General features: G+C 49.6%; 14 protein-coding genes across 14 annotated transcripts; 6 read left to right on the forward strand and 8 right to left on the reverse strand.

Moving 5' to 3' along the window:
- Positions 1–5,020: 5,020 nt before the first annotated feature.
- H6S33_011753 (uncharacterized protein) lies at positions 5,021–6,260 on the reverse strand (the record flags this gene model as incomplete). Its single annotated transcript, XM_044843641.1, has 2 exons — positions 5,021–6,114; positions 6,167–6,260. The coding sequence occupies 2 exons, from the start codon at positions 6,258–6,260 to the stop codon at positions 5,021–5,023; spliced, it is 1,188 nt and encodes a 395-aa protein (XP_044695421.1).
- Positions 6,261–8,416: 2,156 nt separating this feature from the next.
- H6S33_011754 (uncharacterized protein) lies at positions 8,417–10,720 on the reverse strand (the record flags this gene model as incomplete). Its single annotated transcript, XM_044843642.1, has 4 exons — positions 8,417–8,670; positions 8,809–9,532; positions 9,927–10,591; positions 10,651–10,720. 4 exons carry the CDS (start codon positions 10,718–10,720, stop codon positions 8,417–8,419), a joined length of 1,713 nt encoding a protein of 570 aa, XP_044695422.1.
- Positions 10,721–12,620: 1,900 nt separating this feature from the next.
- Positions 12,621–14,562, reverse strand: H6S33_011755 (uncharacterized protein; the record flags this gene model as incomplete). Its single annotated transcript, XM_044843643.1, has 4 exons — positions 12,621–12,873; positions 12,930–12,990; positions 13,042–14,145; positions 14,253–14,562. 4 exons carry the CDS (start codon positions 14,560–14,562, stop codon positions 12,621–12,623), a joined length of 1,728 nt encoding a protein of 575 aa, XP_044695423.1.
- A 239-nt stretch (positions 14,563–14,801) lies between these two features.
- H6S33_011756 (uncharacterized protein) lies at positions 14,802–15,328 on the forward strand (the record flags this gene model as incomplete). Its single annotated transcript, XM_044843644.1, has 3 exons — positions 14,802–14,879; positions 14,959–15,065; positions 15,130–15,328. 3 exons carry the CDS (start codon positions 14,802–14,804, stop codon positions 15,326–15,328), a joined length of 384 nt encoding a protein of 127 aa, XP_044695424.1.
- Positions 15,329–17,288: 1,960 nt separating this feature from the next.
- On the reverse strand, positions 17,289–19,115 carry H6S33_011757 (uncharacterized protein; the record flags this gene model as incomplete). Its single annotated transcript, XM_044843645.1, has 4 exons — positions 17,289–17,318; positions 17,395–17,550; positions 17,610–18,025; positions 18,098–19,115. 4 exons carry the CDS (start codon positions 19,113–19,115, stop codon positions 17,289–17,291), a joined length of 1,620 nt encoding a protein of 539 aa, XP_044695425.1.
- A 6,960-nt stretch (positions 19,116–26,075) lies between these two features.
- Positions 26,076–28,456, forward strand: H6S33_011758 (uncharacterized protein; the record flags this gene model as incomplete). The annotated part of the gene is made up of 3 exons (XM_044843646.1): positions 26,076–26,770; positions 26,835–27,578; positions 27,610–28,456. 3 exons carry the CDS (start codon positions 26,076–26,078, stop codon positions 28,454–28,456), a joined length of 2,286 nt encoding a protein of 761 aa, XP_044695426.1.
- Positions 28,457–29,334: 878 nt separating this feature from the next.
- On the reverse strand, positions 29,335–33,493 carry H6S33_011759 (uncharacterized protein; the record flags this gene model as incomplete). Its single annotated transcript, XM_044843647.1, has 5 exons — positions 29,335–31,977; positions 32,008–32,377; positions 32,438–32,750; positions 32,820–33,103; positions 33,372–33,493. The coding sequence occupies 5 exons, from the start codon at positions 33,491–33,493 to the stop codon at positions 29,335–29,337; spliced, it is 3,732 nt and encodes a 1,243-aa protein (XP_044695427.1).
- Positions 33,494–35,332: 1,839 nt separating this feature from the next.
- Positions 35,333–35,735, forward strand: H6S33_011760 (uncharacterized protein; the record flags this gene model as incomplete). Its single annotated transcript, XM_044843649.1, has 2 exons — positions 35,333–35,455; positions 35,541–35,735. 2 exons carry the CDS (start codon positions 35,333–35,335, stop codon positions 35,733–35,735), a joined length of 318 nt encoding a protein of 105 aa, XP_044695428.1.
- A 679-nt stretch (positions 35,736–36,414) lies between these two features.
- Positions 36,415–37,290, reverse strand: H6S33_011761 (uncharacterized protein; the record flags this gene model as incomplete). The annotated part of the gene is made up of 3 exons (XM_044843650.1): positions 36,415–36,483; positions 36,691–36,929; positions 37,113–37,290. 3 exons carry the CDS (start codon positions 37,288–37,290, stop codon positions 36,415–36,417), a joined length of 486 nt encoding a protein of 161 aa, XP_044695429.1.
- A 1,629-nt stretch (positions 37,291–38,919) lies between these two features.
- H6S33_011762 (uncharacterized protein) lies at positions 38,920–44,149 on the forward strand (the record flags this gene model as incomplete). The annotated part of the gene is made up of 2 exons (XM_044843651.1): positions 38,920–39,174; positions 39,455–44,149. 2 exons carry the CDS (start codon positions 38,920–38,922, stop codon positions 44,147–44,149), a joined length of 4,950 nt encoding a protein of 1,649 aa, XP_044695430.1.
- An 803-nt stretch (positions 44,150–44,952) lies between these two features.
- Positions 44,953–48,887, reverse strand: H6S33_011763 (uncharacterized protein; the record flags this gene model as incomplete). Its single annotated transcript, XM_044843652.1, has 2 exons — positions 44,953–45,558; positions 45,618–48,887. The coding sequence occupies 2 exons, from the start codon at positions 48,885–48,887 to the stop codon at positions 44,953–44,955; spliced, it is 3,876 nt and encodes a 1,291-aa protein (XP_044695431.1).
- A 3,082-nt stretch (positions 48,888–51,969) lies between these two features.
- Positions 51,970–52,988, reverse strand: H6S33_011764 (uncharacterized protein; the record flags this gene model as incomplete). The annotated part of the gene is made up of 2 exons (XM_044843653.1): positions 51,970–52,773; positions 52,851–52,988. 2 exons carry the CDS (start codon positions 52,986–52,988, stop codon positions 51,970–51,972), a joined length of 942 nt encoding a protein of 313 aa, XP_044695432.1.
- Positions 52,989–56,395: 3,407 nt separating this feature from the next.
- H6S33_011765 (uncharacterized protein) lies at positions 56,396–57,868 on the forward strand (the record flags this gene model as incomplete). Its single annotated transcript, XM_044843654.1, has 4 exons — positions 56,396–56,524; positions 56,606–57,061; positions 57,124–57,480; positions 57,551–57,868. 4 exons carry the CDS (start codon positions 56,396–56,398, stop codon positions 57,866–57,868), a joined length of 1,260 nt encoding a protein of 419 aa, XP_044695433.1.
- Positions 57,869–59,398: 1,530 nt separating this feature from the next.
- Positions 59,399–60,286, forward strand: H6S33_011766 (uncharacterized protein; the record flags this gene model as incomplete). The annotated part of the gene is made up of 1 exon (XM_044843655.1): positions 59,399–60,286. The coding sequence occupies one exon, from the start codon at positions 59,399–59,401 to the stop codon at positions 60,284–60,286; it is 888 nt and encodes a 295-aa protein (XP_044695434.1).
- Between the last annotated feature and the right edge of the window lie 457 nt (positions 60,287–60,743).

Here is a 60,743-nt window from a genome sequence, read left to right on the forward strand (position 1 = left end):
GAGAAGGGCATGGGGTTTGAGATGTATTGTATCATACACGTGTACACCACTGTACACACGCGAGGATGATCATCGCTATGACCGCCCAGGGAAATCTATTTAGAGAGATGAGTGCAAGTGTGAGAGTATGGATCAATTCCTACATGGGGTCTTTCGGGGGGTCGTTTCGACCTCGTAACAGACAGAGAGCGTACATGTAGTCATGTCAGTTTGGCATAGAAAGTCGGAGCAATTTAAGTCCGATTCCAGATCATAAAAAGCCGGGGTAAAACTGCGGTGCGCGTAGTGCTTGGCGATAAAAGTAGAGTACCATGCGATCAGGAGGGAGGGTGGATAGATTAAATTTGCTTTTGCTTTGAGTGCAGACCGGCGGTGATGATCCGGAAAAACTATACATGCAAGATCAAGTTCCGCTATCTTTCTTTCTTCTGGCTAGGCAGTGGGTAAGATACCTACCTGGGGTATTCCTGCGTGAGTTACTAAATAGAATTGAGTAATAATTTGTGTAGAGGAAGGTAGCCATAGCATTGAGAATTATATCATATCAATAAATCATCCGGACCTGCAGCAGCTCGCGATATTGTATTTTTTGTGCGCACTCTCTCCATACAAGGTAGGAATAAACGTATTTTGGTGTTTATTTTTATTTTTTTATTATTGTACGTAGTTATTGTATGCACTCTATAGCAATTGAATGCATAGAATATGGCTAAACTTCGGGGAGTCGGAGTCGTTTCAAGGTACCGGTTCAAGTGGCATCCATTGCCTAATAGCTTGTATTGAAGATCTCTCGTAGTATGAGGTTTATCCGCATAAACAATGTTATGCCCGACAGGTCCAATTTGTTATCGGTTCCGCAGGTACACATGCTCATGTACGATCGATGAAAAGGAAAGAAAAAAAAATGAGTACATAAACTTTAAAAAAAGGGATTTTGCTTAATTGCTGCGTCCGTGGTTGCATCGGCGGTGTCAGTGGTGAACCCTGAGTCTTGGCAGTTTAGGCTTTAGGGGCTAGCTTCCGTGAGGATGAAGAGAGATCACCCCCTGCACGAAGCTGCAGGGCAAAATGAATGGGTAAACTTGGGTTATGGGTTGTCTAGACTGCCCGCCTGGGCTGTCCAGATGTTTGTTTGCGATTGTCCAGATTGTTGTATGCGTCTATGTCCAGACTGTTGTATGTCTGCATGTCCAGACTGCCCAGATTCCGTATAGTTGCCCAGATCCTCTCTCTCTGTTTGTGTATATAATTGTGGCTGTATTGAACGTGGTGGTTCTGGGGCGGGTTGTGGTTGGAGGTGAAGTGTGTTGCACCGTGGCGATCGGGAGTTCATCCCGTCTCTTCTTCCATAAGGGTGCGCGCCTTCAGGCACGTCACCTCGCTTGTACTGTAAATTACCCGCCCAGTGCAAGGGCCAGACCTTTTCTCACAGGGTGGATATTCTAAAATATACATACCTACAGTGTCTTATGCGTAGAGTACCACAACCACAATTAACTCCAGCATAATTATAATCATAATCCACGGATGAACTCCTAGATTCCCCTACCGAGCGATCTTGGTTCGGCGCATGCAACATGGACATGATCCGAGATCCCCGATTCTCGCGTTTAATTTATCTGGTGGGGGGTTTTTTTTTTTTTGGCGTCCTTCGTCCCAAACGCTCGGGATTTCACTACGTTACGGTCTATTAGGTTATGTTCTGTGTATCATGTGTAAGTATAGGTGTAAATAATGTGTAAGGACATGTATCCCGAATATTGGATGGTGTAAAGTTACTCTTAGCGAATGACTCGGCCGCGGAAACGGGAGTGAGCGAGCGAACCACTAGGCAGATCCGAGATCTGCTCGGAGGGGAATCCAACGGTAGAAGGTTTGCATGTAACCATGATCTCTTCTCCACGATAACGCAGTCCAGACTCCCGGAGTCGTTCGTTTCCTCACGCGCGGACCCTCATGTATTTTTTTTTTGTATTTTGCTTTTGTTTAAACCCCACTATCGGTCACGGTGTATCACCTGCAAAAATCATTCTAGATTTTGTTTTCTGAGACCTCCGGCGAAGCCTGGACCTATGGTAATTTTGAAAATGAAAGGGAAAACAAAAGCTCTCCCCCGAAATAAGTGATGGAAAATCTCATGCTTTTCGACCAATCAGAAAGAAGAGGAAATTTAACATCTGTCCGAGCGGCGTCGTCAAGTGTCGGTAGTAAATGCCGAATATTCGCAAGCTTTTCTCCGTGAGGGAGAGGTGCACGGAGTACGTGTTGGTTCGAGACATGATCTGATTCCCCCCCTTCACCTAATTCTCGTGGGGTACATACCCCTTACTGCTTGACTCCGTGCGCAGAAACATTTTGGTCTTCGAAAGGTTTCCCAGAGGAAATTTTTGCCTTGACAAGTGTAATGTTGAATGATTCATGCACCTGTTTGATTCTGCCAGAAACATTCTGTTTATTTCGGGGTAGACACTTGGGATGGAAACAAAGTCCCGGATCGAGACAAAACGGGTGGACTTTCTGGGCTTGAGTCCGATTCACGAATCTGTTGAGGAGGAAGGAATACGTAGGTGGTCCTTCCAGCAACTAAGTCATTTCATTTTCAGCCAATTAACGTCTATATAAGTATCGATTTCATACGAAAAGGTTAGTTAAAGGGCTTCAAGATGCATAGCTACCTGCATAATGCAATAATTTGATATTTAGCGAAACAACCGTTTCCCTTCACGTTAATGACATGTCATTTCGGGGGAGGTGTTGCGGGTCTCACCTCAAGCCTCCGCACAGACTTAAAAACAGCTTCTACTGTCGTCAGAACTGGTTTGCCAACTCATGGCGAAGCACTTCCTACTCAAGTTGAGGTTGTACCTTTCTCTTGGCCGCTTGCTACACACATGGCTTCCGGTTGGCTGGTTAAAGGAGGGAAGATGCCCCTTGGATGATTTCGAATCATAAGTTATCACTTGATCGCCGAATAAGGCCCTTTCCTTCTTTCATCACCGATGATATTAGAAAACAAGGATCGAGTTGGGTATGTCCCTGTAAGTAAAAGGGAGATTTGCTCGCTCATTTCCAGGCCATCGCAAAATATCTTATTCCACATATAAATAAGTTAGCTGATAGATAATCCACAGAACCTTGTTTTGAAACGCTGGGGAGAAGAAGAAGAATGACAATTACAGTCTCTCACCTAGTGACGGCGGATCCTGTCTGGTGTTTGTGTTTACAGTAATTTAGCCTTGGCGGTCCAAAGTTAACTCTGCTATTGGCCTCAGATCCCTGGGCGCCATCAGACAGGATCCGCCTTCACCCCGTGAGTGAGTGTACCTATATGCTTTCATGACATAGCCATAGCATACGACCGGAAGTATTCCCCGCGCTTGGTCTTGTTTAGTTCTTAATATTAACGTTAAGACTCAAGAGTAGACCCTGAAGCCAAAATTAGTTAGTCTCCTTCTAATTAAAATTCTCCCATCTCATAGGCCCTCTCACCCGGAGTTTGTGGAGTTAAAGTGTCATCATGATTATACGGCGACTAACCATGACCGGTATAGTTTGAGGGGAAGAGGCGTAAACTTGGTAGATCAGGGTGGAGAAATGTGGGGTCCTTGGTGACACGATACGGTATCCTCCGAGTATCACTATGGAAAGAGAGGATGCAATAAAAAAGTTCTGCACCCGATGTCTGGCTTTCGTTTGGACTTCGGGGAAAGGCGTTAGGCCGTTCAGTGGGGTGCTGTTGCCGGGTAGATTAATTGTAACATGTTAGTTCCGCCCACGGAAGTACTTCCAGTGAGTTGAAGTGGCGGTGAAGGAAGTTACAACATCGCCAGTAGATTTGTAGTATTAACAGTGAACTCATATGATGGAATCCGAAGAGTTCCTACTGTTTTTTGATCCCTCTCGTGAGAGCACATTCCTACCACTTTTCCACCGTTCTCGCCGGAAAAAATCCAGTGTACTATCTCTTGCAGCCGGCCCATTAGGGATAATAAAAGAGAGGTACAACAAAAGAAAGATCACCTACGAACAGTTCAACTTTTCCATCCACGATCACGATGACAATTGGTGCCTTGAATTCCTGCGATTCAATAAAACACAAATTATAATCCTTGCAGAAATACTAGAGATTGAGTCACGTTTCCGGTACCGTTATAGGGCTTCTGCGACCACAGCTCTCTCCATAGTATTATTCCGACTTTCTTGGCCCAGCCGATACAAAGAATTCCTGATATATTTTGGCCATGCATTTGGGTGGTGTTCAACGGTGATCAACGATGTATGTGTCTTTCTGCATACAAGATTTAAGGATCATCTCTTCTGGGATTCTGTACGCCTTACACAAGAGGTTCTCACAACCTATTGTACTGCGATCTATCACCATGGTGAACCCTCCGGCTGTATTTGGGGTTTTATTGATGGAACTCATCGACCTATTTGCAGGCCAAGCTCTCAAACGGCAGATCAACGTCTTTTATACAGTGGGTATAAAAAGATGCACACTATGGTTTGGCAGGCTGTAATTACACCAGATGGATTGATTAGCAGCCTTTCCGGCCCTTGGGAGGGGAAAAGGGGGGATTGGGGTGTGTTACGACTTTCAGGCTTACAAGATAAGATTAAATCTTATTGTTATGATACTGATGGGGACCGTGTATATATTTATGGTGATGCTGCGTATTATCTAGAAGATGGAATAATTGGAGCATACCGGGCGGGTAGAAACAGACCTTTGACTGACAGGGAGATTGAGTTTAATACAAGAATGGCTGCTATGCGAGTATCTTCAGAGTGGGGATTTGGGAAAATTGCGAATATGTGGTCCTTCTGTGGCTACAAGAATGAAATGAAGATTGGCCTGTCTCCTGTTGGTTCCTATTACTTTTGCGCTGTTTTATTTACCAATTGTCATACATGCTTTAATGGTTCAGTTACGGGAAATGTATTTAGATGTCTACCGCCAACAATTTGGGAGTACTTTGGACGGGAACAATAGAATTTCTAACCAATTACATATAAGAAATCAAGCATCACTTGCCCTCCTCAAATTATCCCGAAGGAATTGCATCATCTCCCCTTGGTTTTTCCTTGCCTCCTCCCGCATATCCAAAATCTCACTCTTGAAATGAGATCGTAGATCTGCAACTTCAGCCCTGATGGCAGCCTGTTCCGACCCACTACCACCACTCCTACTCTCTAGAAGTAGCCGGAAGTTACTGTTAAAATTTTCCATTTTTTCCTTTTCTATATCCTTAATAGAATTAAGAAGCTCCCGGTCACCTTCTTGATTCATGGCGATGATGTTATCAACCACTTTGGCATTCCCTTTAGGAAGAATCTCACGCACAACCTGTCGTTTATTGGCCTTCTCTGGTTCTTCCATATCAGAGGGAGCACCTCTTTTTTTCCCGAAAACATTACACATATCCTCCCGCACATTGTTGACAATTTCCCTTTCCCGACAACTTTCATCTTCAGATTTCTTTTTCCGGCTTTTTTCTATCTCCAATGAGTCCTTCAACTCAATCCAGACATCCAGAGCTTGATCCTTATCGGTCTCAGACCTCGCCACCCCGCTCTTCCCTTTGTCCTGCTTGACCCGCTCCCTCCTGTCCTTCTCATAGTTCTTCATCATGCCCTGAACTACTAGATCGATACCAGTAGCCTCACAGAATATGGCTCGCATGTTGCTCCAGTATTCCTCCCTAGGACCCCTCACATACTCCTCAAAGTGGTTCACACAGGTACGGACCAATAGAGCCTGGTCCTCGGGATCCTTCAGATAAACTCTCTTTTTTCTTTTTGAACCAGTATCTAACTCCTCCTGCCCCATATCAAGCAGCTCTATAGGTGCGGCTGCTGCGGCTTGAGTGCCCGCGGCTGTGTCTATCGGCGACGCCGCTGCGGCTTGAACGGCGGCTTGAACGCTCGCAGCTGGTGCTGTTGTAGAGAGTGACTGATATGCGGCTGTGTCTCTCGGCAGCGGCGTTGCGGCTGGGGACAGTGCGGCTGTATATCTCGGCGCATGAGTGTAGCTGTGGAGAGCTGCAGCGTATTGTGCAGCATGTATCATTTGAGCTACCTCTTCCTCATCTAATTCAAGGTTGAAGCTATCATCTAGCTTTATTTTATTAGAATTAATATCAAATTAGGTAGAAGATGTACTCACAGGGAACATAAATGGATGTGACATCTTGGTTGATGGTGATTGATAATAGGTTGTGAGTGTCGAGGAGATCAACCTGAGGTTTGGTTGTGAACATGTTGAAAATGCGCCAAAAGTGATGTAACCTCCGGAGATTGACTAGCCCCAAGGCTAAGGTGAAAGCCAGCCTAACGGCTGGATCACTGTAATCCAGAGACCCTCCTCAACTTTCACCCTCAATCACTCCATTCCCAAGCGGTGCCGACCCAGTCCGCATCCAGTCCGAACCAATCCCAATCGTCCTGAAAGCCAGACTTCGGGTGCAGAACTTTTTTAATGAGTGAAGGAGACTGATTTGGAAACTTGCAGGGCTGGTGAGACGATTTGAGCCTTTCTGGGCCAGTGTCAGCGAAGTCTCTCGCTCTCGACTTCTGTTTTAGCTGGGATTGTGGGGATTCAAAGCTAGCAGGCGAGCCTTGTTGTCTGGTGATGTTTTTATGGCGGCTGCCATATAGGTAATATTTTGAAATCAATATAGCGGTACCGGGAATCTGAGATCCGACCGGTAACCCCGAACTCATTATCTAGTGGGACTGGCGAGCGAAATTCGGGAGTGGTAGTGTGTGCGAGGGTGAGGGTCTGTACTGGTAGTTCTCGTGATGGTTGGTGATGGTTGGTGGTTGATGAGATGGCCAATCCTCGGAATGGAAACGAAACACGACTGGGTTAGGTGGCTGAGCTTCTTGTAGGTACTCCACTGTACGCCATGCTGTGACGATGATCTAGACTGGCCATTCTCTGGACTAGTCATCTCCCTGTTTAAATAACATGGTATAAATACAAATTCTTCCCGCTAGCGTCCACAATAAGTTTTCTAGTTGTTTGAAAAAGCTTGTCAGTGCATTAGGGAAGAAGTAGTACGCGCCATCTACGTATAAGCAGTACTGCATGTCTATACCTGAAAATCGGGATCTAGTCACGGTGTCACTCAAAATCTTCTCGTCAACCGATTTGAGAACCCTAAATAATCTAATCTAATGAGACGCACGCTAGCTTTAGAGTAATTTAGCCACCTGTCGATATAATTGGCTATAATTAACGCTAAAATCTACTATTAATTTAGCCACGGATTATCATTCAACCGACATTGCATGTTTAATGGATTTTAGGAACGTCAATACGTTGTTTGAAAACGTACTCCATACATGTAGGTGCATATGTAGGTATATATCCCAAGTATGTAGTCTATACATATATGAAAACAAGATAATTGTGTGCGCGAATATTTTCTTTCGTAACGGTGGTAGCATCAAAATTTGGTGGAGTTATAATTAGTCTATCAATGCTTTGATCCTCAACCACATGTATACAACTTGGCTCCCGCAAGCGTCTTCAACTGTTCCAGATCAAAACATATCCCCTCGCGATCGTAACATGGTTCATCGGATATCAAACGGCCGGGAGTTAAGCTCCTTTAATATCACTTGCCACCCTTTGTAGATCTCGCACACATGATGGGGATAAGTATATTTAGTTTCTTGTGTAGTGTACTTTCTATCTCGGAGGGGCCGAAAAATAGCCATGTTATTGCCATCTCGATTGCCGACACGCAGATTCTGCCCCTGATCAGTATTTTAGAGCGGATTTTCAGTGGGATCGAGGCTAGAGTATAACTAGCTGCAGATAGTCGAGAACTTATTATTGCCCCTCGGGTTTCAACGGCAAATGAATTTTAATGCGAAGGCCACACAAAAATAGGTACATGTAGCTATCGTTGATGTTGTATTGCGATGGCCTCGTTTTTCTAGTCTCTTTGATCTTTGGGATTGAAAATATTTTATCCGAAATTGGCAAACATCCAAACTCCCTTTCAATAAATCAGCTTCGTCCGTATAGCGGATGCATATCGAATTTTAAGTAATGCTGGGTTGAATCTTAATCTGCATTAGTTTCAACCATCATAATCACAAGATCGCACTCGCTCCTCCCGTAACAATAAAGGATTAAAGGATAGATACGAGTATTTTGACAAGAATAAGCCTAAAGCAAATGGTCTACACACAATCTAGGGGACCAGCTAAAGAGAAACGAAACCATTTTAAATATCAAAAAAAATCGTAAAACATCCTTTCAATAGCACCAAAAATACCAGATAACCCGTCCCGGACCCGCAAGAAAAGACATATATATATATATAAAAGAATGAGATAGAAATGAAAGTTGTAGACCGGGAATACCATTTCAAGTCCAAACGCTTATTGACCAGCCAATTTATCAAACTAACAACAACTCCATACCCAGATCCCTCATAACAGTCCTCCAATGGACCTCCTGCCCGCGGCCGACCCCATGCTTTAAGTCCCTTTCGTCGCTTCGCTTCCATACCTCTAGCATGATTGCTGCAACCCCAGATAAAACCCCACCACATGTACAACGGCTAGCAAAATACTCGCGATCCTGCGGTTCAATGGCGATACAGCCCCCGACAAGCAATGGCCACATGATAGTTCTATTGAGCCTGATTGGAACTAATGTAACCATCACCATTAGTTCTTGGAGTAGCTGTTTGAAGAACCTGAGGCGTGGGAAGAAGCCAATCCCGATGCTCCAGAGATGTATTCTTGTTGCAGTGCGAAAAGCGGCTGTGGTCGCCTTAATTATTATACCTTGGTCAGGGATTGCCTCCGGGGGTATTTCGTATTCGCTAGAGTAGTCTGCGCAGTCCAAGACCGATTGCTCCCTGATGGTGAGAACGCTTTCAGTCGAAGAACTTGGAGGTGTCCAAATAGAAGCTTCAACATTAGGGCCCGGTGATGTAAATGGGTGGTGCGGGCTCTCATATTCAGCTAAAGGACTCCGCGGGCTCGAAGTTGTCCACGATGGTGATGGTGACAGAAAGTAACTGTTGGTGTCATCGTCTGAATCGTAATCGTCGTGTGATTGTAGTGACGCCTCCGGCGGTTCTGGAGAAGGGGGTAATTGTACGGTAACGGGTAGATCCCGGTCTCTCAAGCGTGTATCCAACTCCATTGCTCTGCTCCTGCCTCTAGTCCAGCTAAGCACACCGTCGTCGAATGATCGGAATTTGTAATCCTCGACACACATAACCTCAGATATAAGAAACAATACTGTATCATCACAGCCTGTCATTTCCAGCAACCCGCAGTAGGATCTCTCATGTACAGGCCGGGACAGTATCTCCCGATAGTTTGCCCATAATTGTGGAGCACGTCCAAGTGTTAGTGCCGAGAGTATGTCGAGCCAAATGACACGCGACATCATGAATTGCGTAGTAGCAGTGTGGATCGGTTTATTGAGAAGATCCATTTGAACAAGACATTCAATTGCGGCTTCAAGGTGCGGCTTCCAATTGGATAGCGTTGGCGGTACCTATAAGATCGATTAGTTACTTTTCTGTATATATGAATCATTCCTAACGGTTGATGTATGGATGATTAAACTTAGCCAAAAAGAATATGGTGGGCAGTTTAACCTCGGGGGATGTAAGTGACAACATCAAAGCGAGGCTTTGTTCTGATGGCCCTTCGTCTGCCAGTCTTTCATTCAATTCTCTTATACACTCCGTGCTGTATTTGTAAGCGTCTAGTGCCAAATCCTTAATGTGTGGCCCAGACTGTCCGCAAGATATGGTCAGATGCATGGCACTATTGCTCATACATCCCTTTACGAATCCAGGACAGATACACAGCAATGGAACGATGACGTTCCGTAGTGTTTCGTGAATTCGGGATTCCGACATACCACAGAAGATCGACCGAAAAACGTTTCGGATGTAATTCTTGATGAGTTTCATCTCTGAGGTTGGATAATCTGAGGTTTCCAATGGTCCCAGGGCTTGACTATTAGATGACATAAACGATGCTATGATAATGTCATACTCATTATTGAAAGTCTCCTCCTCTTTTGTCCTTGTACAGATGGATTTTAAGGGTTTCCAGAGCGGGGGTGTAGTTACTAAAAGGACCCCCGATCTGATGTTTTCCAACAAAGGCTTCCCTGTACGTCCATCTAGCAGACCATAATCAGATGGGGGATGTTCACTCCTCGCGAAGGAGTTTCTGACTGGACAGCGAAAGCACCCGAGAGGTGGATGGGGCGAGTCGAGCATTTCAACGGCTTGAGGATTGGATTTTCCAGTTTCGTTGAAGGGCTTTAGAATCAATATTCCACCATCAATAGTTTCAAACCCAAACATATCTTCCCTATTATCCAGCTGTGTACTGCCCCGGTTCTTCCTCTTTCGTCTACATCGCTTGCCGATTTGGAGCTTAATTTCATCCTTCTTCACTTTTGCTGCCTCCGGGTCTTTCATCCAAGCCGGCTGAGCAACGCCGTAACCATCGCATTGTATTTTCAGGTTTCGGCACTGTTGACATGTGGGTCTGGTTTCATCGCATTTCTTTTTGCGGAGGCGACAGATCCAACAGCCTGTCAATAGTAAATGAATCAGTGACTGGAAAACATCTGTAGGAAAACAACGACAGAACCATTGACATACCAGTTCGTGAGCGGGGGTGACGCGTTGGAGCCATGGGCACTGTTCACAAGCATGTTCATGGAAGTCCACGCAGGCAGAGCAGGATGGTGGCTACATGTAGTTATGTGAGAGGATCTTTCGTTGCAAAGCCACGTTGTAGAATGTATGTTACCATCGAGATCGATATTACTTTCTAGGCCTATCATAGATCGGACATGGCCATGAATTATGGGACCGGAGCACGGACCTGTGGTACATACATGTACTCTACTTGAATAAGACGTGGGGAACTAATGCACTACAGAAGCTAATGATTGGAGCAGCACGGAGGGTGGGGATCGAAGGGGCCCGGGACTGAGGTGAAAATGTATCACCTACTGAGTCAAAATGATGAAAAGGAATAAGCAGTAGATAGTAGTTCACTCGTAATTGCCATGAGGCGAGGAATGAGGTGTGACAATCTTGTTCTCAAACATGTCCAACCGCGCAGCCGTGGCTCTACCAAAGATAGTCACGCACCCGCCGGTCTACGTAAGAAAAATATATGTTCCGGTGCAGTTCACCTGGTATTTCTGCTAAGCTTTCTATTCCCCATGCACAGTACCCTACTAGTATACGGCTAGCTGCCGTTACCCCTGTCCATGCGACCATCGAGTGGAGTTACAACTCTAGATACTCTCGGACAGTTAATGATGATTGGTGGAGAAGATGTATACACAGAAGGTTGATTTTCTCTTTTCTACGTTAGCTGTCCAAGTGAGGGGGGTGTCCGAGTGGCCAGGGAAGCCGTCTATCATAATCGAGTCTACCTCCCTACTGTTAGCAGCAAGCTGCTCGTAGGGGATGGGTACGATCGCGAGACTACCCTCAATAAGTTTTTGCGTCTCTGCCAAGGTAAGTACTCTCCCTCCTTCTCTACAGAGTTTCGGCTATCCCGCGGCCTTTCTTTGCGGCTTCAAACCGGCCGCGAGTATACATACATACATAATATCTACTCGCAACAACTATCCACGACTTTTCTTACTGGCAGATAGACAATTTTAAAGAGCTCTGCAGTAGCATAACAAGGAAGCAAGGCAAGCCATTGTACGAAGGAAAATCCCTTCGTTCGTTTTGCTGCAATCAAACCTCTGTACCACTGATAATCAAAAAGAGATATCATATTATTATTTTTTGGTTATTTCTCCTGCCTTGGTTTTTCTTCTCTCCACATGTCTTAGCGGGCCGTCTCCCACGCGTTGAAAGATGAAAGACAGCGGGAATTAAAAGCCCTCTAACCGAGGGCAGATGTGAACGATCAAGTGGGTGGCTTGTAGATTTCCACCTCTGTGGTACCTCTTACACGCAGTTATTGTATCACTCGCTCAGATATCGAAGGGAAATTCCACTGCCAGCAGGGGCAACAACAGACTTATAATCAACACAACATTAGCGGAAGGTAGTCATCGATCACCGTCATCATCATCATTGGTTTAGCCTAAGAACTGTGGCGAGTGATCTGGCAGCCAATAAGCGCTCACCTTTTGCAGTCTTTAGATCAATTACCTTTTTTGTCTGGGCCTAAATCACCCTCAGTACTTGGCAGGAGGAATGGTAACGATCAGGGCAAAAAACCACGGCCCTTCGCCACAGAACTTGGCGTTGGCTCTCAAACAGTGCCTAGTATAGCAACCGGAGCCTGATACAGAAAGAGGGGACATCCTATCCTTCTGTCGACTGACACGGGGTGGCATACGCTGTCTATCCCACACCCTAGCTCTTCTTTATTAAACTTCTATAGCCATACTTGATGGGGCGGGCTTGTAGGAGGTGTGGGACAAAACCCACATACTCGCGCTGCCGGATTGAAGTTGCCAGAGTCGCATACATTTCAATCACAGGATCTCACTCGACCGTAACTACTCATAGGAAAACCGGAAAAAGCCGATCCCATTAAACCGCCATTTATCTTCAAATTATTCTTCTAGGTGATGTTAGCAATCATTCACTGAATATTTCTTTAACAAGAATCTTTTTGTTGATCTTCCCCATCTGGTTCCTTCTGATCTCATCGACCACCTTCATTATCGAAGGGACCTTATATCTGGCCAAATTTTTCTTCAAAGATTCCCGCATTTCCTTTCGACCGAACTTTTCTTCCTTGCCTTTCGGGGTTAGTACGACCACAGCAGCGACCTTTTGACCCCAGACGGCATCTGAGAGGGCCACGACGGCCGCTTCTTTGACCTGGGGCCTGCCGGTGTTTATTAGCTCTATCTCGAGAGAATAAAAGGAAAATAGGGAATTTACAATTCTAACAACTCTCGTTCAACTTCCAAGGCCGATATTTTTTCACCCCCAGATTTGATAACTACCAATGATCAGCACACCACATTTTGTGATCAAGGAATGATGAGCCTACTATCGACACTCGCCCTACCCCTTATAAAATATGCCCCTCTGTTATCTCTTATCGCTATATCACCGGTCTTGAACCACTTTCGCCCGGCCTCATCCTCCACAAACTCCTTCGCGGTTGCCTCTGGTTTGCCCCAATATTCCCTAAATACTGTATCGCCCCTGATCTGGATTTCACCCTCTTTCTCTGTATCCTGAATGATACTCCCAGACTCTATATCAACTAGTCGAGCCTCCACCCCTGGAAGCGGCCACCCGACAGAATTGCTCATCCGGCAATCTAGCGCTAATTTCTGCGACAAGGCCATCCCAATCTCCGTCATCCCATACCGCTCTAGTATCGTTCCTCCACCAAGCTCGGTCCCCGCAAGTGCCCGCCACTGATCCTTGATACTTCCCGGAAGCGCTGCACTCCCAGAGATTGCTAACCGCAGCTTTCCAACCGCCTCTCTCCCTTTTTCCTTTGTATCCTCAGGCAGGCCCGAAAACGCAGATAGAAGCCGGTTATAAACCGTTGGTACCGCCATAAATAGTGATACCCCAGGTTTTTTCACCTTTGCATCTACACTCACACCTGCTGCAAATCGCTCCCACACTCCTGCAGCATTAAATGGAAACATGTATTCTATCGTCCCCCCCGAGAAAAGCGGCGCAAGCGTTCCGTTTACCACGCCATGGATATGATGTAGCGGTAGGACATGCAGAAGATGGTCTTTGTGCATCATCCATTCCTGTATGATACAACTGCTCTGGGCAGCCAGAGCCTTGTGAGTGCTGACAACACCTTTGGGCAGGTTAGTCGTGCCGGAGGTGTATATTATTAACGCCCCTCTGTCAACCAATCCTGCATTGTCTGTAAGCTCGACCGGAGGCACGTCAGTGCCTTCATGAGGGAGGCGTTTGTGGGGGCAATCGATGCTACAGACATGGTCTGTGGAGGAAGAAGAAGAGGAGTCGAAGATGGCTTCGCACTGTTTCTGGAACTTGGTAGAGGTAACGAGGAGGGAAGGCGTGGAATTTGTGACGACGTAGCGCATCTCGTTCGTAGGATGGGAAGTACATAATGGGACCGCAATGCCCCCAGAGGCAAATATTCCGAGCATACTCACTTGATATCACTCTCAGTATTTTTATTCTCTCCACATGCAAAGCCAGAGTTATAATTCCAGCTTTCTGTTATACCTCAGTAGCTAATTTGACCAACATTATACATACCTACATAGTCATATCCGTTCTCCACCAGCATCGCAACCCGCTTCTCCTCTAGGTTCTGCTGTTTTTCCGACCCAGTGAGCTTCAAAAGCTGCTCTTTATAGAGCGCTGTATCGGCGAGTAAGTTCCCATAACTGAAACTGCGCCCAGAGGCAGAGTGTACTACTGCGGTATCATCTTTGGGATGAGATGCGAGCGCCTCGAATATGGGGAGTCGGGGTAGTGTTAGCTTCTGCTGTTGAAGTCCAATAGCTGTTGACGCGAATCCCCGGCGTTGGAACAAATTCTGAATGCGGGCACGTAGAATTGCCATCTTTTTGGTCTTGGAATTTTTTCTTTCTGAGCTCCTGCACTGCAGTGCTCGAGGATGGTTTTATTTGCGGGTTGCAATTTAATGACTAACGTCATACATACCAACCTCGGCGACCGCCAAGCAAATCTCAGTCATCGGGCCATGCAGCTCCTCTCACCCCACACACCCCCCACATCCCAGAATCACATGATATCACCCTCCCGACTGCTTCACCTCTGCGAGAAACCTCATACAAAACAATGCTGCACCTCGCCCGACGCTTCGCAACAATGGCCAGCAGCTCCCTCACGCCCATGGAGGACGCAATCCGGTCTAAAGTATGACTACCCCTTCATCAATTGCAAGGCCTTAGAGTAAGAAGTTATATTATCCTAACCCCCACCACCATAACCACAGCTCACGGCCGCCCTCGCACCTACCACTCTCGAGATATGGAACGACTCGCACAAACACTCGCACCATAAGGCTATGGAGGGTGTTACGAGTAAAGAGACACACTTCCGGTACTACCCCTTCATCTACCCCACCAACAATTGCTCCAACTAACCACCGCCTCCACCGCAATAGGCTAGTCATCACCTCTGCAGCCTTCGCCTCAAAGCCACAACTTGCCCGCCATAGAGCTGTCAATGCGCTCCTTAAAGAGGAGCTCGAGCGCGAAGGTGGCATCCACGCACTGCAGCTGCGGACCCTCACCCCGGAGGAGGAGGAGCGGTTAATGAAGCGGGCAAAGGAGCTGGAAAGTCAGGGCGAGGAAAGCAAATAAGTATTAGGTTCGTCCCACTTCTCGGCGAGCTTTCCCGGTATCACTGTCACTCAATTTACATGCCCAGAAAGCTTGCTTATGATATGTGCGGTAGCAGGCACATAGTAGCCTAATATTCACGCGTGAAAATAAAAGGACTATCTTATGAATATAAAGTTTCACCACCTGCCGATATCGGGCCCGATGTCAATGTCGATATCGATGTCGATATAGTTTTAGACGCCTACTCACAAACTCAAAGACAAAAACACAAGATTGATCGTCGGGGCGGAGCTTATATCACGTGCAGATGTATGTGACTGTAATCAACTAATAAGGCGCTTGATATCAGGATTTACCAAGATTCAGATAAAAGGAAATGCAGCCAGGAATGCCAAGTTGATGAAATGAGACTAAAAACAAGTTTATCCCCTGGCCCCTCAACGATAACAGTGAGTGCGGGGAAATTATTTCTTGTGTATGATCATCGGCTGCAAGAAGAGTGAAGCTTCGCATAGCAAATTAAAGTAAAATGACTAGAGCTACATAGTTTATTAAAAACACTACATACATTTACCACAACAAAGAGGAAAATTTCCCAGAAGTCCAGCTCCCTTCCGAATTTCAATTCGTCAACCATTCTTTTCAACCCGCATCTACCCCATGCCTGTGCGTGTCCTGAGGCTCAATCTTCGCCACCCTTCCACCGAGCCGCACCTAACCTTAACCCATCCTACACCGAGTGATATCCAATGACTCTCATGGCCAGATGCACCACAACACGTGAACAGCTCAACTGCAGGCCAACAGCTCAAAGTAACGAATCTCATTGCCTATCGGAGAACAAAAAAAAAAAAATCCACCCCTCGCCCTGTGAGGGAGGTGGGGGGGGGGGGGGGAAGGGGACCTCCTGACCTCAGAAAGAAAGGCATCTGTATGGAGCTCCTCCTGCCTGCCTTACTTTTGGCCTGCCTTACTTCTCTGCCCTGCCATATCTACCCTGCCCCAACTGCCATGTCCCAACCCGGTATGAATACGTTCAATGTGTAGCCAGGGCATCTACCTGCTCTGATATATCATCCATCAATCAAATATAATGAAAAGCAACAAGTACGCCAGTGAGAGCCCATCAAGTTCAAAGAAGCAAACACGCATGTCGCGAAAAAAGCAAAATGTCTCGAAAAAGAAAAAGAAAAAGGCAACAATGTCGAATAATTTTCGGGGACCACCCCTAGTTTCACTCACGCGTTTCTTTTTCGCTTTGCTTTTTTTCTTTTGCCCTTTTTCTTTCTTCCTCGTGCAATAAGGTAACGTAGAGTAGAGTAGTATGCCAAGGAGGTCCCTTTTCATGCTCATTCAAGCCCACGAAGAGAGACGAGACGAAAGACCACGCCGCAGAATGTAGTAAAACGAATTCCTTAGAGAAGGCCAAGAAAGGAATAGGAGTAGAGAGAGGAAACAAAAAAGAAAGCCCGAAAATCAAGAGATCGATAAACAAAAGATGACCGACACCTTGGGCGGAAGCAAAAGAAGAAGGTAGGGAGAAAAAAAGGACTTATCACAAAAACACCCGTAGGAAGCAAAAAAGCCAGAAAGAAAAATCGAAAAGAAACCACACAAAAAAAGAACCCTCGTCAATCCCCATGAAAAATAGCAATGAACCCATCTTGTAAGTACGTTTGTTACGTATGCCTCGTATCAGTACACGCGCCGCCCGCCAAAAAAGAAAATAGAAGAAATAATGGCCGGGTTTTTTTTTGGTTCCTCCATGTTCATATATATGATGTTTAGCAGCCCACAAGAACTCAACTAAGACAGATTTGGTTTGTTCGAATTTTGGCCCTGCCTGATACCAGGCATGGATACCCATCGCTACTCCCCGATTTTTTGTTAAGAGTCGCCCCTGTGGCGTCAAGTCGTTATATCATGATTTCCGAAGTTTATATACCGAATTACCCCAGTCGAAATACAGGATAATGCTTTAGAAGCTTTGAGCAGCCATGCTTGCAGGCTAGAGAAAGATGTCAGTATCAAGCATATAGATGTAGTCGCAATCAGACATGAAATATTTGGGGGCGTGTTCCTACCGGGCTCTGGTGCATCATGGAGTTTCTCTGACTTCTTCCTTTTTTCATTTGTTGTTTCAAAGCTGCCGAGTCCAACGGTTTGAGCAGTTCAAAGCTACACAGCAACTCGCCAGATACCGACATGACAGCACCCCAGTTATCGAATTCTCCACAATACTTTTTAAAGTGATAATTAGCTTCCAGAAGAGAATATGTCAAAATTGCCTGTAACTTACGTTTGGTGCCGAAAACACAGTGACCAATGTCCTTTCGTTAAAAAACTCATAACCGTCTTCAACAACCATGTGCGCTCTACACACTAGGTCGAAGTCGTGCCTCGCAAGAAAATCCAAAATAACTTTCTTTCCAAAGCAGTAGCTAACCCCTCGCTCATTGTCTGCCCAATCGTTTAACATATCCGCCGGGTCACTCCAAAGAAGATCGTTCAATAGACCAAAGTCCGGCACATCAGTCGGCCGAGCAATTTGCCGAATGTCGTCCATGTGTTGGAGGGAAGGCGAAAGGCCACCGTGAACGCAGAATATTTTGCCTGCAACAATAGATGCTATTGGGAGGCAATTAAAAGTATCGACGAATGTTTTCCAGATTTTGATATTGCATCTACGTTTGCACTCATCGTAAAATCCGTATACTATTTATAAATGAAAATTTGTTAGTAAGATATATAAACCCTATCTCTAGTTCTTCTAGATGAGGTTCGTACCTCGTGTAACGTTTGCACATTCGTGGTTCCCTCGCAACAAAAAGAAGTTCTCGGGAAACTTCAACTTGTAACAAAGAAGCAGTAGAATCGTCTCAAGACTCTGTTTGCCACGATCGACGTAATCACCCAAAAAGAGATAGTTTGAGTTTGGTGGAAATCCACACATCTCAAACATACGAATTAGGTCCGTGTACTGGCCATGCACATCTCCCACGATTTTCACAGGTGGGCTCAATTCCACCAGTGCTGGCTGCGAAAGGAATATTTCTCTTGCAGCGTGACAAATAGCAATAATTTCCGCATTCTTGAGGCACACAGCCTTGGTGACCTTGCCTGCGTAACCTGCGTCAAGAAGTCGTGTGATCATATCGTCGAGATCTATAGATTTTAGTGCTGACATCTGCATATGATCTGCCGCACCGGTAGCTGCATCTTCGGCAGAACCGTTTGCTCGGGTTACTGGGTTGGGTGCATTCTCTCGCTTGATCAAGATGGATTCAGTGGGTTTCTGTGAATGTGGCGGCTGCATAGAACCGGCCCCGGGGGGCACATCAGATACATGGTCCACTTCTTTATTTCCAGCTGACTGGTGTCCTTTTCCTACGGATCCATGGATGGGAGATGGGGGTGGTACCAGATCGTTTGTTGAATCGTACGGGGTGGTAGCTGTTGTGGATGGCTCTGATCCAGGAACTGGCTTGACACCATTTGTAAGTACTGGAGATGGAAGGTTGCCGTTAGAGCCTCGTGACTCCCTGCGCGAACGCCCACTAGTAGAGGATTTTATAGATGCTGCATCTGACTTGTCGATTGGGGAGGGGATGACCGCTGACGAATTCGTAGGGCTACTATCTTTGTCCTTGTTAGATGAAATCTTATTGCGAATGGATCCTCGGATAGATCTGGTCGATCCCATGGTATCCGACTTTGAGATCGGTAAAGTGCTTCCATCTGGGGCAGAGGAGCTCGACGACTGGTTTCCTTTGTCACCGGAACGTTTTGAAGGCTGCTGGCCCATTATCTGTCGTGGCAGCCAACCTCCGCGAGTATATATAGCAGGGTTTTTGAGTTTAAGTTTACCGAAAAAGGTACCTTTCTTTTGTGGGGGAAAGGTAGAAGGGGGTGGGAGGTAATAGAGATTGGACGACGATGTGATGACGGCAGGTAGTGGGTCTAGTTAGGAATGTGGCTGATAGGGTTGCTTTGCGAGTGGCAAATAAAGTGATGTGATTTACAAAGCCAAGGATTCTGGACTCGACGGGACTAAGATGTAGGCAAAGCAAAGGCAACAAGGAAGTGGTGATGGAAAACCTAGCTTAGGGAGGTTCAAAGAGCGAATTTAAGAAAAGGAGAAACTGCCTCTCGAGAATGGGCGTCGTCTTGAAAATCGCTCCGTGATCCCCAGGTAATAGTTTACAGAGGGGAAGTGGAAGAAAGATAGGAGGAGGATGGGGAGTTTGTTGAGGGAAGGGACGGTAGTGGTGGTCCGTGAGGATCGTGAAGGAGTCCGTGTTGGTGAACTCGCAATTAGCAACGACGATTGAAGGAGAATGTGTCTTATTCCTCCAGCAACAATTCAACGATGATGTGGTGTTAAAAGGTTTAGTCGCAGCTAATACTGCTTACTGCTTGCTTCTGTTATATGGGTAGAGCGCTGAGCTTTGTTAGTATCCGGGAGTCTATCTCGGCAGGTACAGGCTGCACGAGTGGTATGAGGAAAAGAGGGTGAAGAGGGAGGGGGTGGGAGGTTGTTTTGAGTGAAGGAAATGTTGAGTGTGGGGGGGGGGGGGTTGTAAGGAAGAAAGCCGTGCGTGCAGTAATGGCAAATTACAGAGAGCAATAGGGAAGACGGGGGAAGACGGATGATAGATTCGGGACTGGGAGATAAGCTTCATTCTTTCGTCTCCTCTATCCATCCATCTCTCTCTATCCATCCATCTCTCTCAACCTCTACCACAAGCAAGCGAGACTGGTTCTCACCAATTCGGGGAGACTTTGTACGAAAGAAACGTCAGGACTAATCAAACCAATAACTCACTTTCTAAGATCTGTTTTAAGCTCTGTCGCTCAAGCTAGCGCTGCCCACTAGCAGTCCGGTTTGGTTTGATGAATACCTGTGGATAGAGCTCGTACATGTATTTTCTCTGCGGAAGAACAATAGAGAGGGGAGGTGAGGGGAGGCGCAAGAAAGGGAAGAGGCAGCAGTTGTCCGTGATAATGGTGGAAGGTTGTGGAGATGGCGGATGTATGAAGGTGAGGAGGGATGGATGCACGCGAGAAAATAATATGGGGAGGGGGTAGTCTTGGAGTTTCAGTTTTCACTTCAGTTACATATCATGTGTAGGAGTGCAGCATGCATGTTAAGTACATGTATCTATGTTACGTATGCCTCAAGTGGCGCCTAGTGCCCAGTGTTTTGTTGTGAGGTTTGTTTTCCACCTTCTACCTTGAGCAGCAACCGCAATTCCTTCTTTTACGAACAATCGGAGCTAAAGATGTGAATATCGAGACCGAGAGAGGAGGGTGGGAAAGCCTCACTACCGGGAACCCGAACTTGAGATGGGGAGGAGGTTCAAGAAATGAATTTTTTTTTTTTTTTTTTTTTTTGGTCTGGTCTGACCTGGTCTGGCCAACCCTACCTACATGATACTCGCATGCCTAGCTAACCTAGAGTACCTACATACCTACACCACATAGCACACAACCTACACTGTACCTATCTATCCGCCTTGCTAGAGCGATAAGTCTGATAAATAGCCTTGCACCGCGCCTCGGAGAAACAGCCAACAAGCCATAAACCCGCTCGCTCGGTCAGCGAAGGTTCCGAATCTCCGGGATCGAATGACACACAATTCCTTGAAAATGGGGAATTGTTCATGGGCATGAGCATGAGCAGCAACGGCAGCAGAAGCAGCACAGTGCCTGATACAATCAATCTATCAATCAATGCCACTGGTGGAGAATCAACATGCGTGCGAAGGAACACCGATTAGAACAATCTTCGGTGACGGTATCGTAACATCGAGAGCGGGTATAGTACCATAGTGCCGCCCGGCTGAAATAAAATATTTTTTTTCTCCGGCAGACAATCACAGATGTTCGACTTCTCCCCCATCGTGCAAGAAATGCACCTTCGTGGGATTCTGTCACACCCGCTGAATTGAGCCGCCGAAGCTGCGGGAAGAAGCATTAAAGGATACAAGGAAATCGATTACTGTCTGGTCTGCTCTTCTGTTGCACTGCTTAAAAACGGCGTTACAGATCGATTACCAGTTGGGTGTACTCATCACTCCTTCCAATTCACGAGTAGACGAGGATGCACAACGAACGAATCATCAGCAACCGCCGACCTAATCTGATCTTTCCTGCGGCAGATACCACATCGTGAAGGCAGTTACCCATTTAAAAAGACCACGGGGTTACAAAACATCAATATGAACGGGGGATATCTAACCCCCATATATCTATGCAATATTATATTGGCATGCCCACCCATGCCACTAAAAGAAAAATTCGTACTACCGCGCGGGAGCTGCATAAAGCAACCACGCTGGCAATCCCCTTCGCGCTTTCGCTCGAGCATCTTGACTTCCTTCTCTTGCAGATCAAGGGAGGAGGGGGAAAGCGATTATCACCCTTGGTCACGGGTCTGGCGCACGTCTGTTAGCACGTCTGTTTAGAGTACATACATTACCTACCCCTGCAAGCCGCCCCAAAACTACATGTACCTACCTTAGAGTAGGAGAAGGTACGGGCGACATGCGCTGTTCGTGACGAGTCCAGAAGAATAACTATTTAACTAAGTACCTGCGGGGTAAGGTGGTCATATGAATACATACAAAAGGACACATTCGCCAGTACGTTAGTCAGTTATTCCACTCTCGCAATTAACCTGCTACGGTGTTTATGATAGAAATTTTTCACATCAATTGGTAAGTAAAATTCTTCCTACTTGTTCGAAAGAAGAGCATAGAACATCGGCGACTTATTCTTTTCTTATTTTCTGCAAGGGGTGACTCATGTGCAAAGAGCCGCATATAATTTTCCAGTAAGTGGAGGGAACATGATAATACTACCCCCGGCGCTATCCATGGGCTTCTACTTATCAGATCAAGAGTCACTTCAACTTTATTATCAGCGCTGGGGCCAACAAATCCAAAACATGCTGTCTTTCGAAGATAAGGGCAAAATTCCAGAGATGCGTAAGACAACCTTGCGAGCTCGCAACTCGCAGCCTTGTCAGAAAACTAAAACCTCAGGCCTCCAACTCGTTGCACACAAAAGTTTTGTTTAGTAGACTTTTTCGAAAAGGCTAGCGCGGTACGGTACGAATCGATTTTTCTGGACAGGGTTAGGGTGAGAGGTGCAACATGCAAATCACTCTCTATCACTCGTGGCAACTACCAGCGCCAATCAACATCGCTTCAAGGATGAGGGCAAAACACGGGCAGAAACAGCCCATAATTTGCCCAGCGATCTCACGTAATCCTGCGCATACAGAGAAACGCATCAAGGTCGACCGAATACATAAAAACGAAAGCTCTCTATTTTTGATAAATACAGGGCAGCTGAAACTACTAAGTACAGGTCGCTGGTATATAGAGCTTCACCTTTCAGCCTACTTTAGAGCCTTTCGCTTGGTATGTAATATGCACATACATGTATGGATATATGTATGTCTTAACCCAGGATCCTGGAAACAGGGATAACCACCACCACCACCACCACCACCACCACCACCACCTGAAGCGCTCGCAGTATCTGGGTTGTGCTCCTACCGGGTTAGCTAGGTACACATACCTCAACATCAACCAAGCCAGCCTCGGAGTTTCCCCCGCACCACCCGAATACCAAGAACCTTTGTGGCTGCGTGAGAAAGTTACGGGAAGTGGGATTTTTCTTGGAGCTTGCTCCTTGAGAAGGAGCCTGTTTTTTAGGGCAGTTATTGGAGAATACAGGCATTTTTTCGGGCGTGGCGGAGATATGGGAGGATATATAGGTTATAGGTAGGTCGTCTAGGAATGGTCGGTTTCCACCCCGCCAAATTCATGGGATATCACTCGGTGACTGTCGCTTGGTGGTACGGCAGACCGTTTTTGTGCTCCCGCGCGGGTACCACAAACCGCCGCAGATCACTCCGGACAAACCGAAATAAAGACACGATGGCTTGCAAGATGAAAATTTTGAAAATGTCGTAGATCCGACGTCGGAACCGCCACAATCCAGGATTTAGGAACACATATCCGCGCCTACTGTCAACAGCAGCCAGTCAACCCGCGCTCTAGTGGATTATTTGCCGAAGTGTGATATGAACCCTACACTTGCATGGGAGAAAAAAAAGAGTTTTATGAGTGCTCTGACTCGGAGTTGAACCGAGGATCTCAGCATTACTAGTGCTGCGCCTTACCAACTTGGCCACCAGAGCAGGTAGTCATGTGATAATCTTAGTAGCTTATAATTGTATCAGCTAAAGTTCTGTATTAAATTACTGGCAAAAACTGAACAAAATCCACCACGATGAGGAGAAAACTAGAAACCAGTGGAGTGTTGGGGAATATATTCGGTTACAAGCGTTCATGCAGGCCTTGCGACCGTTGCCAAGATCTATGCTGCCCGGCGTCATTCCATTATTATGGACAACTTCACAACCTGAATTTAACACGATTCTCTCATAATTTACTGGAGGCAACAAGGCGAGTAGAGATAACCAAAACTTGCCTCTGAATTAGGGAAATAGAATTAGATGTAATAAACATGACCTTCGAGCCATATAACCCGAGTTATGCATCCCAAGCCCGTTCGGCATGACAATGATCGGAAGAGCAGTCAAAATATTCAAGAGTACAGGTCAGAAATCGAACCTCGGTTCCCTGATCCGATCGAGCACAGACCAAAAACCAATGTCTAAGCGATATCAAAAAGATCTGCCCGTGATCCTATTTTCAGTAAAGGCAGTAGATCCCTCTTTTAGGGTTGACTGATAGACCATCTTGCAGTGGGATAGCAGGGATCCGACGCAATCGTTTGAGCGGGAACCCCTGTAGCTGCATGCTTACATGGGAACGATACCCGTATGATTTACGTACCTACCGGTATGTAACGGCTTTTTGCACACATCGGGATCGGAGATAATTGGAGGTGTTGGCTTAGTGGGCTCAGTGGATTGCAGGTTGGTACTGGTTACGCTGACTGTGGGATGACGAGTAAAGTTTCTTGATGTGGCTGAAACTGTTAGATACTGGGTCTGGAACTTCTAATCAGCTCATAAGCCAGAGCTCATGGTTGTGATTTAGCTGAGTCCACATATATCGGATATAAATTCATCCCCCAGCGAATTTATGTAATTAATGCAGGCCGCTCAAGAATAATAATTAACCCGGGTCACGTGAATCTAGATCTGGGAACGAGACTACATGCTCAGTGGCTTCAGAAGCGTGTCCTGCAAGAGAACGAGGCCATGAAATGGTGCCGTAGATAAGAATAGTAATGCCTTAATTAAGATAGCATATCTCGTTCCTGCATCCTTTGTAGAAGCGTTGAACGAACAAAACACCCTCCTTCTGTAATCTAGAGTGCTTGATGGTACAATATTGAGACCAGTCTTACTTGTTATATAGCTTAGATCAATTGATCAAGAGATGCATTTGATGTAATCATCCTCCACCATTCAAGTTTTCTATGTAGTTGAGCCCGATTTCCGTACGTTGATCTACAGGGGCGAAGAAAAACCTACTTGCAGGACCGGTGTCGCTAGAAACGAACTGGATGAACGGTACCGGGGGTACTAGGAGAGCAAGGGGTATAAAACAGGATCATAAACGATCACTCAACCTTCTGCATCATAAAAAATCACTCAGCTCTCTTAATCGAAAAGGACCACCCAAAGGTCGGTAGCACACCCGAAGTATCCTCGCAAGAAAATTTCAAGGAGTTCAAGAAGGCATGGAATCATAATATGTACCTTGCCGGTTTCAATTGGACTCTCACTACATAGCTGATTCCCCGCCCCCCCCGGGGGGGGGGTTTTCGTGGGTGTTCGGACGCTTATGTTATTGGCGATATCTTGAAGGATCGGTGGCCAGAGAATTTTGCATGATTGAGGCAGTGCTCTGCTTTTCTAGAAGTTGTGTTGATTCATTGGCTCGTTATATCCTAGCTTGTACATGCGCGGCGTTTTGGGGAGGAGTCGAAAGAAAAACCTTAGGCTCGCCTCCGTCGAGTGTACGTGGCAATATACGTATACAATATCATATTGATGGTATAAAGAATTTAGGGCTTGAAGTGCCTTTCGGAACTATACTATTTTGTCCCGGAGTTTACACACCGTGGATTAAAGCTAAACTGTGCCAAGGAAGAATATTGCAATTTCGTGATTTTATAGTGAGGCTGCATCGGGTACAATTATTATGTAATTCGAAGGGCTGACAATCATGTGAAGATAATGGAATGCGGTACATCTATAGAGCCCCTGTCTTGTTTTCTTTGATTATTCAATATGATTTCTTCCCTTTGTTCTAATGTGCATACAAATGTCTACCAACTATATACAATACCAATTGCAAAAAGAGGATGTATCCGGTACCTTACTGCTTAATATTACATCCCCTTTTTAGGTACTGTAGGGTCTTGGAAATATGAGTAAAGAGTCGCTCAGGCACGTTAGTATGAACTCGTTGTTTCTCCGGCATATGGACATCGAACGTTTACCATTTGAAATGCCCTGACACAGGGAATAATTGAGACTCAGTTGTTGTAATTAAACCAACTACATACGCACTAACTCATGACGTTTCTAGGCTGGAGTGGCTCTGTATAGGTCAGAATTTTGCATATGTCTCAAATAATCCGGAAACGTCATGAAACTGGTAGTAGGATGTTCTTCTGCGACAACAAAGAACCTAAATATCTCTTGTTATATAGTCTTCCATATCATCAGAGCCCAGATAAAAAAGAAGCAATACTCGTTGGCCAAATAAACATGGATATGAGCACTGTCAAACTCCCGAATGAGCCGCGATGGGATACCGAACTTTGGGAGTTCCAAAACAACCTCCGCCGCGCTCGAAACCAAAAAGGCCAACGGCCCAACCCGCGTGATCGGTACTCGCGTGCCCAACTCATTCAAGATCAATTGAACTTTCAACCCAACCTTGGCGAATCGAGGTATAGAGGGGGAACACAGACCTTTGACGACGTACAGGTAACTTATATCTTTCACCGCTTTCCGCCATCAGTCGCGCCCTTGAAAAGTCTTAAAAAGACTTATATCGATAATCTACTTTTGGAAACGAATCACCGCGGGGAGTATGTGGTCCTAAGGACGATTACACCATCTACGAGATTGACGGCGGTTATGTCTGCCGTGGAAGATGAGACTGGGGCGTGTGATCATCTGCAGATATATAACATGAATCGAGATTTGCATCCAAAGAAAATACTACCAGAGGGGCAGGTTGTGATTATCAAGGAGCCATTTTATAAGATGAATCTAAATAGGGGGACAGGCATTCGGGTAGATCATGTGTCAGATGTTATATTCCTCGATCCTAATGACGATCGTATTCCAATAAAATGGCAACCAAGTGTGAAGTCCCCTGGGAAAACTCCTGTTGATTGGAAAGAGGAGGGGAATGCTTATTATAAAAGCAAAAAGTTTTATGAAGCTATTGAATGGTATTAATACCCCAGTTATGTAATTCATTGGATTCTATACTTACCTGCAGCTGTTGTATTTCAGTTACACCAAAGTTATTAATATGGTCCCGGATGATGCTGCCTTAGCTAAGGCTTCACGACTCAATCGCTCGATATCATACTGCTCCACCGACTTTCATGAGAGAGCTGTCGAAGATGCGGAACATGTTCTAAAAGACGATCCTACCAACGAGAAGGCCTTATTCCGTGCAGCGAAAGCTCTTTACCAAGGTCGAAGGTTCACGGAGTGCAAAGCCTATATCACCACTCTCCTCAAAACATACCCCCCAAAAAAAGAAACTAAGGCATTTCTTCTTAAAATAGATAAACGGTTATATGAAGAACGCACCGGCCAATATGATTTTGAAAAGATGAGGCGTCTCACTGGGATTGAAAGGAAGAATGAAGCGGTTAAACTTGACTACGCTGATTTTATAGGTCCCGTGGAAATTCAAGACACTGTAGGCAAGGGGAGAGGACTTTTTACGACTAAGGATGTCAAATGTGGGGAGCTCTTGCTCTGCACCAAAGCTTTTGAGACCTGTTATAGTCACTTGGAGGGCCACTCAATTTCTATCGATATGGTGGAAAATAGGGTTGAAAGAGAATGCGGAGATGTGGTGACCGCGAAAATTATCCAGAAGATATATAACAATCCATCTACGTCAAAGGCGTTTTTGGACCTCTATACAGGAGCGTATGGAGGTGTGAAAGAATGTTTTGTTGATGGAAGGCCTATTGTTGATACGTATAGCTCACCAGACTACTATATCTCTGTATTGGAATGGTATGAATTACTAAACTCGAGTCTACCTTAGGTTCCGGGTGTACCAAACCCAACGTTTGAACAATTTCTCCTGTCCAATAATCAGCACTGCAAGCCATGCTTACTTGACAGGACATAAGAACGGTTGTGGTCTCTGGATCACACCATCTTACATAAACCATGCGTGTTGGAGCCCTGGTACAGTTATTCGATCCTTCATCGGGGATATGATGCTTGTAAGAGCTGGAGGCGACATCGAAAAGGGTGTAGAGATAACGTTCTCATACCTGAACCCTGGCGACATCAATAAACGTCGGCGCTCCTGTTTCGACAATTGGAAATTTATATGTGATTGCTGTCTCTGTGCGGTCGAAGAGCTGGAAACCGAGGCTGATCGAAGGCGCCGTGGTGGAATCCTTATGAAGATTCTCGAATTCGAAAAGTTGCTTGAGAACCCACATCCCAGGGTTTTGATAAGCTCTTTGCCCAAGCTCGTCCTACTTGTCGAGTCGCTTGAGAAAACATATAAAAGACCATCCGCCGAGCAACCTCGGCATATCTTGGCTCGTGGCCTGTTGGCTCTTGGTAAAATATATCGGGAGCTCAAGAGTCACGAGTTGTTCATCGAAACTACGAAGAGTTTGGTGACAGCATTGGCTTTCGATATGGAGGAAGATATGGAGCGGGGCAAGGTTTCGTTCAGAAAGTATGGAGATATGTCCGCGGGAAGTGATCTCTCAGACAACTTTGCTCAAATTGCCGATGCGTATTTTATGCTAAACAACCCTCTGTTGTTTGGGGCCTACATAGAGATTGCAGCTCAGTTTCACGAACTTTATGTTGGTGAGAGAGAGAGCTTTTTAAATTTGGATCAGGAAACAATGCACGTAGCTAGTTAAATAGGATCCATATATGTAGTATAAGCCATTGCAATTAGTAGAACATGGATCACAGGGCTGTAGTAAAACTGTACAACTGTAGTCACATGATAGTCTTTTCCGCAGATTGCTAGGCTGGAAAAACATATATACATCTAATGCCGTTAATTTGCCCTGTGACAGAAAGAGCAGCTTAGATTTTTGGCGCAACCCAACCTCCGAGTGGTATCATTAATAAAATCTCTAATGATTGAAGAACCTGCTTAGGAGATACCAAATTGAAGAGTTTAACCACAACTTATGTATTGGGGGAGTTTTAAGGAATAAATCTCTTCTAATTTTCAAAAAAAAACACTACAACCCATGGCGGGAATGATGGAATGTAATGTACAATATTAAACGATGCGCCGTAAGGGACTCGAACCCTTCCCAGTTGCTATCAAGATTCCCAAGAGGGAGCTCAATGGAAGGCAACTATGCTACCCCTGCACCAACGGCGCTTGATATTATTAAAACTCCGAGATTTTTAATAATGCTAGCAGGGATCGAGTGATAAGATAAGATTGTTGCGAGTGATAGTCTGTGAATAAACACTAAAATTGGTTGAGCATAAGGATACGCGGCCGACCCGGTCGAGGTAGAATTGCGATAGAATACGAAATAAATACATAGAGTACATTGATGAGGTACAAACATTATGAGTTAACTGAAGATACTAGGAGCCAACACGGGCTTGTTCAGTATTAAAAGATAAAAGATGTACGAAAAGAAAGGCTGAACGACACGAATGAGGTTTTTCCATCGGCCGACAGATATGTAACTCTCTGACATGAAATAAGAAAAGGAACGAACACAACAAGTCAACGTTAAAAAGAAGAAAGTAAAGATAATTTGAGTTTTCAGGTCTTCAACAAATTCCCCATTTTGCTTGCTGCCCTTCCCAACAGGCTTTTCCTCCTTATTTCATCGTCGTCGTCATCCCCCTCGAATTGGCTCTCAATATTTTCTCGCACATCGTGTTCCCTTTGCCTCTCATTTGTTACTACTCGTCCAGTATCGTCCAGTTTCTGGTCTCGGTACTCCGAGTCATTTCTCATGGTTGTCATCATCCCCCCAGGGCCAGAGCCATGACCTGTATCGGTGGCACGATGTCTGTCCATGGATGACCTGCGGACAAATCTCTCGGATTCTCGTTCTCGCTCAGCTTGTTGCTGTTCGAGATTGGCGCTTAAAGGATTATTGAGGCGGGCTTCTTGAGTATTGGTAGCGCCAGAACGTTTATTATTCTCAAAAGCACCAGGGATATGACCCGTTTCACCTCCACTACGCTTGACATCTAGCGGGCCTGGATCCTGACTGACGAGGGAAGAATATTTCTGGCCAGGACCGACAATCTTTTGTGAATTGTTTGTTCCTAAAGGTTCCCCGGTGCTCCTCTCCCTTGCCAATCTGAGGGCTTCATTTTGTGTATCCTGCATCTCTTTTTCCAATTCTTCGCGGAGACGTTCAGCTTTAAGGTTGGCGTCATCGCGGGGAGCACTTCCTACAGGGCCCGCTACCTCGTAAATCCTCGCCATCGCTGGCATCCCTTGTGGACTTGGGTCTAGCATTGCTGCACCGCCGTCTCTGGTGATAACGTATCTTTCCCCAAGAGATCTGCGTCGTTCAGGCCATGCTCCTGTCTGATTAGGATCGTTTCGTTCGCGGTCCATGCGCTCCCTATCCATGCGTGCGTGTTGCATATCACGCTCCGTACGCTCACGCATCGTTCTCTCATGCTCTTTCTGCTCATGCTCTATCCTGTCACGATCCAGGTTCTCACGAGGCAGTCGTTGGCCCATTCGTGTTTTATCTTCTCCGTCTCGACCGGTATTCCAAGGAACTTCTTCAGCCTCTCTAGTTGGATTATCGTGGCTGTCATGGCCTGAAATGTATGCTCCTCCCCTATAAGAAACAGAATTTGCTCTCCTAGAACCGCCTCCATCCATTCCCACGGTGTTATAAGAGTTGTTATAGCTATCGTCAAAACTTCCAGGCATACCGCGGGAGCGGGGATGAGGGTTGTAACTATTACCAGATCCAAATCCAGTTCCAGTACCAATGCTATACCCACGAGGTACTGTGTTTGAGCCTGCATTTTTCTCGGCATAATTCCCAATATCACTACTAGGCGTAATTCCCATACTAGAAGCAACGGTTTTCGCCGTATCTACTACGTAGGACGCAGTGTTCGCCATTGTATCCGAAACTGGTCTTGCAGTAATATCCCCACCGGAGGAATAATCACCATTTCCGGACCCCGTATAATGTTTTTCTCCAGTTGTAGTGCTGGGGCCAGTACTAGAAGTAAGACCGATACCAGAAGCAACATCTTTGGCTGTATCTGCAACGTAGGACGCCGCATTCGCCGCCGTGTCTACCATCTTCTGCGTGATAGAAGCTCTATCACTAGAGGCGTACGTACGGCTGTCATAACCGGAGGCGTCGCCCGGAGAATAATTTCTTTCATAGACTCCAGGGCCAGTTTCTGCCTGGAGATTAGAAGAAGGGCCGGCCGGAGGAGCGACGCTCCTGGCTGTATCGGCGATGTAAGATGCCGCATTCGCTGCGGTATCCATCGGCCTCATTTCTTTGACTGTATCCGCCATATAAGATCCAGCGTTTGCAGCCGTATCTCCAGCATATGACGCCGCAGCAGTTGCTGTATCCCCAACGTAGGATGCCGCATTGGCCGCTTTCTCCATTGGCCTCATGGCGGAGACAGTGTCTGCCATATAAGATCCTGCGTTTATAGCTGTGTCTCCGGCATAGGAGGCCGCATTTGCAGCCGTATCCCCAGCGATTGATGCCGCGTTTGCCGCAGTATCGGTTACATGCCGGGTAGCAGATGGATAGTTTTCTCTGGCAGCATAATCTCTACTACCGGAATGTTGCTCACCGGAACTAGGGCCGAGACCAAACTCAGATGCGGCATCACGGCTGTAAGATAACCTGCCTTCGGGATGTGGAGAGGCATGGATTTCACCAGTTCGATGTTCGAAGGGTCCAGAGCGAGAGGGGTCCACGTTTAAGTTTTGCGCATACGAACGAGGGCCATAATCTTCACGAGGTGCTGCGTATGTCCGAGTTCCGGATCCAGTACCGTAGCCAGTTCCAGGAATTGAACTATCATAAGAACCAACACCACCACGACCAATCATATAAGGAGCCAAGTTTGAATTAGATTCCTTGACACCGGGAGAAACATGTAATACAGAATCGCGACCAACATCAGAAACAGCAACGGGTATAGTAGAATTATTAGAACGTGCATTATCATAACCCCTGCTCATACCCATAATATTGGCATCAGAAGTATACCTTCCATCATATCCGCCATTTGCTCTGGAGCTCACACCACCTCCATCAGTATTCATGGAAGTGACGCCGTGCTCATATCCCCTGCCACCGTCCATTCCGCCAACACCGCTATCGCGCTTGCGAGACCTTCCATTTCCCATTTTACCATTTGTCGACACGCCACTTCTGCCGGCATTCGACATCTGTCAATCCGACAGGACCCCCTCACGTACACCATCCCGAGCGTGGAGCTCAGCGCCGCCGTAATTCAAGATGGCCCCATTGCGGGCACCACGCATACCGCGAGCGCCATCACTGTCTAAGTGCCTGTGGTGGCCGTTCTCGTCATCGGTAATATCTTCATAATCATCATCGTTCTCACGATGATTGCGGTGATGATGTTCGTCTGCCGGTACCCACTCGCCAGAACCACGTTGCATGGGGCGGTCTTGATCGGCGAGAGACACCCCTTCGCCGGCGCCGGCACGGGTGCCACGGCCATGGGTACGGCGTGGGCGAGACCCACGCTGGGAAAGGCGGGAGCGAACGGCAGCTTTGGCCTCGACCCAGTTCGTAAGAGCATCCTCACAGTCCTGGATAATACTGTATAGCAGGTTTGTTAGAAAAAAATACAAAAACGATTGACGGGGAACAATGACATACCCTTTGCTTGCTTCGTATCCGTCGTAGGCCGGCCTTGTCTCGCCCGGTGTAACTGGAGTGTCGTCCACGAGCTCCAGCAGATGCTTTCCATATCCAGCGATCAACGCAAGTTTCTCGGAGTGCTCCCTGAGAGCATCAAACTGGTACGTAAATGCAGCCTTGATTTTCTCACGGGTGATATTGGACAATTGCGCTTCAGCTACAAGTGATTCGGCTTCGGCACGAACAAGCTCCTGCTCAAGCACCACGATCTTGGGAGATGTAGGATCCTTGTACTTGAGCTGCGCAATTTGGTCGGTGATCTTTTGTTTGCCTATTTTTTAAAAAAAAGAAAAAGAAAATCAGTGGGCCACCTCAGCAAAGGGACAACAGATAAACTTACGATCACGGCTGGGTTGAACACTAGACTCAATGTTCCTCACGCCCTTAATAGTAACCCTGTATTGATCGTATCGGTCGATAAATTGGTCCTCCAACTCACCCACCTCAAAGATGAGCACACCCAGTTTGTCCGTAATATCAGAAACATCCTCATCACACTCCTCACCCCATATCGAGAGCTGGCGAGCAACCTCACGCCGTTCACGCCCAACAAGTTCCATAGACCGCATAAGATTCTTCTCCATTTTCACAAGCTGAGAAAGCTTCTTGGACAAATCTGGGCCGCTATGGTGAAAGGTATAGTCAGTATTTTGGTCTTTTACTGGAAATCGTTTAGAAGTGAGAATCCTACTAAGCACCCGCCATAGATTTGCGAAGATTATGTCCTGTAGAGGCTCCAAAGAAGTATGAAAACGTCAGCATGTTCCTTTACCTCAAACGCTCGCTTCAATCATTAATTAGGATAACTCAAAGGACACCCAGAACCCAAGAAACGCCGAAAATGAACGCAAGAAACAAAAATAATTGTAGACATATGGCGTTTAGTGGTTACCAACCTATGTTTGAAGTTCCAAACAGCCTTCCAACTTTCGTAGAGCTTTGAGGAGGAGGTGGCTTCTCGATCTGCGACTGGGTCGGCGCCCTCGACTGTCGCATGGAGTAGGTTCGATGCATTCTGAATGATTATAATTACACTAATGTGTATAAGGGCCAGAAAAATTGAGATTCTGCGCTCCGACGGTAGAAGTATGGGTGATGAGAAGGGTCAATTGATAAAGTGTAGAAAGATTAGGGTTAAGGTTATATGCAGGGAGCTATGCAAGCCACGAGAGCTAGAATTATTCCGACGTATTCCCAGCGAAGATCCAGCGACAACCAACCAGTTTCGAGAGAAACTTTAGGTGTGAAAATATGGTGATATAGGAGGAATCGAGAAGAAAAAAAAGAAAGAGGAGAAAGATGTAGAGAAATGGGACGAGTAAGAAGCCCTTTTCTCATCTTGCTGCTCTTCTGAAAACGGATTGAGGTATGACATCATATCTCAATGCGTCATGCAACCAGAACTCTGACAAGCCACCCCCGTCATACCCGAAGGACCAGAACCTTAAGAGGCCCTGAAGTCTGATATACAATATTTCACTTGTGGGAATAAATAGCAACTGCATAGTAGCCCCTTTCCAACGGCAAGCGTTCGTTCACTTAAAGTAAGGGATCAAACCCCGAGTTTTTTAGGACACGCAAAGAAAATAATTGACCTCTGAATTCAACGAATTCATACCACTACTTGATCCAGCAAAAATCCAACTGAGAGCTGTAAAATGCGACTCTCAAAGAACAGCAGGACAGCCACGCGTGAAAAGTGGAGAACATCTAGTTCTCGAATTCACGTCACTCTGAGAAGGCGATGCGTGCAGAACAAGCACTAGATACCAACTCCGAGAGCCCGGAACTTCAGCTCCCGTGCCGACATCGGTTAACTTTAACCGTTACTGGATGTCATCATTTCAGGTTCCAAATTCTTTGTTGAACTTGCTTTTCGCCTCAGATTCCTTATGTGGCGCCATCAGTATCCGCATATTTGGTTGCGGCGATTTGTTCCTTGCGCATTCAGTGTCCCTCTGCTGTGGGGTAATAAATCACCCCGGCCTCTGTCGCGCGCCGCCGGATCAGTACTGCAGTGTGACCCTACTAGCAGGTGCCTGGTGGAACATTCAAACCCTACTAATTCTGCAAACTACACGCTAGAGTAGAATATGGGGAACACTCTATTCCTCACTGAGGTTGTGACGAAATGCTTGTCCGAGTGATTTTCCATGACACGGATACAACCGCAGCTTGATCATTGAACCCGTAAAAACGGAGATTTAACTTGGAGCATCGTGTTAAATTCACTGCTAACGCTCTAGGATAAATTTCCGAAGTTTTTCGCAAGGCATTCGGGCTTTTATCGTTTCGTGTAAAGCCTACAGGGTGATGGCCGTATATTTTGGAAAATTCGTAAATGAGGATATCTGCTCTGGTGGCCAAGTTGGTAAGGCGCAGCACTAGTATGAAATGCTGAGATCCTCGGTTCAACTCCGAGTCAGAGCACAAAACAGTTCCAAGCGGGGCACAGGTCCATGAGAGACTTGTAACTTTTTTTCCAACTGAGAGTTCAGCGACATCCGATCATATAGATCCCTTAAGTGATTCTGTGCTCCCCATCGTTTTGGAGATATTTTTTTTGGTTCAGGATCTTATAGTGATTTTTCTTTTTTATTCTTCGATCTGTTCTGACACCAATGGAGGAATCAATGGAGGAGTCAATGGACCGGGAAAAAAATAAATAAAGATAACCTGTTGGAAAGAAGTCAGTAAACCACCCTCTCCAATTCAGAGTGCTCCCCAAAACCCTAACCCATTCTATCATATCCCTACAACCCTACCTATACATCTTACCCACATCGATAACGACCCAACCTCACGATCCCACTATCGCCCTACAATTAAACACCACACCACAGCGCCGCAGAGATGAACATCCCCGACACCACGCCCACCCCGTCACCCTTCCTGCAGTCCTTCATCTCCCGGACGCTCCGTGTCACGACCACCGACACCCGTGTGTTCCTGGGCGAGCTCAAGTGTACCGATAAAGTAAGTTGTGTATCTTGATTTCGGCCCTTTTTTTTTTTGCGGGGGGAGAAGGGGGGGTTGGGGGCTAACGCAGTGAGCGGGGTAGGACAAAAACCTGATCCTCTCGTCGACACACGAGTACCGCTACCCAAGCGCGCAAGATGTGAGCGCCGCGGCGGCGGCGGAGAAGGAGGGGGGGGAGACGGTGAAGCTGGACCTGAAGAGCCGGTATATTGGCCTTGTGGTGGTGCCGGGCGAGCATGTGGTTAAGATTGAGGTGGAGGAGAAAGGACAGAGGTGACTGCCGGGCTTTGGGGGGCGGGTGGAGATTGCGGTGGAGGTTGCGGTGGAGGTGGTGGGGTGATGCGGTTTGGGCTATGGGGGAGCGGGATGGAGGGGGGATTGATACCTGGTGTTTATAGGATTGAATGGGATGCTTTCTTTGGCTGCAGTGGGGCTTGCGAGTGATTCATGGTGAATGTTAGGGAATGGTTTCAGTTCTACGGGCTGCTTGTGATTAGGTGGGAGATATTATTGGTGACTGGTGGAGCTTGGAGCTCGGATTATTATGGGCGCCAATCGTCATCACAGGCTTTTATCTACAGCAGAGGTTCACCAAACAGCTTCGAACCCCGAGAGAACAGAACATGTCTTAAACCCATATTCACATTCCAACTTTTCCCAGCCCTGCATATGCCCAAAGAAAAGACAAGAAGAAAAAGCTAAAAATAAAAAAACGCCCTTTTTCGATCAAATCCCAAGATATTCTTTTGTTTTCTAGTATTTTCCATCGAAAAATACAGATTTCCCGTTCGCTGCTTGCTCGCTCTGCACCAGACCCCCATTTTTGGTCACCATCATAGTAATTATCCACGTTGTAGACCCGAACCGGAAGAGATATTTCCCCATGTTTTTTTTTAATTGTTGTAAGAAAATACTAGAGAAACACAAGACCTTGACCCCAAGAAAATCCCACACATCTAGAACTTGGTGAAAGACTTTGTGTTCTTTCCAGTGCGAGGGAGGACACGGAGGACGTTGAAGCGGACCTAACACCACCACGAATCAGCACACTGCATGTTGGGGTACAAGTACTCGAGGGGGGTCTCGAAGCTCGCGCGGTTCCAAGTTATATTGCAGCCAAGTTCACAAAGAACTCATATGGCCTAACTTTTTGTGGCAGAACACGCGCTCGACATCTTGCCCGTAGCTCTTCTCAAGTATCATGTCAAGCACGAGGAACAGGGTTTACAAACAGTCTTGGACAAGGGCCTGCACTGGCCGACGGTGACCTGGTCGCCCTCCTCGACACGGAAGGCGGGGGAGACGTGCGCGGCAAGGTTCTTGTGGCGCTTCTCGTAACGGTTGTATTTGGGGATGTAGTGGAGGTACTCGCGGCGGATGACGAGGGTACGGTGCATCTTGGTGGAAACGACGGTGCCGGTGAGGATACGGCCACGGATGGAGATCAGACCGGTGAAGGGGCACTTCTTGTCTATACGTTTCCCTTTCCGTTAGTATTCTTGTACCAAAAAAAAAACTGCCATAGCAACCCCCAATTTTTCCAGAATCTTGAATTTCGATAATTCTGAATCCACAGCCAAAACTTCCGCCCCCCCCCCCCCTTCCATCCATCCTTCCAACGCAAAAAAAAAAAAGCACAAAAAAAACAACTAACCGATGTAAGTCCCCTCAATGGCGGTCTTTGGGGTCTTGAAGCCCAACCCAATGTCCTTGTACCATCTCCTGCCACCCTTTCCGACTCTGCGCTTCGCAGGGCGGGTCTTGCTGGCGAGGAAGATGTGGGGCTGCTTCTGGAAAGCGCGCTCGGACTGGACGGTCAATTCGGTGGCCATGGTTGCTGGATTTTTTTTTGCTTGGGTGTTTTTTTCGGGCTTCTCGAGTCGGTCGGTCGGTTTGCGTCGTCGTGATAGTGTTTTTCGCGGTGGTTGCGCTGCCTAGGGTGCAACGGGCATGTGTGGGCGGTTGGTCGTTGTGTGGTGGGACTGTGGTGGTGGGAGGAAGGGCTGGTGCCCTAGATGGAGATGCAGATTAGATTAGATAATCTTCTGACATCAGATTAGATTAGATTGTTAACCACTCATTGCTATGCAGGCCCCGGAACAACTAAGGGCGCCTCAGTAGGAAACAATGTTTCAATAATCCTTTAGTGGGTGGAACACGGATAAACCCCGAAACGGAGTTTTAAGCGAAAATGTAGGTCCTAGTTGCTTATTGGAAACCTCCGTTTTCATGGAGTTGACGTTGTTTTCGGGACCGGTTGCCAATTAACACGGCAAGTTTTCTCAGAACGGAGTTTCAGGTCTCCAAAACTCCGTCTTAGACTGCCCCTAAGCTTCGGTAGAATGCCCTATCCTCAGGCCCAAGGCCAGCCGTAACATCAAAACCACAAGAACGAGCAACTTTTCCACTTCCTAGGCCAGTATAGAACGATCAATACCAGCTGCAGATTAGCCTCATCCTTTTTACTACACCAGAGCTAGTAGTTCTAAGAACCGCGAATTCTCAACTTTGAAATTCTGTATAAAACAGCTTCTTTGGGATCGTCCCCATTTTGATTTAACTAAAGCACACCTACCTACCGCCCACCAAACATCTCACCGGCACCCCCGCCCGCCCCCCAATAACCACGGCCAGCCAGGCGGACACGAACAGCCACCTGCAGCCCAACAACTGTCAAAAGCGAATCTCTAAATAGTATAAGCCTCCTGATCGTTGTAATCACGAGGCATTTCTATTGGTCAGAACAGTCTACTGTATACAACAGATAGAAGCAAGATGAGTTTATGTACTTTGGCCAGCCATGTACTAGGCCACATCTGTATGTGTCTGTAGGTGTTTTGGTGCAGTACAGTTCCAGCGTGCGAAGTTGAGCGATCGGACAGGAAGAACTATTGGTTTGTTCCTGGTCATGTTATCCTGGGGAAGCATGGTTAATGTTCCATGAGCCCGGAAGTCCTTCAAACATTGTGGCGTTATTCGAATAGGTGTTTTAACACGTTATAGCGGTTACGTGGCTGGACTCGGTTTAGCATATGTGTTAGTTTCGTAGAGCCTATAACATTACGCTGCGGCACCATTATCATCATGCATATCTCCTGCATCCGAGCAAAACCTTCGATAGAGAAAATATCTCAAACGCCAATAGCCTGAAAGCGTGTGGGGTTCCTGTGGCTCTCTGCGGCAGAGAGTATTTCTAACCATTGAGAAGTTCTTCCGGCCGCCGATAACCTGAGGCGTAAAGGATCTCAAGAGAAGCATTCACGCACCGCCACAGCAGCACCGCCACAACCAGATGCCTAAGTAATCTCTCCAATCCCCCCCAGCAACAACAACAACAAACACCAAAAACTCGCGACTCCCAGCTTGACAAACCGTGCTAAAACCCGAGCAGCGCACCCCACATGTGAAGCCCTGATAGCTGCAACAACGAACAAACAAAACACAACTCGACAGAAAGCGAAATGTCGTCCAACGACAATGCAGCAGCAGCACCGGGGAAGCGGCGCTCCCGAAAGTCGATTGCAGTGATGCCGAATGCGGCCGCAACAAACAACAACGTACCGGAGGGAGGGAGCAAGGAGAGCACATCATTAGCATTGAAGCCGAAGAAGAAATCGAGGTCGAAGAGTCTGGGGCCGGGAGGACTGGACGCGAACGGTGGTGCGAGTGCGGAGAATGGGTTGAAGAGTGGCAGTGGGAATGGGAGGAGGGAATCTGTATGTTTTTTTCTTTTCTTTTTCTTTTTCTTTCTTGCTTTTGGTGCGGCGGGAGGCTGCTGGACTGGATTGTTTGTCTAAGTATCGCCCTACTGCTGCCTCTTGGTTCTTTCTATGCACAAATAGCTATGTCTACATCTGCCCTTCTCCGTCCAAACATCTCCTCTGCTTCTACACTGCACTACACTACCCCACACTCCCGCAGCTTCACTTACGGTGGATTGATTGATTGCATCTTCTACAGCTCTAATCCAGAAAGCTAACCTCCTCACCACCACAGCTCGCCCCCGCAGCCACCGTAAAATCAATCCTCAAACCCACCCTCCCCATCTCCCCCCTCAAGCCCATCCCCGCGCACCGCACGCGCTCCAGCCGTGCCCCCCTTCCCCCCTTCACCATGGCGCCCACACACACCGCCGCAGGCCCCTCTAGCAAACCGCCCAAAACACCCGCCACCACCACCCCCTCCTCTTCCGCCAGCGCCCTTAACTTCAACCCCCCACCCCCCACCACCACCGTCCCCATCCGCACCGAAGAGGAGCAGCAGCGCCGAGCCGAGATCCTCGCCGCCCGTGCTGCCCGCCGCCAGTCAATGGGCAACCGCCGCGTCTCGTTTGCGCCAGAGGCTACCCTCCACACGTGGGACGTCATCGAGTACTACCCGGGCACAACTGGCACGCCCGGCTCATCGAGCAGCGGCAGCAGCAACGCCAGCACCCCCGCCAACAGGGGGCCCGGGAATCTCAGCACTATCGAAGCAACGCCTACAGAGACGTCGCTCGCAGCAGACGACACGCCGGTGCGGCTACCGGAGGCGCTGGGCGGCGGTGGGCAGGACCCAGTAACACCCATGGGCGCGGCCCAGCAGAAGAGGAATTTCGAGTCGCCGGTGTTTTCGTCGTCGCCGTTCTCGTCCAGCCCCGAGAGTGCGTTTGGGGGGATTGTGCAGGGAGACGACGGTAGTGAGCTGGACTCGGAGTCGGAGTCGGGCTCGGAGGACGATGATGATGAGCCTGGCGTGGGGGATCGCACGTTCATGACTATGGGCGGGGATGAGACGATGGGGGAGCTGACGATGGACATTGCAGACGACGAGGTGACGGGCGCTGGGTTTGGGGCCTTCGGGAAGCGCAAGGCGTGGAAATTGGAGGGCAGCACTGAGACCGTCGAGGACCCTACGGGCGACGATGATGAAGGCGAACAGAAAGCTGCAACAACAACAGCAACACCGAAAGAAGACGAAGAAGAAGAAGGAGGGGAAATGACGATGGAGATGACACGCGCCGTGGGCGGGGTTCTTCCTGCGGTGGTTGAGTATCCGGCGCTGCCGGTGTCGAAGGAGGACGCTAACCAAGAAGAAGATGATGGCGGTGAAATGACGATGGATATGACTCGCGCCATTGGCGGTGTTCTCCCACCGACGTTCAGCAACCCGTATGTCGAGAAGGAGAAGGAGGAGGAGGAGGACGCGGGCATGGATATGACCATGGACATGACCCGCCCCGTCGGCGGGATTCTGTCCAGCGCCGCCAACGCTCTACAACGTGCCACACGGAAATCACTTGGCTTCCTCACCTCCGCACCTTCGGCCCCCCCAGCAGCTGCGCCGGCGGCCGACGAAGACGGAATGACGATGGACATGACCGTTGCCCTCGGCGGCATCCTCTCCAAGGCCCCCGAGACCGAACCAGAGCCACCGTCCTCGCCGATGGGTGGGGATATGACAATGGATATGGATATGACACGGCCCATCGGCGGCATCATCTCTGCTGCGCCTGCTAAGCCTGCTGCGCGCTTTGCATCGTCGTCGCCTGCGAGCTCTGATGCGGAGAACGAGGAGATGACGATGGAGTTTACGTCTGTGATTGGCGGGATCATCGGGGAGGGGGCCAAGACTGGTGGGCGGAGAAGCTCACTGGCCAGAGGTGGCGGCGCAGGGAAGCTCATGAGCGGCGCGGAATGGGCGAAACAGCAGGAGGCGCAGAAGAACGGGGATAAGGAGAACAAGGAAGATGAGGATGAGGATGAGGATGAAGAAGATGGCGAGGGAGGTGGAGATATGGACTTTACGGTGGCAGTGGGCGGGATAATCTCTAAACAGGCTGAAGCACCACCGGCATCGACATTCCCGGGCAAGGACACGGGCGTGAACGAAGACAGCGACGACGAGGATGACGATGGCGATGTGGACATGGACGGCGTCACGATGGACATCACGACTGCCATTGGCTCAATCCTGCCCTCCAAAACCGATACCCAGGACGAGTGGACACCCGCGTCGATTCCTGCGACGGCCGAGGAGGAGGCCAAGGACATCACTTCGTCGCCCACGCCGGCCAAGCGCGGCGGGAGAAGCAGGAGGAGCAGCAGTGCTACGAGTACCGCTTCACCGCGAGTCACCCGCAGTGCCCGAAAGACGCCCGATGCGCCGCCGCACGCCGAAGAAAAGAAGGCCGCCGAGAGCACCCCCGAAGCCAAAGCAGAGACTCCCGTCCAGAAGCGGCAGACACCGACCAGGAAGGCAGCGACACCAAAATCGAAGAGCGCAACACCAAAGAACCAAGGCAAGAAGCCCGCCGAAACACCCACACCCAAAACCGAAACTCCCGCCCTAGCCGAACCTGCAAAGCCCGACTTCGTCTTCGCGACCCCTCAGAAGAAGACACCCGCTCCCTTCTCGCAGCCGCAGACACCGCCGGGGCAGGCCACACCCGCCATCCCCCCGCGCCCAAAAACACCCAGTAAGCACACGCCAATGATCCAGACGCCGCTGCGCCAAGTCACGACCCACGGCTTCTCCCTCAGCACCAAGAAGCCCAACACCTTCCCGACGTCGCCGTCGCCCGCCAACCGCATCACCACCCCGCGCACCGACGCCCCAGGCTCACCAAGCACCACCAAGGGCGTCGGCATCAACAAGCTCGGCCTGGGCTCACCGCGCGTCGCCGCGAAGCTCTCGGCCAGAAAGAGCCTCACCGAGACCACGCTCCCCTTCTCGCCCCTCGCGGTCCCGAAGGACCTCCTGAAGGCCAGCAAAGCCGACGACGCCGCAGACCGCGAAGAGGAGCAGAAGGAGCGCGAGCAGGAGCTCGAGCGCCGCAAGGGCCTCGACCTCAAGAGCCGCATCGACCTGCTGACGCCGCGCAAGGCGGCGAGAAAGAGCCTTGCGTATGGTGCGCTGCTGCAGGGGAAGCGGGAGAGGGATGAGGACGTGACGGGGAGCTATCTTGGTGGTGGGAAGCGGCGGAAGAGCTTTGAGGCTGCGACGACGACGCCGGCGAGGAGGAACTTTGACTTTGATAAGGCGCCGAGTCTGCCGACGCCGGGGCAGGGAAGGACGCCCAGGAAGAAGGCTGTCACGATTGCGGCGGAGCCGGTGGTGGCTAGTAGTCCGATGGCGCCGCCGCCGCCGCCGCTGAAGCCGGTGGTGGCAGATGAGAAGATGGAAGAGTCGTCCGAGGAGGAGATTGAAGAGCAGGAGGAGGAAGAGAGGATCACGCTGCAGCAGTTCTTGTCCATGACGAGTATCAGCTTCCTCGACGGGCTCACGACCACCAAGCGGCGGCAGACCGGCTTTCCAGGCCTCGAGCTGCGCCGTGGCGCGGGGCGCCGCAGCGACATGGGCGGCGGCGACGACGAGGAGGCCGAGGCGCCGATGGGCGACTGCGTGATTGCCGGCGCGTGCACCGTGCCCATGCTGGAGATGTTCCAGCACTCGTGCCGCGAGCTCAAGCAGTACATCAAGGAGGGCCGCGACATCGTGCGCGAGATCGAGCAGGACACGGCCGACGACAACCCGCCGCTGTTCCGCGAGTACCTCGACGCGCCGCCCGACATCAAGGTCATCATGGACACGCAGTTCAAGAACGTCAAGACGCACGCGCGCTTCCTCGCCAGGGGCATCTGGTACAAGTGGCGCCGCCAGCTCATGGAGGGCGTCAAGACCGCGCTCGAGAGCAACCTGCACGACATGAAGGGCGACGAGGCGGCGCTGGCGGCGGCCCAAGAAGCCGCAGAGGCCACGCTGCCGGCGCTGAAGGCGCGCTTCGAGGCGGCGGCGAGGACGGCCGCGAGGATGGAGGAGGCGAGGCGCCGCATCGAGAACGACGATAAGGAGCAGCTGACGCAGGCGCAGGAGGGGCTGAAGACCGTCACGCAGCGCATCGAGGAGGTCAAGCTGAGACTCGCGCAGCGCAGCAAGGAGCTTGCAGAAGTCAACACGCACATCGAGGCCAAGGGCGCGCGCAAGGCCGCGCTGCAGTCGGCAATCGACGAGGCGGAGCGCGTGAAGGAGCAGAATCGAGGCTGGAGCGAAGACGAGGTTGCGGGCTGGGCGGCGAGGGCCACGGCGCTCGAGAAGCAGTACGGATGGGCCGTTGTGGGCGTGCAGGGGGCCGTCGTGGAGCTCTCGTTCCTGCGGCAGCTGCGCGTGCTGTGGGATGCGACGGGCGCGCGGTCGGCGACGGTCGAGTACATGACTGCGGCGGTGCGGAAGCCGTCGGACCCGCTGCCGCTGGAGAGCACGGAGCGCGAGTTCTTCGTCGGCGCGCTGAACGCGCGGCTTGCGGGTGGGGCGGCGGGGCGGACGCTGAAGGGCGCGGTGGCGGAGGTTGATGCGTTCTGGCGGCGGTGCCTGGGCGTTGCGGAGGAGATTGAGCGGGTGCGGGGGTGGTACCCGGTGGTGGTGGTGCGGGAGGCGGAGGGGGAGGGGGAGGGGCGGTTGCTGGTGGCGATTAAGGTGCTGGTGGCGGAGGTGCGGAGTAAGGTTGTCATTGAGGTTGTTGTGGACGCGGACCTGGGCGTGAGTAGTGCGGCGAGGGTGGTGTATGGCGGCGTCAATGGGGAGGCGGTGGGCGAGTTTGTGGGGAAGATGCTGGGCGTGGAGGGCGCGTGGAGGGCCGTGGTGGATGGTGTGGTCGGCAGGTGTGTGGACGGGAGGAGGCGCGGTGGGGTGGGCGTGCCGACGAAGGCGTAGATTGATGTGGGTGTTTTTTGTGGTTTTTCTTCTCTTTTTTTTGTGACGGGTAGTTGGTTGTAGTTGTAGCTTGGGATAACTTTGTTCTACATTCTCCGTTTTTTCTTTTTTTTCTTTTTTACGATTAGTTTTTTAAAGAGTGTACGCTTTATGGGCTGTGATGGGGTTATGGATTATCCTGAGTCTTCTTTTTTTTTTTTACTCTTTTTTATTTTTGTTTTTGGTCCTCTGAGGATATGGAGGATGTGTGCGTGGGTACGGTGGTTATTTTGCGTTCGACTTTGAGTAGAGTAGTTGCTTGCTTGGTTGATTGCACTTCACACTTCAGTTAATTGATTTTCGATTATTTGTAATTGCTGGAAGAAATCGATTCGTGGCTAGCTGTACTCTGGAAAAGGAGGATGGTCTGTCTACATAGCTAGAGTAGGTGATGTATTCTTCGCTGTGGAGAACAGGAGGACTAGAATTTTGATGGCACGAGTGATCACCCGTGAAGAAGCCCACCAGTCCAGTACTAGAGCACATATAATCCGTCACGGGATATCACTCGCTTCGAGCGACGGTGCTACATAGTATTTCTGGACCTTGTTACATGATGAGCACAACACATGTATGTATTTAAATTATAATCTTAGATGCCTGAAAAAGGTATCCAGTGGACACTAGAGCAGCCATCGTGGCAGGCCGGGAAAAGAACAAAACCTTGTGGCTCACGATTAAACCAGAAACATGAGCAACACAAAAAAATTATAATACAAGTACTTCTATAACAACATTCTGCCAACCGGGTACACCAGCCACTACTAAATCTTCGCCGCCCTCCGCCGTCTCTTCGGCGCGTTCTCCACCACCACTCCCCCCTCATCGTCATCCCGATACCCATCCTCGTCCTCGTCCGCCATATTCTTTCTCTTCGCCTTCGGCTTCGCTTTCGGCTTCGCCCGCTTCTGCCGCTTCGGCTTCGGCTCCACCGCCTCCTCCTCCTCGCCGCCGTCGCCGTCGCCGTCGTCCCCACCACCCTCTTCCTCCTCCTGTCCTTTCCGCTTCCGCACCGCCTGCTCATGCAGACTCAGCATGGCGCTCTCCAGCCGCTTACTCTTATTCTCGGCCCTCCGTCTGGGGGCGAACGCGCCGGCGCCGGTGCTGCCGTCAAAGAACTGCGTGATGTTGCTCTGCGTGCCCTCGGCCTGCTTGCGGTTCATGTCGCGGATGACAGGGACGAGCACCTCGTCGGTGCGCTCTTGCGACCAGCCGATGGTGGCCATGAGGAAGTCGCGGAGACCCTCGAGGTCGGGAACACCCCACTCGAACGGCGAGGGGTCCTTGTCGACTTCGGGGTTCAGGTAGGCTTCGTCTACCTCGGGCGCGGGGAACGAGGGCGGGAGGAAGATCTTGGTGGCGTTTTTGCGCTAAGGGTCGTTAGCTTTGTTCCACGGTGTTTGGTAGGGGATGGAGGGGGAGGACTTACGAATTTCTTCCTGAATTTGTTCTTTGCGTCGTCTGCGGGCTTGGAGGTGCCTTGCTGGACTGCGGTCCACCAGTCGCGAAACTTCACTAGGCCGTCTTCGCCGGAAAACTCAACCAGCAACTCCAGTGCTGTGACCGGGCCAACGCTGGGCAGCCCTTCCGTATAGTCGCTCCCGAGCAGGTGTGCGATCCGGATCAGGTTTCTTCTATCTAGACTAAACTCCTTCTCCAGATCACTTGCAAGGTAGCACTCAACAAACTTGGCCTGATTGAACATGTTCTTATACACTCTCGTGCCGCCAAACAGAAAGGTATCCGAATCATCCGTCACAATCCCATCCACAAGCCCGAGGTTTACGAGCTCGGCGCACTGTGCTTCAGCTTCCATGGGCGCAGTAATGTATGGTATTCCAAAGAGCTTAAGAAGCTGCTGGCATTCTTGAATCATGACTTGGGTGACTTCGTCGGCATCACGGCGATCTTTAGCTTGCTGTGCACGCAGTGATCTGAGCTCGCGCTCGTATTCCTCGCGGACCTGTTCCTGCGACTTGTTGTTCAGCTCGGCGGCGAACCGGGCGTGTTCTTCTGTCTCGGCGGCGAGGGATTGGAAGAGCTCTGCGTCTTCTTCGGGGTCTGAGTAGACGCTTTCTTCGTCCTCGAAAGGCGGCGTGGCATCGCGGAAATCCGGCTCTTCGAGGTCTGGAGGTGGGGGCGAGTCCCCTGGTGCCATTGCAGCATTTGGACGTGCCACATCGTGAGTCGAAGGTGCTGATGGCTCCGCCGTAGCCTCTTCGTAGTCACTATCTTCCCATTCCAATTCATGGTCACTGCCTTGAGCACCGCTGCTACCCACAGCAGATTCCCCGCCTTTCCTTGAACTGGCTTGTTCAGGGATAGTCTTTGGGGGTACAGCTCGAGCTTTATCAGCTATATCGCCCATCTTGCTCTTCCCGTTTGTAGGAAAGTCCAGCACCATCACATCATCCTCGTCTGAGCTTTCGATCAAAACTGCATCCTCTCTTTGCTTTTCAAGCGCTTCCCTTTCTTGCCTTTGCCTCTCCTCCCTTTCCTTCTTGATTCTCTCGTCATCTAGCCTTTTCTCGCGGGTATATTCCTCTTTCTCACGGTTCGCTTTCTGCATCTCTTCCTTGAGGTCCTTTGTCTCGCCGACGAACCACGGCGGGAGTGGCAGCGATGGTTCATCCGGATTCTCTCGTCCACATTCTTTCTCTTTCTGTTTTAATTTCGGCTCATCCGGATTAGGTTTTTCTTTCTTCTCTGGTTCCTTCTTCTTGGTCAAGAGACTTTTGCTTTTACTCAAATCCAACGACTCGAACGGGAGTAACCCGCCGAAGGGGTTCGAGGGGGTCGGCGCCGGAGCCATAAAGCTAGTAGCAGTGGTAGGAGCAGAGGCTCCGCTCCCCTGTCCTGGTTTGTTATACCCCGAATCACTTGGCTTCATATTCTGCATACGTCTTGACTCTTCCAGCGCTTTCTGGAGATCATCATCACCATTATCTGCGGGTTTCGGCAGAATCGGGACCAGCTCTCTTCGAATATATCGTCTTTCCACTGCTATGCCCTTGCCTTTGCCAATTATAGAATCGTCATCGTCATCGTCCTCCTCCTCCTCCTCCTCTTCATCTTCTTCCTCTTCCTCAGCGATATCACTGAGATCTCGGCCGATGAAGATATCGTTGGTTGAGAAGTCATCATTACTTATATGATGCGAGCTTGAACTCGAACTTGGTACTGCGAGTGACATTCGTATCGCTTCCTGTAGAACTTCGTCGTCGTGTGGGTATTGTCCTTCATACTCTTCCTCTTCATCGCTAAGGGTATTTGAGGTATGCTTCTGAGCGAACAATGGGTTGCTGTAGTAATCATCATCATCCTCTTCCTCATCTCCGCCCAGAAATAATGGGTTCGGGTTATGTGATATTGTAGCTGGGCTTTTGCCCTTTCCGAGAATTTTTGAGCGGGAATTGCCACTGCCAAAAGCTTCTTTCCGGCTCTCATATATCGCCCGTCGAAGCATTTGCGCCTCCGGATCTTCGAATGGATTGAAAGCTTCATCTCTTTCCTCCTCAGATCCTTCCTCCTTGTCCCACCCCACATGTATTTTGGGCAGTCTATTCAGCCCTTCAATTGGAACATCCTCAAAATCATCCTCATCGTCATCCATGGGATCGTCTTCCTCAAGCTTCTCTGTGGTGTCTACCACAATTGGTCTAGCCTGCTCACCCTCTCTATCTCCCTTCTGACCGACTACCCCTAGAGCCCAACCGCCTTCTACCCCATCGTTGCGTACAAGGACGTATTCCCTCCCTCGTTCACCAGCGACTCGGCTGATGTCGAGTGTGTTCACTTCATTGGCACCGTTGAGGTTCATGAGACGCTGTGTCAGCTCATTTCTTTCCTTGACTCTCTCGATCTGGAACTTTGAGAAGTCAAGGCGGTTGGGGAACATTGCGTCCAGCTGTTCTTTCGATAGACCCATCCGTAGGCGTGATCTGAGTCTAGCAGCATTAAGGATATTGTGGCGATCAGCTGGAGGGAGTGAGCAGAAGAAGGGCGAGTCAAAATCAATCTTGGAGAAGTCGTAGAGACTCATTTCCTCCCCGCCTCGAAATTGGCGTGCGTATTCCTCGAGCTCCTCTGTCGACATGATTCGAGGGTCGTTTGGCTGGCCCATGTTCTCTATTGATGTATCTAGATCTGGTAAATGGTAAGGGTCGGTTTTTCTAAACGCGCCCTGTCGATTCTTTTTGATTTGTTCTGGTGTTTGCATTAACTCGTCCACATAGACTACATCTTTTGGGATAACCTCCTCTTCTTCCTCTTCATGGTGCGTGACATCTGTCCATCCCTCTTCCTTGTCCTTGGCCCTCTTCTTTCTCCTCTCATTCTCCCTATCCGCCTCTCTTTGCACCTGCAAAGCTAGGATTCTTCCTGCAGTTCTTCTTGCATCCTCCTTCCTCCCTTCTCTCCTTGACTTTCTGCCAGCGATAGTCTGCCTCTTCAAGGCCGGCGCGCCTCCATCAAACACAAACACTGGTCTCACTCCATGAAACAGCAGCTTGCATATCCTTCTGAAGAACCCGATGATGTGAGAGTTCCGTAGCGCGTTCCCCTCGCGGTCACGGACAGCTTTGAGGAACTGGTAGATCCAGATGGAGGCGTCGACGGCGAGCCGTTTCCTAGCGAGCGTTTCGAGCTTAATAGGGCGGGCACACGGTTGGATTATGGTCCACAGGCCGGTGACACCCATTGCGAGAGGCGGTTAGGTAGAGACTGGTGGTGTTAGTTGGGGAGCAGAGCATGGCTGAGAGGGGGGGGAGTGGGGAGCTTACAAGGCTGGAGGTAAGGTCGCAGCGAGCTCCGGGAAGTCGCGTCGGGTCTGTGTGTTACGTTGCACAGACTGGCACAGACGGGGCGTGGGTTGGTACTGTCTCAAAAACCTAATAATATGGGGTATTGGGGGGGGGGGTTCACGAGCAAAACACAAAGAGCGTGATCATAGGGGAGCAAGGGGCACCGGGGGAAAAAAAAGGTAAGGTGAATGAGTGAAAAGAGTGAGATGGGGAAAATGTAATCAAATCAATTCGACCCTATTAATAACAATTTTATTTTTTTCGCAAGTTAGGTAGTGAGTTCTTTGTGACCGCGTCTGTCCACTCCATACAAGCACAGAGAGGTGTTGGTTCACGTCATCGACACTTGGCGCTGGGTAGATCTCCTTATCGTCATCGATTATCACTCGCGATGAATCGAGGGGTGAGGTGGGTTTCGAATTGGTCTGAGGTTTGGTTTTGAAGGAGAGTGTTTGTAGAGTTATAATCGAGTGTTTGAATGGGAGCCGGTCAAGATGGTTGAGCATCACATAAAATTGCACGTTAATTTATTAATGAGAGAACCGTGTCCAGAGTGGTTGGATTAAATACATTCCGCCTTGCAGCCAGGTCAGAAATGTGCCTTTTGCATTGAAATAAAGGAACGAATCCCATTTCTGCCTTGAAACACATACTGATTCGAAACTCGGACTGCGTCAAGGATTGGCCGTTTCAAAATGTGATAAACAGCCGGCAGACTTAATTAACTTTGTGAGATATATCTAACCCGGCAAGTTAGAGTTTGATGGTATTACCCTGACCCTGAAACGAGACTAGAGAAATTCTGCAGACCTTGACACATGCTGGTGAGTGAAGTCAACTTCAAAGATAACGATCACAGCCCAGGACAAAGCTCTCCTCCATCACAAGAGAGTCTTTAACAGTTATCACCCAATATAGGCCCTGCAAACGACTGTAATACCATGCACATCCTAGCCGTGATCTTTTGGATTCTATGCAGAGAGTCGCAGTTGGGCGGAGGGGTGCGGCTTTGATGACGTTGATGTTCCAAGATAACACATGTCAAGACACGTAGCTAATATGGATAGAGACATAAAGAATTCTTGGGATCATCCTTCCACCTTTTGGCCAATAGCGCTTTCATCTTTCAATCATCAGATACATTGAACGGCCCATGTTCCGCAGACCACTAGTCATGTTTTCGCTCGGGATATCGCCAACGGAGGAGTTTCTCTTACGTGGTAGGGCTGTAGGGGGTCGCTTGATGACTGTCTGCTGCCGCGAGTGACACCGACGATTGTTTGATCCTGTGAGTGATGACAATTGATAGTGCTTCTTCTCATAGATCTGGGTTAGCTTCACTGATCACTGATCTTTGATAGTCCCTCCCCACATTCATTTATCGACTCGGGTTCGAGACATTTACAATCTATCACCGCTCTTATCCACACATTCGATATATGCACCTGCAAACAGCACAGTTACCACGCCATATTAGTCTCTGGCATTGAGTTAGGGCTCTCACCTCACCTATTGGATTGAATCATGAAATTCATTGGCTTGATTGGCTGCCAATCAGAAGAGTTTTAGTTCTCACAAATTTCTCAACCCCGCATGCGCAGTTCCTCCTTGCAAAACCTGTCAGGGCGGTAGTCGATATTGGCAAGAATTTGTGCCGCTCTCTAGCCGCCAGGCACACAGAGTGTAACTGTCAATACCATGGTTCAAGCCAACCCGCAGCCAACGTGGCTGAGCAATCCAAGACTGGGCTGGTAGTAAGCACTCTATCTTTTCCCATCTCTAGGCTCCAAGATAGCCCCTCCCACACTTCTTAAAGCTAACCGAACCGATTACCTAGATCGCATTCCCGTCTCTATCTAGAGTAGAGAAGCAGCTGAGTCGCCCACCCCCTCATTCCTTATACCAAGCTGAAGAGCTGCACATATCCAACCCGCAAGTGCTGACAAAGGAAAATAACAAACAGAACCTCACGTAAGTCCGAGCCAAACCACGGCGCCTCAGTACTGCCATGCCAACCCCGCTAAACCTACCAATCGGCCGAGTGACGCCTCGTGATTGAACGACCATCTGCACAACACCCCTGTAGCCTTAAGCACAGTAACGCTGACACATATTTCTCAGCGTCAAATAGCCCCAATATCCGTCCATCCACACATTGGATAAGGTACTTCCTTCTGCAAACCAGGTTCATCCATAAGGTACATGTAGGTATCAACCGTCGAACGTATATAGCAAAACATCTCATGCTGTGACTCACTCGCTAAAGCGGTTTAGCCCGACTCTGCGGGCTAGGTATATATTCACAATCATTTCTTACTGTGCTTGTAGATATGTACTCTGCCGCACGCATCATGTACTTTATTCTGGAACGGTTCTCACCGTGCCCTCCTCAGCCTCTCAGCCGCACCGCACCGCACCGCACCGCACGGATACCGATACCATGCTGAAAGAAAGATTCTTCTTGTCATGATCGGGTGAGCGGTAAAAGTAAAAAGATAAACAGTAAAGCTGAAACTAGGGCTAAAACGGGCTTGCAAAATAACTGAGACACAAAAACGATCGCGGGTACTAAGTAAAGAGCACTAAGTTGTATTGAAGCCTTTATCTTACTATTTAGTAAAAAAAAAAAAAAAAAAGAAGTCGTAATAGACAGAAGAAGTATGTAGAACTCTGATATCAAAACCTTAGCGAAAGACCCAATATTCCCTCCCCACCCGACCGATATCCCGAAAAAAAGAACCCGATCATTCACACCGAGAGAAAAAAAAACCATCTCATGTAAAAAGTTAAGAAAATAACAAAAAGTAAAAAAAAAACACCATCCCAGTTGTAGATAGAAACCCAACCCAATTCAAACCACAGCTTTTTGAGCCCCTCCCCCCATCAACCAACCAACCACCCAACCACCCCAATCCGTAACTCAAAATAAAATAAAAAAATTTCATTCATTTCAAATCATTACCCCCCCAAACCCCTTATCTACGCATGTCTATACGGCTCAAAACCCGCCGCCTGCTGCTTCCCCACCGACGACATCGGCAGCGCCGACCCACTGCCACCCACATACGGCGCCGCAACCCTCTCATACTTGTGACCGCCGGAGCCCTTCGTCTTCCCATGGTCCGTCCTCATCACGCGGTCCCTCTTGCCCGAGCAGCAGCACGTCGAGAACATCCAAAACACGCTCGCGGCAAGCGCAAACGCCACGGCCAGCCACGTCAGCGTAAACATGTTGTTCCCCGTCGCGGCCACCAAGTTGAACTGGCTAAACGCCTTATCGTACACCGTGCGCATCGTGTAGTAGAGCGCGGTCGAAATGATGCTCCCCACCAACAAAAAGAAGAAAGACACATCCGCCAGGATGGTCGTAACACAGCTGCCCCATCTCGACAAGAGCCCGAACCAGCCGACGGCGAAGGTGACGACGCCCGTGACGAGGCCGAGCACGTACATTGCGGCCATGACCTTTGATGCGGCGCCGACGGCCTTGTTGACCTTCTGCACCGAGTCGGGGAAGTCGAGCTCGTCGGCGGTCATGCTGGCGTTGAGGATCTGGATGAGGTCGAAGCTGTAGGTGGCGCTGGGCTTGCCGCAGTCGGCCACGGTCCATTTGTCGTTTGCATCGATGGTGCCCGAGCAGTAGTTCCACAGCGAGGAGGTGTAGAAGTCGGCCAGGTTGAGGTCCTTGGCGGTGAGGTTGCCGAAGCCGGTTTTGACGCTGTTGTCGAAGAAGGAGGTGGGCAGGTCGACGTTCTCGCTGAGGGTTAGGTTGCGGGTGTCGATCTGTAAGGTGGTGGGTTAGTATGATGATTATGGGGGGAAATTGGAAAAAAGAAAGGAAAAGGGGGGGGGATGCGTACGGAGAAGAAGTAGAGGTTAGAGGCGAGGGTCGAGGACTTGTTTGTTCCGCCGACGAGCACGAGGACGGTGCACACCAGCGAGGCGAGCGTGCAGAGCATGGGCGTGAGGATACACGCGAAACGGCCGGCTTTACCCATTGTGACGGTTTTTGCTTTGGTTCAGTTACAGTGGGTAGTGAAACGAGAGAAAGGGAAAAAAAAATAAAAATAAAAGATCAATCAACTACTACGAGAGTGTGGGAAATGAGATCTGGAAAAAAAAAGAAGGGTGGAAGATACTTATATAAGGATGGGAACGGATGGGAAGAAGAAGCGGGGAGAGAGAGAAAGGGTAAGCAAGTTATGTATGCGGGCAAGGTAAGGTAGGTATTACCTATTGTAAGAAAAGAAAGAAGGGCATGGCATGGCATGCTCAGCCTCGCTGCTGCTCTCTCCCTCCGTGTATCTCTCGTCCCTATGTCCATGATGACTTTTGTTTGGTGGGATCGCATGGCTGATCCCTGCCCCTTCATGCAGGCAGGCGTCCCACACACTTTCTCTCCCACTTTTCCTCACTTTGGGGGGGGGGGGGGGGGGGGGCAGGCAGGCGCCCTCCTGGTCCCCATTCCGCCAAAGGCAAAGGCAGTGCAGCCATCACACATCGCCAAACCACAGAGGCGGCGGTGTGAGGTGTGGGTGTTGGGTTGCGACGACTTTCTGTGTGTGTCTTGTCTGTGTTTCTAAGAATAGCCCCCTCCCCCCCCCCCACCTACCCCAGGCAGGCAGGCAGGCTGTCATGTTATGGTTGAAGGGCCTGTGCTTCTCCCGTTTTCGAGATCATCGTTGAAGCTTCAACAACCCTTCTCTGGTGACAGTGGGTTCAGAGGCTGCGCGTACCGGTGGGTATGCCGACATCACCACCACCCTACTGGGCTGGTAATTTCGGGGAATATCCCTAGCTTCTTCAATCTAAATATCTCTATCATGTCGTCTTTCACTTTTAGGTACACACCCTACACGTGGGCGAGTAGGTATGTAGGCAGAACAGAACCAAACACTAATCCAACCCTCTCCCTGATCTTCCCCCCCCCCGAGCAGAGTAAGCACTAACTACATATATTTCCTCCCCAGCCAAGAGCGAAAGAAAAAAAAACCCCTCCTTCATGAGTTGTCAAAAAGGAAAAACTAAGAAAGGGAAGGAAAAAAAAAAAACCCTCAGCCCTACGGACTGGTGGTAATCGAGATTCAGCCTTCGGGCCAGTAAGACGCAGGTGTGGCTGGAGCGAATGGATGGGTAGGGAAGCTTAAATGTCTGCCGGGGCTTGGCTTGGAGGTATGGTGATGGTGGATTACGACGGTGATGAATTGGAATGTCCGTGATACATTAGTATACGGTACTTCAGCTGAAGACATGGTGTCTCCCGAGTAAGAACTAACGAGTCTAAATGTTTGTGTCGAGGAGGTACAATGTTTGTACCCTACCTACATGTCGTGAAGCTTTCTTTTCCGCCGGAGCAAACTGTCTTTGACGCGTACGCTTTCCCGTATCGCACCAAAAGTAGGATACGATACGATACATTCCCTAGGCCTCAGCCACAGCAGACACCCGCAACCATAGCCAGTGCCAAGGTATGTACCGAAAATACCCTCCCTCCCTCCCTCCCTCCCTCCCTCCCTAGGGCCCTACATAGCCCATGCAGACCCAAATCCCAAATCCCAAATCCCGAAGCCCAAAGCCTAAATTCTCATCCCCAGGCATCCTCTTCAGCCCTGCGCAGCGGGTTCTCTCGACGGAGGCTGAATTAACTCCAGGTTATCTAATATGTGTAATCCCGGGCATGTATACATGGGCATGGGGGTGGGCGGTGACAAAACGTCCTGGACGATCTGGGTCTGAGGGAGATTAGGTTGTGTGAAGGTGTGGGGGATTAATTTGGGGGGGAGGGGGCCTTGTTTCACGGGTGTGGTGATGTAACGATTGGCGGGTTGACCAGGGGTGGCGCCCGCCCGGGGGGGGGGGGGGGGGGGTGAAACGGTGGGAGATGATGATGCCGATGGGTTCGGTGTTGGGCGGGAAGACTTGATCTGTCTTTGGATACTGGTCGAGTCTAGAGTACGTAGATTGCAAACTATTATTTCAAGCTTTTCTCACTATAGCACTGATACCATAACTACTGTACTGCCCATAGCGTGTGTTGAGAAAATAGCAGTCGCCAAGTCACTGTCTCGGTACGGGACGAGATGCCGACTGACTCCCTCCCCCAGCTAGACTCGGAGCTGGGGCATCGATATGGTATGCGACTTGACCGTACCCCGAGATATCCGGACGGTGTGTGCGTACTACATTGTCCAAGTATTTCAGGCGCAGCCTCTAGCAATAATAAGTTATGTAGACAGTAAGAATCGGTGGTCCCGCGACAGTGACATGTACCGGCCGTTAGATGTCAATGTCCGAATCTGCATGAGGAGAGGCGAGTAGCTGGCCCGGGTGGGTGTCTCTGATGTGGTGGCGAGATCAACTGGGAGTGCGAGTAGGATTGAGGCGGTGATTGTCGTGGTTGGTAGCGTTTTATCGTGTGCGCCTTGAGAACTTGTGGAGTTGACCTGCAGATATACTCGTAATTTTTTGACGTTTCCGGACTGAACTGGGTCTGCATATGGGCGAAAATCGTGCAGAACAACCATATTTTGGTGGTATGCAGACCCAGTCCAGTCCGGAAACGCCAAAAAATTACGAGTAGACATACGCGGCTTTGTGTTTGTTCTCATGCACATATGGGTGCACCTGCTAGGTTTGTGTTTTTGATTTTTTAATACCATTAAAACCCGCAGCTATAGAGCACGTACATGTAGTTCTTATGTTCACAAGCGATTTTATTTCAAGTTTATCCTTAGAAGCTACTGGATCCAAGGTTGTTTATTCACCACTGCATTTCAGCGAGATCCCCAATATCTACTCCAGGGTGCCTGGATACAAAACCTTGGGATCGGCCAGAAACTGTAATGGGCTCTAATTCGATGTCTTGATACATACATGTACGCAAAGCCCAAAACATATAATATTTCCAGATGGAGAATTACCAATAGCCCGATGATTGCTTTTTCCCGGTATCTGTCTACCCGGACCCTTGCCAAGCACACGCACGTCTCTGGCTCTGGCTCTGCCTAGAGAAAATGTATGTAGAGAAGTGTAGTGATTGAGCGTGTTATTCCAACTAACTAGAGGGGAGAATACACCATACATGTATTTATACTAAAGAAAGGTAACACAAAAGATAGTAAATCATAGCCGTATACATGTAAGTAATAGAAAAACATGACTAATAAATAACAGAGAGAAAATGAGTCAGAGCACGTGACTCATGATGACAAATCAGAATCCTCCAATACCATGAAATGTGCTGAGCGTACTATTTCAAGACTGCCCATCCCCCTCCCGTTGACATTGGAGCCTTTCTCTCTCTCTCTGACTCCACGCCCGTTCAACACCACGACACCATACCATCACCATCACCACCACCACCACCAATATCCCACCATACCATACCATACCATACAATACCATCATGGTCACCGCTCGAATGTGCATCGGCGTCTCCTGCGCAAACGCCGCCGGCACGCTGCAGTGCCCCAACTGCCTCAAACTCGGCAAAGAATCCTTCTTCTGCTCACAAGACTGCTTCAAAACCAGCTGGGTACGTCCCCCCTCCCCCCCCCCCCGCTACCTGCTCCCCCGAACGCCGCTAACCCCCACCCGCACGTTCTCCACGCACCAGCCCACGCACAAAGCCGCCCACAAGAAACCCCCCGCAGGTAGCTCCTCCCCCTCCACCCGCACCCTCCTGCAGACCCTGCGAGACCTGCGCTTACCCACGCCGCCCACAGTAAGCGGCACCTACGACCCTTTCCCAAACTACCCGTACACCGGCGGCCTGCGCGCCACCTACCCGCTGGCGGCGCGCTTCCCGCTGACGCCCGACCGGCCGCTGCCAAAGACGATCGAGCGCCCCGAATATGCGCTCGACGGCATCCCGCGCAGGGAGAACGCGCACAACCGCACCAACCGCAGCAGCCGCACAATCACCCTCCTGAGCGCAGAGGAGTGCGAGGGCATGCGCAAGGTGTGCCGGCTGGCGAGGGAGGTGCTGGATATTGCGGCGGCCGCGGTGAAGCCGGGGGTCACGACGGATGAGATTGATGCTATTGTGCATCAGGCTTGTATTGACCGCGATGTACCGCTCCCCCCCATACTATATAGAAAAACCACTACTGCTACTAACACGCATAACACCAGTCCTACCCGTCCCCGCTCAACTACAACCACTTCCCCAAGTCCGTGTGCACATCCGTCAACGAGGTCATCTGCCACGGCATCCCCGACTCGCGCCCGCTCGCCGACGGCGACATCATCAACATCGACGTGACGCTCTACCACAACGGCTTACACGGCGACCTCAACGAAACATACTACGTCGGCGCCGCCGCGCTGGCCAACAAGGACACCGTGCGCGTCGTCGAGACGTCGCGCGAGTGCCTCGACGAGGCAATCAAGCTCGTCAAGCCGGGCATGCTGTTCAAGTCGCCCGGAGACCTCATCGAGAAGATTGCGAAGAAGAGGGGGTGCAGTGTCGTCAAGGCGTATTGCGGACACGTATTACCCCCCCCTTCCCCCCCCCCCCCCCACACACACACTCCCCGGCGCACGGCTAACACAGCACCAGGGCGTAAACCAACTCTTCCACTGCGCGCCCGACGTCCCCCACTACGCCAAGAACAAAGCCGTCGGCACGGCAAAGGTCGGCATGTGCTTCACCATCGAGCCCATGATCTCGCTGGGCACGTACCGCGACACGACGTGGCCCGACGACTGGACGGCCGTCACGACGGACGGGAAGATGAGCGCGCAGTTTGAGCACACGCTGCTGGTGACGGAGGATGGGGTTGAGGTGCTGACGGCGCGGACGGCGGACAGCCCGGGCGGCGCGGTGGAGGTCGAGGGGGGGAAGGTGAAGGTTGTGGATGGGAAGGTGGTGGCGTAGAGAGAGGGAGAGGGGGTAGATAGGGGGTGATGAAATAAATGGTTGTGGGTATGGCAGGTGGGTGGTGCGCGGGTGCTGCTGCTGGTGGTGTAGGTTATGTGTGTTATGTGACAGTGCGGTGCGACACGGACCTGGTGATACACTATCAATCAATTTCCCGAATTTAGGTCCCCGTAAGCAAGTATCCCCTCTACGTTAGTGTAAAGAAGCCCATCCCATCTATCCATCCACACCCAATTCACCGCCACCACGGCGCAGCCAAAAACACGTGATGTCCCGAAAACATGCACGCCGGTCATTACTCTTTACCCACACTACGCATACGTATGTTTTGATTTCTGGACAGTAGCCACCCTGAACTTGTATACCCCCCATATAGATAAATACATAGCTCCATTGCAGCTGTGTTATATACAACGGACTACTGTTACGTAGCTATAGCTTGATGAGTGCCCATCCCATCCCATCCTATCCCATCCTAGCTACGGGTTCAGGCTTTACGTGCATGTAGCTACGGCAGTGTTTCACCATCAGCGTAACCTCTGCTGAGGCTGTCCAGGCAGTGGCTTAGTGGTATGTACGAAAGCCGGCGAGGCCATCGGCGGGGAATGGAATATTGGCGGTGGACTTACTTGCCTACCCTGGCGGCAGGACTAGACGTACATGTTCGAGAGCGGAGCAGCGCAGAGTAGCGCAGAGTAGAGTGTGTGTGTGGATACATGGACCACGATTGCAGAGATATATGAAAGAAGACTGGTAACGTAGCTGCGGCTAGGTATATGTATTCCCTGTGCTGTGGGTACGTAGGGTCTAGGAAGAATCATTGCTGTGCCCCCCCTTTTCGGAGCTGTGGCTTTACTCTACGGATCGGTCGGTGGTGGAGAGGTGACTTGAGGCGTGGACAGCAACTCGCTGCTACAAATAGTAAAGATGTTGTTCTGGTCGAACCAAGAATCCAGTCTATCCTGGCTGACCACCATGGAGTGGTGAGTATACTCCTCTTTCTGCAAATAGCAGGATTGAGAAGTGGGATTTAGAAATGGAGCACATATTCTTGCCAGCAAGGCCATTATTGTAAAGCAAGGGGGGGTAACTACTCTCTTGGTGCTGCTTATTATCACGACGCGTGTGGCACCACGAGAAATAGAGACTGAACCTGCACTCTACTCCTTCGCAAAGAATCAAATTAAACCAAAGTCTGACACTTGATTTCCGATGTTTTGTCTGAATTATCACATGTGCATTCATCCACACGTAGCCAAGAAACGACCCTAGATTCCCGGCTAGTCCTCCCGGGGCCCAAATGTCTCGCTTATCGATAAGCCCGCCAATGACATCACGACCAGATTGCATCTCACTCAGACAGCTCAACACCACCAAGCTTCACCCCCAGCATCACGGTGGCGGGGGGGTCTCACACACTGTAGCCAGGGCCCAGTATATATAGCTCCACATACCCCGCAACTCCCCCCCCCCCCCCCAAACCCCCAAAACCACTCTCCATTCCCCCCAACTCCATCCCCACCCACAATGTCCGCCGCAAACTTCCGCCTCCGCGTCACCGCTGGCCCCACCTACGACCGCCGCACCCACACCCCCGTCCCCGTCAACACCTCCTCGCCACTCACAATCAGCACCCCCGCCTCCACAACCACACTGCACATCCGCTTCTCCTCCTACAAGAGCCCGCCCAGCCAGCCCCTCCCCCCGACCCACCCCTACTTCACGCACCCCACGCACGCCAAAGAGAAGGACCTCTACTCCTTCCAGCTCCTCTTCACGCCCGCCGCCGACATCAACGGCGCCGACCTCGTCTGGGGCAACGACTTTGACCGGCCCATCCGCGACCTGCTGCCCTACGGCTTCGGCGTCTTCTGGAACATCGGGAAGTGGATCGACCCCGGGCTCGAGGGCGACCTCTACGAAGACAAGCCCTGGGTGTGGGGGAGCGTCCTCAGCAGCATGAACGTCATCGCCGTTGCGCCGCCCGGCACTAGCACGCCGCAGGAGGCGGAGATCAGCGACGTTGTGCAGACGGAGATGCAGGTGCCCACCGCGGCCGAGGCCTGGGGCGGCGACACGGTGCTGGAGGAGGACATGGCGGCGGCGGCGGAGCCCGCGGGCATCCCGGTGGCGGCGGGGGCGAGGAAGAAGTTCTTCTTGGAGCGGGCCAAGAGGGAGTCGTTTACGTTCCGGAAGGGGTGGAGGTATGGGCTGGATTTCTTTGGGCCGTGGCTGGATTTTGCGAACTTTGAGATTCGCTTGCCGGGGTATGGGCTGAATCTGCTCAAGTATTGGGATGGGCAGCCGGTCAGGTATACGCTGAGGAATACGAGGACGGGGGAGGTGTATGCGTGTGTGTTGCTGGACTTTGTGGAGGTTGGGAAGAATGGGCTGGAGAAGGAGATTGTGAGATGAGTTGGTTTTTATATCACTGCGTGTATCTAGAGTTTTAGAGCGCCTGGGTCACAAGTGCGGTAGCTTACAGTAATTTTAAAATATATTATCAATTATGGGCTACCAATACACCAAAACTGCATATAGGGGGGGGGGGGGCTGCGAGATACGGTTCTGTAACTTATTTCTTCCGAGGAGTGGAGTGAGGAGTTGAGGGGAGGGATCAGTGAATCCTTCGTTGTCCTGTGTAAAGATGCCTAGATCGCCATCCGCAGCCGCTGTCATCACCTATATTCACGGTTATTGAACAGTATCCTCATCTACCTTGCTGAACCTTTGTACAGAATCCCACTTGAGTACATGTAGTAATTACAATCCAAGTGCTGTAGCTCCTAGGTGATTTTTTCGCATCAACATTCTTGTAAGTAAAAGTTGGACTATCCCCTTGCCCCCCACACCCGCTGCCATGTAGTGCTTT

Source organism: Morchella sextelata, assembly GCF_020137385.1.
Source record: "Morchella sextelata strain SCLS chromosome Unknown scls_7, whole genome shotgun sequence".
NCBI lineage: Eukaryota > Fungi > Ascomycota > Pezizomycetes > Pezizales > Morchellaceae > Morchella > Morchella sextelata.